The sequence below is a fragment of the Peromyscus leucopus genome, chromosome 1 (genome assembly GCF_004664715.2).
Source record: "Peromyscus leucopus breed LL Stock chromosome 1, UCI_PerLeu_2.1, whole genome shotgun sequence".
NCBI lineage: Eukaryota > Metazoa > Chordata > Mammalia > Rodentia > Cricetidae > Peromyscus > Peromyscus leucopus.
Genome location: NC_051063.1, coordinates 76,161,887 through 76,233,173, shown reverse-complemented (window position 1 = coordinate 76,233,173; position 71,287 = coordinate 76,161,887). Strand labels below are relative to the sequence as shown.

At 49.0% G+C, this 71,287-nt stretch overlaps 1 protein-coding gene across 3 annotated transcripts; it reads right to left on the bottom strand.

Moving 5' to 3' along the window:
- Positions 1-14,643: 14,643 nt before the first annotated feature.
- Positions 14,644-59,345, bottom strand: Rgs10 (regulator of G protein signaling 10). 3 transcript variants are annotated; one of them, XM_037210041.1, is made up of 6 exons: positions 50,498-50,591; positions 50,155-50,316; positions 41,663-41,778; positions 39,983-40,069; positions 28,278-28,421; positions 14,644-15,051 (listed from the first exon to the last, which is right to left on the bottom strand). In XM_037210041.1, exons 2-6 carry the CDS (start codon positions 50,159-50,161, stop codon positions 14,833-14,835), a joined length of 573 nt encoding a protein of 190 aa, XP_037065936.1. In that variant the 5' UTR covers positions 50,162-50,316; positions 50,498-50,591; the 3' UTR covers positions 14,644-14,832. The 3 variants fall into 3 exon arrangements, with proteins under 3 accessions (XP_037065936.1, XP_028741493.1, XP_028741492.1); XM_028885660.2 differs by having other exon boundaries at positions 50,155-50,282; positions 50,498-50,576; XM_028885659.2 differs by lacking the exons at positions 50,155-50,316; positions 50,498-50,591 and adding an exon at positions 58,980-59,345.
- Between the last annotated feature and the right edge of the window lie 11,942 nt (positions 59,346-71,287).

The window sequence follows — 71,287 nt, the reverse complement described above, 5'->3', positions numbered from 1 at the left end:
GCAGTGGAGCTGAACTTGGCCTTTCTGGGTCATGCCAAATCCTTCCACCGTAGTGAGGTGGTGGAGCAGCTAGCAATGGGAAGCTTCAAAGGCTGCTGGGAACCAGGGAACTGGTTAATATTTATTATCCCACTGCAATTGTTTTGAGTGATGCATACTCAAAGCTCTCCAGAGCCCGGGCTAAAATGTTGTGCCAAGACTGAAATAAGTCAGGTTTTTAAGGGAATTTTTTTTCTCTCTCTTCAGTCTCCCTTCTTAGCTCATTCTTTTCCTTTGTGTAAAATGAAAATTCGGGTTCCTATCTTTTTGAAACGTGTTGTTTAACGTTATGCATATGGGTGTTTTGCCTGTATTTCTGGCTGCACAGCATGTGCGTTCCTGCTGTCCGTAGAGGCCAGAGAGGGTATTGGATCCCCTGGGACTGGAGTTACAGATGGCTGTGATCCACCGTGTGGGTGCTGAAAATGGAACCTGGCTCCTCTGGAACAGCAGCCAGTGCTCTTAACTGTTGACCTCTCTCTCCAGCCTTCCCTCTCCCCCGCCAGAAAGGGTTTCATGTAGCCCAGGTGAATGCAAAATATAATATGTAGCTGAGGCTGCTCCTGGCCTCAGATTCTCCTGCTTCTACCTCCCAAGTACTAGGATCACAAGCATGCACCTGGTTTGTGCCTGGCTTGTGCGAGCTAGGTAAGCACATAGACTGAGCTGCCCGAGTTCCTGTCTTTTCTTGACAAGCATCTTCCATAAGCCAGCTCTCAGAGTTGGAGAAGCCTCTGGGTTCCGCTCCTCCCAAATCAGGTCTGGAGTCTTTGGGATGGTGGACAGCTGGTGGCCCCGCCCTGCATGGATGCTCTGGACAGCTGTGACTCTGCTGCGGCATCTTGAGGCTGAGCAGACAATGCTTGACTCCCTCCCAAGTAAATTTCCTGGAAGGGTACTTGCCTCCCTGCCCCTGCCCCTGCCCCTGCCCCTGCCCCTGCCTCTTTCCCACCTCCACCCCTATCCCCAGTGGGGGCTGCGGAGGACCTAAAAGATGAAGAGCAAATATCCCCACCCTGTCTTGTAGAGCAAGTGCCCAAACTGTGAGCGACGGAAATTGATGGAAAGATACTTAAACCTGGTCACACTTCGATGGCTTCTTTGCAGACTAGAGGCTGAAGCTGCTTTTGACACAGGTTTGGGGAAAGTGCTGCGGCTAAGGGTGTGAAGGCAGCAGGGGTCACACTAGGGCTCAGCTGGACCAGGGCACAGCTCTGCAGTCACCGTACCCCATGGGGAAGTGAAGCAGCGCTCTGCCTCAGATCCGCGCCAGCTAGAGGACGGGGCTGCTCTGTGGGCCTCACCAGACACTTTCAGTCTCAGTGCAAACGTGTGGGGGGGGGACTTCATACAAATAGATCATTATTATTAATTATTAAGGAATAATAAAACTAGAAATGCTCCAACATTCCAATTTAGAATTTTAATAATTCATCGAAGAAATACTGGTATTTTAGTTGAAAAAGAGCCCCAAACTCCTTCTACCTAATGAGATTTTGGCAAAAATGGCTTCGTTAAGTATGGGAGGGGGAGGGGCATCATAAAATGACATCTCTATCCATACCCCTGGAAAACTGCGGATGCTACTGTTAGATCGACCCCAAATCAAGTCAGCACTGATAGACACTCCATACTGGGGACTGAACCTACAACCTCCTGCATGCGAAGAGAACGTGCTACCCCTGAGCTATATCTTCAGTCTGATGGACACTGTTATGGTCCTCTACGCAGCTGCAGGATGAACTCATGGGCAGCCCAACTGGAGCTCAGTGGCCGTCCCATGAATTCTCAGCCAGAACACGTTCCGGAGAGCAAGTTACCCAAGGACAGTAGCTAAGCTCTGTGCTGGTGAAGAGCGAGCGAGCGAGCGGGCTTTGTCACAGGTCTTTTCCTGTTTGCTCCCCTACAGTGAATTCTGTCAGAGGCGACCTAGAGGAATCGTCCAAACACATAATGGCGACCTGAGAGGTGAGATGAGTTTAAAGGTTATGGATTGGAGTCTGGGAAAGTGGTTCAGCTGGTCAAATGATTTCCATGCAGCCATGAAGACCCCTGTTGGATCGCCAGAACCCAAATACAAGGTGGGCACAGGGGCACATAATCTCAGCACTGGGGACAAGGACACAGGAGAGACCCTGCCTCAAAAAGTGAGGTGGAAAGCAACTGAGTCAGATACCCAACAACTGCTGCCCACCTTCATGCATTCACATTTACACACACACACACACACACAGGTGGGGGTGGGATCGCAGATGTTTGCCTTGACATTCTAATAGCCTCTTTTCTTCCTACAAGATTTCTGTTTTACGGTATGTTTACAGGAAGGCACCAGACCTGAGCATGGAGCTCCTGACCAAGAAAGAGGCAGTGGATCTGTGATGGCTAGTCTCGGTTGTCAACTTGACTACATCTGGAATTAACTAAAACCCAAGCAGCTGGGTACACCAGTGAGGGATTTTTTTTTTAATTACATCATTTGAAGTAGGATAACCCATTTTTAATCTGAATCTTTTGGGGTGGAAAAAATACACCTTTAAAGGGAAGATCCACCTGTACTGTGGGCCACGCCTTCTGCCGGCAGCCTGGATAAAGGACATGGGAGAAGGAAGCTTGCTGTCTTCGCCTGCTCGCTCTCGCTCTCGCTCTTGCTGGCAAGTCCGTTCCTCCACTGGCACTAGCCCGACATTCCTTCAGACAGAGTCAGAGCTTTGAAAAGTTGAATTCTCATGTTGCTATGACTAAGAGGGAACTCGGTACAAAAGCATGTTACGTTTATGTATGAAATTGGCACAATGAAATCTATTAGTCTGTATTAATTAAAATCCGTTAGTCTGTATAATTAAAATGCTGTAACAATTTAAAAAAAAAAGAGTCTGTGAAACAGGAAATGAGTTGGCGACGTCAATCTAGCTCTGAGGTTTGAAAGGTTTTTTTTTTTTTAAATGTTTCATCTATTCAATAAAATTACCCCAGCCGGCAGGAGTAGAAAGAACTGAATTTTAACCTCTTGTCTCTGAAGTTTAAGAAATAATTATAGTTTAGAAGAAACACCCAAGGCAAAAAAAAATGTTTGTATTACTTTATTATGTATGGACCTGTATGTATGTATGGGGGGAGGGTATGCCCAGGCCATGGCGCATGTGTGGAGGTCAGAATATCGCTTCTCCCCTTCCCCCATGCAGGATCTGGGGATCCAACTCAGGTCATCAGGCATGGCAGCAGGCAAATTGATTTGCTCAGTCATCTCTTCGGCTCAAGACGAGGATTTAAATATTTGCTTTTCAAGTCAAGTAATGGGTAAGAAAGAAGTTTAATATCTCAACCATTTTAAACCTTTAAGCTTCTGTGTACCCAGCCAGTCATTTCTTGATCTTTATTAATGTAGCTCTGGGGTCAGGCAGTGTACTGTTAAATAAAATAAAATTAAAATCTGCAGTCCTTTTAAGTAATAAACGTGCATTGAAACAATGTTTCTGTTGGGTATGGTGATATATGCTTGTAATCTCAGCGCTTGGGAGACTGAAGGAGAACTGTCATGAGTTCAAGGCCAGCCTGGGCCACCTAGTGAGTTCAAGACCAGATTGGGCTACATGCGTAAAACCCAGTACAAAAAAAAAAAAAAAAAAAAAAAAAAAAAAACAAGAAAATCCCACAACATGCTCCTTCCACACATTACAAATAAATCAGCATTAATAAAATGAGCATTAGCTTCCCATTGACAGCCTTCCGGGAATATGTGGGGTCTTTGAAGTTGACAGAGCCCAAAGCAAAGGATGAAATCAAAATTAAAAACAAGACTTGAGGGAAATCTCAGTGTGCCGGGAAATGCCTTGAGCCTCTTCCTCCTATTTGGGCAGTCCTGGACCGGAAGAGAGATGCAGCTGTTCATCATCTAGACACTCATATTTGGTTGCCAGGTCAGTGGCCCTCGTCACCTGGCACGGGACCTGGCAGGTCTTTGAAGATTAGTACAAGAGCCTTCACAACCAGACCTGGGGAAGGGACCTCTCAGGGCACCCTCTGGTATAAAAAAAAATCCATCCGGGATGGTGAACCGAACCGGGGAGGGTCCTCTCTCAGCAAAAACTTCCTCTGCCAGGAGCCAAGTGGCTCTTTCTCCGTAGCTCACTATCGCCCCCCTGAGGTAGAGCTCTGAACTGCAACCCTGCAACCTTCCCTTCAGGCACATGGTCTTTTTTTGGAGGCCAGAGATGACGCAAGATATCTTGGGTCACCCTCCATCTTACTTTCTGAGACAGGGTCCTTCACTGAACCTGGAGCTAACTGGCTAGACTGGCCAGCGAACCTCAGGGATCCCTTCTGACTCTGCCTCCACAGCACTGGGATTGCAGGTGTGACTGCCATCCGAGGCTTTTTCTTCATTTGGGTACTGTGGGCCCAACTCAAGTCTTCATGCTTGTGTGGCAAGGACTTCACCAACTGAGTCGTCCCCTAAGCCCTGCCAGATGACACAGAGACCCCAGGGCCTCCCTTCCTTCCTTCAGATGCAGAATGTCTAGAGACTCACACTCCAACCTTCCTCGATCCCGCCCCCCCCCCAGTGGCCCTCCAAGCCCTCACACTCCCCCCGCCTCCCGGCGCTCTCCTTGATGAGGAATCTGGCTTCAGACTGGAAACGGAGCTGTGTCCCAGCTGTTGGGAGGGCTGCCATTGGTTCTCTGTCTCTTCCCCAGTTGCTCCTTGGCTGGCCCTCCTCTGGGCCTCAGCAGATCCTGCTTTGAAGATGTGCTTGATTAGGACACTAATCATTTGAGTGACATGCAGACCCAGCTCTGGCCCCGGGGTGCTTCCTGTGGCTGCTCCAACAACACCGGGAGCGGCATGTGTTAGGCCTGCACAGTGACAGTGAGAAGAAACCCAGTCTAGGACTCAGACCAGGAACCTCCGTCCTTCCCTGTGTGGCCTCAGAGGAACCAGGCAACCTCGGTGACTCCATGAGTCCCCAATACACTAATATTCACTATCCCGCTGTGTACCAGGCACTGTGTATTGAACATGACATGTACTCTCTTATGAGTCCTCCGCAGTGCTCGAGTCTGAACTTTGATGTCCCCAGAAGTCACATGTTGGAACCCCGTCCCCAGTGCAGCCTTTGGGTAGGGAACTTAAGTCTTGAGGGCTCTGACCTAAGGATGGAATCGGTGCCCTTACAAAAGGGGCTGAGGGAGTCTGCTTGTCCCTGTCAGTATATGGGAACCCAGTAAGGAGGCATCCTGTGTGGGGAAGCTGGCCCCACCACCAGCTGCCACATCTGCCAGTGCCTTGACCTCGGACTTGAGCCTCTGGAAGTGAATGTCTGTTGTTCATGAGTTACTCAGCCTAGGGCGTTTCGTTAAAGGGGCCCAAACAGACAGAAGCACAGGCACCCATGGTATCACCATCTCACAAGAGATGACATGGGCTTGAAAAAGATGTGTGACTTACCCAAGGTCACACAGCTAGGAAGGTATGGAGCTGGATTGGAATTTAGGCAGTTGGAACATCACAACATGAATGAACCAGAATTCTCAATATCAACAATGGTGATGCTGGTGGTGGTGGTGGTGATGCTGGTGATCAGGATGACGGTTATGATGATGGTGGTGGTAGTTATAATTGATAGATTATCTACTAGGATTCTGGGGAAACTTGCAAACTTATTAAAAGTACACACACATTTTGGTGTCTCTGTGTCATGACCTTGCCCATATAGGAAATTTAAGAGATGTCCTTCCTCCAAGAGGGAGGGGACAGGATCACCCTCCTGAGGTCCCCATCTGTAAGTGCAGATAGTTCTTAGGCAGCCTGAGGCACTGCAGTTGTTTCCTCAGTCTTGAGAGGGTGACAAGTAGACCACAAGACACATATTTGCACCGTCACCCTTCCTCTGGAGACTAGCAAGCAGCCAGTTATTTTCTGGGAAACAACTCTATCAAGCAGACATCTGTTATTCTGAGGCGATCTGTATGCCATAACAGTTTAAAAAACAGAGTTTAGATGCTTAAATAAGAAGAAAACAGTTTGCCTACGTTGCAAAACAGTAATATAAACTGAGCTAGAATTAGCACAAGGGAAACATTTATCTTCTATCTAATCTCCAAACAAGACATTGGGGGAACGGTGCATAATTATGTTTATTGGCATGGAAAGGAATTCACTATATATCAATAAAGAAAAAAAATCGGTTGTAAACATGAAACTGAACTTTCTGAAGGAACATTGTCTCTGCCACTGGGCAGGGGCCAGGACCCCTCAGTGTGTCCTGGAGACCAAGAGAAAGACAGGACAAAGACTGTGTGTCCTATAGCCTTCTTCTTGAGAAACAGGACACATTTTCTTTTTCATGTGTGTACGTGTGTGTGTGTGTGTGTGTGTGTGTGTGTGTGTGTGTGTGTGTGTACATGTGTGCACATGTCTGTGGAGGCCAGAGAAACAGAACACATTTTCTCTCTTTCTTTCTTTCTTTCTTTCTTTCTTTCTTTCTTTCTTTCTTTCTTTCTTTCTTTCTTTCTTTCTTTCCTTTCTTTCTCTCTCTCTCTCTCTCTCTCTCTCTCTCTCTCTCTCTCTCTCTCTCTCTCTGTTTCTCTCGCTCTTTCTTCCTTCCTTTCTTTCATGCGTGTACATGTGTGCACGTGTGTGGAGGTCATAGGACAGCTTTGGGTGACATTCTTCAGGTTGCCATCCACCATTTTTTTTTTTTTGGTCATATCTTTCACTGGCTTGGCACTCACCAGGTAGGCTAGGGCAGGCTTGTCGATGAGCCCTAGGAATCTTCCGGTCTCCATCTTCCCAGCATTAGGGTTACAAGCACGCACTGCCACCTGGCATTTTGAGTGAGTTCTGGGAACCAGACTCAGGGTCTCAGGCTTGTGGGGCAAGCATTTAGCAAACTGAACCATCTCCCCAGCCTCTAGAGACATACTTTCTAGACATCATAGCCCAAGCGTGGCTCAAGCTGGAAGCTGGCCTGTTTTGGTGCAGGGAAAAGTCTTGAACTACCATGTCTAGAAAACCTAATTTTGGTTCCGGTGCTCCTGAGTACAGTCCCAGTGACCCATGATAGTTTCAGTAACCTGGAGATCAGTGCTCCACAGGCCCTGGAGAATCACACCTGCTACACTGTAGTGTCACCTGTGACAGGGGAGGAGAATGTGGGAGGCGTGACCCTCTGGTCCTCCAGGCTTTACTGTTATGTCAATGGCATGGGCTATGAATGAGACCAGTTGAAACTTTCGTGTTTTTTTTTTGGTTTTGGGGTTGTTTTGTTTGTTTGTTTGTTTGTTTGAGACAGGGTTTCTCTGTGTAGCTTTGCACCTTTCCTGGAACTCACTTAGTAGCCCAGGCTGGCCTCGAACTCACAGAGGTTTTGTTTTGTTTTGTTTTGTTTTCAGTTGAAACTTTCAGATTCCAGTCCTTTCCACACTCACACCCTCAACACAGAGAGTGTCTCTGGAGTGTCTTCTGTGTGGCTTCTCTGGCCAAGAGGCACCACTGAGCAGGCTGCTGTGTTCACTAGGAAAAGACCTGGTCCCTGCCCCCGGGGAGACAGAACCAGCAAATGTGAAAAGAAGCCAGGAGAGGCCCCAAGTGAGGGGCTGATTCAAGGGGTCTTCAGCATGTATTCTCTCGGGAGCTAGCAGTCCGGGCGGGGAGGAGTGGCCCTCCAAGCCAGGAGGCCACCCTAAGCAGAGGAGGATACTATGAAAGGTAGCCAAAAGTACAAGGTCCAAGAGGCTGGTAAGAGTAAGCCTTGGGGATTACAGGAGGTGAGGCACAGCTGGACTCAGATCTCTCTGGTCTTGTAGCCCCAAGACCACAGATGTGGCCTGAATTTTCATTCTGAGAAGGAGGAGGAGTGGGAGGAGGAGAAGAATGCGAAGGAGGAGGAGGAGAAGGGGAGGAGGAGAAGGAGGAAGAGGAGAAGGAGGAGGAGAAGGGGGAGGAGGAGAAGAAAGAGGAGGAAGAGGAGGAGGAGGAGGAGGAGTGGGAGGAAGAGAAGAATGCAAAGGAGGAGGAGGAGAAGGGGAGGAGGAGGAGGAAGAGAAGGAGGAGGAGGAAGAGGAGGAGGAGAAGGGGAGGAGGAGAAGGAGGAAGAGGAGAAAGAGGAGGAGGAGAAGGGGGAGGAGAAGGAGGAGGAGGAGAAGGGGAGGAGAGGGAGGAGGAGGAAGAGGAGGAGGAGAAGGGGAGGAGGAGAAGGAGGAGGAGGAGAAGGGGGAGGAGAAGGAGGAGGAGAAGGGGGAGGAGAGGGAGAAGGAGGAAGAGGAGGAGGAGAAGGGGAGGAGGAGAAGGGGAGGAGGAGAAGGGGGAGGAGAAGGGGGAGTGGGAGGAAGAGAAGAATGAGAATGAGGAAGAGAAGGGGGAGGAGGAGGAGACAAGAGACGAGACTTGAATAGGGTGAGCACATCTGTCCAGGTTTGCTCTTCTAACAGATGCTGGGCAGAATGGGGACAAGGGACACTAGAGCGGCCACTGGTAGGACCAAGGTCACTTGATCAGGGCTGTGGCAGTGGAGATGGAAGCATGATGTAGCACTGTTGTGGAGCATTAGTTTAAGATGTGTTACATTCGTTTATGCTGTGGAACATTTGTTTAATTATGCAAAGATGTGCTGCATTCTCTAATGTTGCATTTGTTTAACTCTGCGAAGCTGTGTTACTGTGCCTCTCTGAAACACCTGATGGTCTAATAAAGAGCCGAACAGACAATAGCGAGGCAGGGGAGAGGACGGGGGGCTGCCAGGCAGAGAGAATAGACAGGAGGGGACGTCTGGGCTCAAGGGAAAGAGAAGAAAGGAAGGAGAAGAAAAAAAAAAAAAAAAGGAGACGAGGAGAGTACACGGTCCAGCCACGGAGTAGGAAGGGAAGAAAGATGTATAGAATAAAGAAAGGCAAAAGCCCAGAGGCAAAACATAGTTGAAGAGAAACGGGATAATTGAAGTTAGAAAAGCTGGCTACAAACAAGCCAAGCCAAGGCTGGGCATTCAGGAGTAAGACTAAGTCTGTGCATTGATGTGGGAGCTGCATGACGGGCCCCCAAAACTGTAAAAACAATAAAACAAAACCAACTGCATAGCACAGCTGCATCTTGAAGAGGATCTAGAAGACTTGGGCTGGGGAGAAGGCGTGGTTAATAAAGTACTGCTGTACAAGCACGGAGACCTGGGTTCAGATCCTCATCACCACACAAACGCCAGACACGGTGGCTGGACCTGTAGCCCTAGAGCAGGGGAGGCGGGACAAAAAGACAAGGTGGGGAGCAATTGAAGCAGAATTAAATTCTGACCTCCACACATGCATGCACACCTCCATACATACATGCACACATGAACACACACACACACACACACACACACACACACACACACACACACCAAAGAAAAACCCCCGAAACTCAAGATGGCTTAGTGATATGCCACATGTGATAGTGTGGGAAAGAAGAGATGCTGTGATCACCCAGCTGCCTCTATCCTTTGGCTTGGTGAGAATTTGAAAAGGACCGCCTTTCTCCGGGTGGGCAGCTTTGGGGCCACCCCTCTGGCCCCCAGCACAGCTACCACCTGCAAGGCCCTCACCCACAGGCTCCTACAAGAGGGCTCCACAGCTTTCCCTGTGACTTTGGACTCGCGGGGTGGGTGGGGACCCTATGAGAGGTCACGGTGCCTGTTCAAGGGTGAGGGTTCATTTCAGCGCTCCAGTTTCTTCGTGCCCTCGCTGGCCACTGGCCTCTTTACAGCACTCACTGCCCTGTACCAGGCCAACCTTGTGAAGAAAGACAGGTAAGAACAGAATCTCCCAAAGCTAATGGTGCAAGATCCTGGAGCAGTCAGACAAATGGACATCCACGGGCAAAATGAAAGTGAATAGCAGCGGATGTGAATCCAGACTGCGCTCGCCTGATAGTTTGCAAAGCTTATAAACAAAGAATCCTCCCCAAGGCAGAGCTGGGGCCTGGGAGCTGGCTATCAATTAATCAGCTTCTAACTCCGTGACACGTGACACAATGCATGTCCACGTCCCAGTCAGCACGACTATAGGAAGAAGCTTAGCTCAGAACCCACTCTTCTCCTTTGAGGCTGATATGGAAAGCCAGAACAGAGCTCACCAACCACTGCCCATCTCAGACGAACACCCCCAATACAACTGAGCCTGTGAGTTCCAGGGCTGAGCACAATCGGCCAGACACGTCCGTCAGTCCCTCTTTGGGGCCAGTCCCATCATCCCCTGCCCGAAAACAGGATTAATACAGCACTTTTTCCCATGGCATTCTCATTGTATCCACTGTGTGGCTCAGGATGTACGCAGTAGGTGCTCATTAAACCTGTTGGGTGAGAAACGAGCATGCTCGCTTAAAGGCCAGCATTCACCCCAGCCTGGCCTTGCACAGCTTGTGTCCAGTGAGGGCATGGGCCAAAGGGGAACTGGGTCAGAAGGCAGGCGTGGCTTCGCCCTCAGATTCTGCCTCTCACAAGCATGCATTTGTAGTTACCGTTCGACTTGCTGTTCTCGCCCCGAATCTCTTTGGGTAGGAAGCGAAGAGAAAGAAGCACCAGTGGTTCCTGTCACCTTTAGAGAGGAGTTTGCCGTGGAGAAGGCACAGCAGGCGTGTGAGACGGCTCCACAGATAGGACACTCCCTGCCACGCCTGACTACCTGCGCTCAATTCCGGGGACCCAGGTGGTGGGAACCAACTCTCGAAAATTGTTCTCTGACCTACATATGTATGCCCTCATGTGATGCACAATAAACATAATTTTAACAATAAAAAGGAGGCAGACAGTGCAGAACCCCCAGGGAGGAAACCACCGCAGAAAGCCAGGCAGGGCAGCGGAGCGGATAGGGAAGAGAAATGAGTGACCATAAAATCAGAGAAGCAGGTCCCCTGGGCTGCGCTCTCTGCAGGTGGGAAGTGGGGGTGTGGTGCCCATGAGAATGAGCCGGTAACAGAGGCATGTGAGTGGCCTGAGACAGGGCAACAGTGAACAGGAGAGCCTGTGGGTGATGCCATTCACTGCCTGAGGCATCGGCGTAGCAAGATTTTAAACAGATGCCCAGGCAGACAGCACAAGGCACCCGTGGCCTGCAGGCTGAGTGATGAGGTCTCTGGAGACCGTTGTACTAAGCATGTCTTTTTATTCTGCTGCTGTGACATCTGGGACCTTGCTGGCACTGGAGAGGATGTTCCTCCCAGGGCTAGCCAATTTCTAAGCCATAAGCAACTGGGTTGTATCCTTCATAGGCAAAGCAACCACGTTGGAGCATACCAACTATACTATACCTTTAGCAGCCTCTCCCATGCTGGGCTCTGTCCCCCCACCCTCACCGCCCCATGGTCAGGTACAAGATATCTGGGGACAGTCATATCCGGGAGCTTAGTAAAAATGTGCATGCTAGCCGATCCCAAACATCTTGGCCTGGCTAGCCTTACCCAGGAAATAACAACAAAGGCTCGCTCCGTGCCCACTCTTTGTTCTGTCTCCCGACAGCACCTTTGTGCAACCAGTCCCACGTGACCCTGCATGACTGTCCATCCCTCCTCTTCGGAACTGAGAGCAACCAAGTTCCTAAAATAGTAACTGTCTTCTGGCTTGTTGGCCTCACTAGACCTTCATACTCATAAAACTACATCTATATAGATGTCAGTGGTGTGTGAATTGTCACAGTTGTTTGTCCATCTGTTCCCCTTCAGTCCTGACATCTAACAATCCACAGAACACTGCAGAAGTCACTTAGATACTAAACCACGGATGAATGAATGGATGGATGATAGGTTGATGGGTGATGGGTGAGTGAGCAGACAGATGTTGGATGGATGGATGGAGGGTGGGTGACTGGGTGTGTGAGTGGGTGGATGGGTGGATGGGTGATGGGTGGGTAGATGAGTGATGGGTGTGTGAGTGGATGGGTGGATGAGTGATGGGTGGGTGAGTGGGTGTGTGAGTGGGTGGGTGGATGGGTGAGTGGGTGGATGGGTGGGTGGGTGATGGGTGGGTGGATGGGTGATGGGTGTGTGAGTGGATGGGTGGATGAGTGATGGGTAGGTGATGGGTGTGTGAGTGGATGGGTGATGGGTGTGTGAGTGGGTGTGTGGGTGAGTAGACAGATGTTGGATGGATAGATGAAGGGTGGGTGGGTTGATGGATGATGACAGATGGGTGAGTAGACAGTTGGTGGGTGGACTGGACAGAAAGACACAAGGGTAAAAGTGAGGGGCTGGATAGAAGTATTTCTTTGGCTGCCTGGATCCCCTACATTTCAATCTCACTGCAACTGCTTCTTCGGGTACCAGATTCTGTATGTACCTAAGTTTAGTATAGATTCTGGTGGTCAATGAGTAAGGAGAGAGGGAATGAGAGAGGGTAGTTTTCTTCATATGGACAGCCTACTGGCTCTCTTTGGTTATTCCTTTATTCCATTGTTGTGTCTTCTAAATAGTCTCTGAATCCAGTGGTGTAAGAGGAAAAGTCAGAGGGAAGCCTTCAGCTACGCTGGTCTCTGCCCCTGGTGGGCTTTCTGAAAGGTGCTGGCCTGGTCCTTGCATCCTCAGTGATGTAGGCAGCCTTCTGCATCCCCTGCATAGATCTGATCCTCTGCATAGCCCTGATCCTCTGCATAGCCCTGATCCTCTGCATAGCCCTGATCCTCTGCATAGCCCTGATCCTCTGCATAGCCCTGATCCCCTGCATACCTCTGGTCCCCTGCATACCCCTGATCCCCTGCATGCCCCTGGCCAACCAAGCAAAGGTGGAGTTAGGGGACCCACATTGTTAACTTTTACTCTTTAAAATGTACTGATCTGCTGTGCTCACAGTGACATTATGGCTCTGATAACAGGGCCCTTGGGGTCATTCTCAGTGTCATGGTTCAGTCCCAGGTTCCAGAGATAGGTGGAGAGAAACACACATAAGAGGCATGTGCCTGAGGGGTGTGCAATGTCCTGGGTTTGTAGTTGCCAGCAGATACTCAGTGGTTGCTCTTTCTTCAGCAGGGAATAGCTCCCCAAAGGCCACTCCTCATCCAAGACCAAGAGGAAAGGACAGGAAGCAGCCAGAAGTCTAGGAAGCCCAGAAATGGCAAGGTCACCAGAGGATCATCATCAGGGAATCACAGTTAATGGTTTGTCAGAAATGTCAGGACACTACAATTCTTTGGGGGATTTTTTTCTTGTATGTTTTAAATATTTCTTTTTATTTTTATTTAAAATTTATTTTTATTCTATCTGTATGAGTGTTTTGCCTGCATGGATATATGTGCACCATGCGCTTGCAGTTCTCACAGAGGCCAGAAGAGGGCATTGGATCCTTTGTAACTGGAGTTACAAATAGCTGTGAGCTACCATGAAGACGTTAGGAACCGAACCCAGGTCCTTTGGGAGAGCAGCAAGGACTCTTAACCACTGAGCCATCTCTCCAGCTCTTGATGGTTTTGTGAGGCAAGTTCTCACTATGTATCTCTGGCTGGCCTGAACTTTATATGTAGACCAGGCTGGCCTTGAATTCACTGACATCCACCCACCTCTGCCTCCCAAGAGCTGGGATTACAACATGCCTGGCCATTATAACTTTAAAATGTACCTCACCTTGTCTCTCAAGTGTCCTAGTGTAAGTGGCAAGTCGTACAGTGGCCTCAATGGCAGAGGATTTGGCAAATGATAGAGCCTGAGTCCAGGAGGTCCACGAGCAGCAGAGGCCGGTTGTTTTGTGGGTACAAATGAGAGCTAGTAAGCATTCTGGGGTAGTCTAGCAACAGTGCTGAGCCCTGTAAGAGGTGTGGACACTAGCTGGAGGGAGCTGAGCCTGATCTGGGACCCAGGGACCTCCACTGTAAAAGAAGGTAACTGGTCATTCCCAGCCCCTCCCCCGCAGCCGCAGCAGGCTTTATGTGTAGACGAGGCTGGCTTTATGTGTAGACGAGGCTGGCTTTATGTGTAGACGAGGCTGGCTTTATGTGTAGACGAGGCTGGCCTTGTAGAAAGCACTTCTTTCCCCTAATTGGAACTCCAAGCCAGAGTTCACAAATGGAGAAAGGCAGGAGAAGGCACAGGGTTGATTTGTCCCCTAGGTGGTGGACGGGAAAGGGGGACCGTCCCATCAACCCCAGCTTCAGCACATAGCCTGCACTGAGGTCCCACTGAGGTCCCCTGGGAGCAACCATCACACCTGAACCATGTTTCCGTTTTTCCCCTTGGCTGAGACAGCGTTTCTGTGGAAATGAACTTTAAATGTTGTGTTGCGGGAAATGTCATGGATTAAGGGACCAGACCCCCATGTGAGAAACAATGGCGCTTTCCTAATGCTGTCATTCACCTCCCCAAAGCGTCAGCAGCTGTCAGAGACCTGCTTTGGACAGCGGAACTTCCCTCGAGACTATTTAACCCCAAAGCCACCGGCAAGTGATGCCCGCCACCCCTGCGCTGGTCAGACCCACCTGTGCCCCAGATCGTTTTGCCGAGAGAGTCTGTGGACACACACACAGCCCAGGCCAGCAAGGCGGGACGAAGCTAAAGGCTTCACCTGTGGCTTCATGGGAAGTTTAATCAAGATTAAAATGCTGCGTGTCCAGGGTTGGCAGACTCTCTTTGTTTTGTGAACGGAAACGTCAAAGCCACTTTTTATTCTTGCTGCTGTTGTTTTTAATGGAATGTTAAGCATGCAAAGGGTCATGGGACACACACCTCCCGCGGAAGGCCTTGCTTGCACACTCCAGTCCCCAAACATTCAGACGACAAGACAATGACAACCCTGCACAGTTCCAAGAGTCCACCCCTCTGTTCCGCGGGAGGCTCGGCTCTCAGGGCTCAGGTGTTGCAAACTCGGGAAGCTCGCTTAGGCGGGGTCTCAGTGTCGAGGATCTCTTCTTCCTCTTCCTCTTCCTCTGCCTCTGCCACTGCCTCTGCCCCTGCCTCTGCCCCTGCCTCTGCCTCTTCTTCTTCCTCTTCCTCGGCTCGCCCATGCCTCACAAACAAGTCGGACTTCAAGAAGCGGCTGTAGCTGTCATATTTCATGAGATTGAAGATCTAAGAGCAAAGAGAGAGGGTGTGAGCTTCCAGCAACTCAGACGCGAATCACCGTGTCAGATACCCACCACAGGCCAGAGAGTGACACCCTGTGCACTCACATGAGCACGCACATACACACACAGACATACACAGACACGCACACACACACACACACACACAGACATACACAGACACACACACAGACATACACACAGACACACATACACAGACATGCACAGACACACACATATTTAACCCCCCCCCACATATGCATACACACATACACAGACACAAATACACACACACACACACACACACACACACACACAGTACGTGCTAGCGTAGGACCCATGAAATGGCTCAGCAGTAAAAGTACTTGCCATGCAAGCCTGATGACCTGGGTTCCATCCCCAAGACCCACAATAGAAAGAGAAAATTGACTTCAGGATGTCTTGTTCCAACCTCTACACACATGCCATGGCATGCACATGCCCACACTAACACACACATCACACATACACACACTGATAATAGTAACAAGAAGAACACTAGGGTAGGGCTGTGCTGGACAAGGCAGACGTCCTGGGCGTTCCTGGTCACTGTGTGACAGTCTCAGTGGACTCTGTTGACTAGAGAGTCACGTGCACGAACACATCTTTGTTTTCCATGCATGAACAGATGCACACAGCCTGAGTCAGACCCTCCTTGAATGGCCCTTCGAGAATCTTCACTGGCTGCGTATGGTGGCACACGCCTGTAATTCCAGCACTCAGGAGTTCAAGCTCAGCCTCAGCTACAAAACGAGCGTGGCTCCAGCCTGAGCTACGTGAGACCTTGTCTCAAAAACAAAAAAATCTTTTTAAAGCCTGATATTAAGCCCCAGTTAAGTTTGGTGTTGGAGATCTCAAACCTGTCACCACGCCAAGAGACAAAGGGAGCGTATCTCATGCAGGGGAGGGAGTGTACACGTAGTCTCCATCAGGAGAGGCCGCAGGACCAGGTCTCAGTTGCAGAGAACATGGAAGTCAGAACAGCAGGACAGACCCTGCACAGACAGCCAGGCTGAGGTCTCTGGAAAGCAGAGATCCCAGGGCACACTGGGGCTGAGGCCGACCCCTGATGGAGCCTGAGTCCTGGGCACCAGAAAGAGCTGCACCACACTACACACACTACACAGGTGCTCTGTGGAGGCTGTCTCCACACAGAAGCCCCCAGATTCACTCCTGCTCACCTTCCTTCATCCTACAAGATGGAGAAGGAAAGAAAGGGTACATTTTCCTGCCGGTAGAGAGAGTCATCTTTTCAAGACATTGTCTGTCTCTCTGTCGCTGTCTCCGACTGTGTCTCTTGCCTTTGGATTAAAAAGATCCACAAGGCACACCAAGTTGCCTTCCTGTAGAGCACTAGCTCAGGCTCAGCTGAATGGAAAGTTCCAGAATGCCGCACACCATCGGACAGGGTTGTCAAGTAGGTGGTAAAATCCTGACTTTTTAAAAAACCTGCCTTCTCCCAACACACACAGGGGCTAAGGCCTCAGGACATCTGCTGGGAAGGTGGGAAATGCCTCAGGAAAGGACCAGAACCTTCTGTCTTTCACCTTCATGTTCTCAGTAGGGCTGCAGGAGAACCAAATCAGCCAGGAGAGACCACACCCAGGAGACACTGGGCACATTGGGCTGTCCATAAACTGTTGAACCCGCGTCTGCCATTCCCCCGAGGCCATTCTATTCTTACCCACGCTCTGGAGTAGTTACTTATTTTGTATCGATTTTGTAATTTTGAAGTGATTATAACCATCTAAGGTTTGGACACATCACTTTTTATGAAAATATAACACCCTAGAAATCAAGAAAATCAACAGTGGGGGCTGGGGGGAGGCTGGGGATAAGAAACCTCATTCTCCTCCCTAGGCTTCCCACAAACGTGCTAAGCAGGTATCCATACCCGTCAGCCCTGGGCATCCTTCAGCCCTGCGGGTACATGGTCCCCCAAGGGGATCTTACAGGTGCCCACCTGACTCAGAAACCAGAGCAGATGCTCGGGGTGTGACTAAGGGAGCCAGCTCCATGAAGGCCTCTCCGGGCATGCAGTCCTGAACCCTGTCACTTCCCCCAGGTCCCTAGCAAAGCCAGCCAGCACCAGTAACAGGGGTAGGGCCTCTCATCTGAAGTCTCTGTGGGTGGGAGGGGAGTATCCTGTTTGCCTTCTGCGACTCTGAAGCTCACACTGAAGCTCACACTTCAGAGAGAGGAGAAGGGGGTGCGCTGGAGGCACCTGGGTGTGCAGAGTTGAGAGACCGAATCAGGAAGGCTGCTTCACGTGGGGACAGTACTCGAGAGCCCCAGAGGCCCCATTCCTCTGCCCGCTCAGCTCCTAGAGAGTTGACCCAGCAATTAACAGCGTTTGTGGCTCTTGCAGAGGACCCACAGTTCGATTCCCAGCACCCACGTGGTAACTCACAACGGCGTTACCACCTGTAACTCCAGCCCCAGGTGATCTGATGCCCTCTTCTGAGTTCTCAGGACACCAGGCATGCACGAGATACCTAGACATACATGCAGGCAAAGTACTCCTATAAATAAAGTAATAAAATAAATCTTTTTTTAAGCATTTATTTTATTATTGTGGGTTTGGGGGAGGAGGAATATGAGGACGCATGTACCCAGGTCAGAGGGCAACTTTTGGGGACCGGTTCTCTTCTTCTGCCACGGGATCTAAGTATCAAACTCGGGTTTGTGGGCAAATGCTCTTACCTGCTGAGTCAGCTTGCTGGCCCGGCCACATATTCTTATTTAACGAGAGCACAGGGCCATTCCCTGCGGTGGGCAGGTGTGAAATGCCCAGCCTGTCCCCCAAGTCTTGAGGCTGTGCTTTCTGGATGTCTGGCTGGCATCACTTCTAGGTGCTGGAGGGACTAGGAAGCAGCTGTGGGTGGCCGGCCCAGGAAGACTTCCTCTTCCTGGTTGTTCACAGCCCTGTGGCTCTGCATGGGATCCAGAGGCCAGCTTCCCGCTGCTACTGGCAAAGGCCTCCTCGCATGGCCATGAGAGTGCTGGGCCCCAGGAGTTTCCACGATAGAGCCCCTCAGTGGTGACATGCAGCAGGGGGACAGAGAACATGCAGAAGATGGCTGGGAACCCTTAGCCAGGGGCTGACCACAGCCTATCCCAAGGCAAAGAGCCATGACAGAGCCTAGCGCACGTTTGCCGGGTGTTCCGGCAGATGGTCAGGCGAGGACCAGCATGACTGAGACGTCTGTGGCCACACACTCCAGGCTTCCGATAGAGCATTCTCCCATGACACTATGACAGCGCCCTGGGGACTGTGGTTTCACGGGGGAGGAAAATGGGGACTTGGGGCTAGTGCTTGGCTGGATAGCAAGGGTTGCTCAGCTCTGCCTGGCAAAACAGAACCACGGGCAGCTTTCCCTCATAGTTCTGGAGGCCAGAATCGGAGGCCAGGCTACCCGCAGGCTGATTTCTCCCAGGGCCTCTCTCTGTGTGTCATATGGCCGTCCCCCATGTGTGCCTTATAAAGAACACCCATCAGGGGCCAGCAAGATGGCTCAGCAGGTGAGGGGGCTTGCCATGAGGGCCTGGTAACCAGAGTTTGATTTCCAGAATCCCCGTAAACACGGGAGGAGAGAACCAGTTCCTCAAAGGTGCCCTCTGACAACACATGTTGTCACACACATGAACAGAACACTTTAGAACAACCAAGCACTTGTCGCTTTGGATCAGGGCCCATCCATAGGACCTTATTTAACTCAATTACCCTGTCTCCGGATGTAGTCACAATCCAGAGGACTGTGAGTTAGGCCTGTAACATATGAAGTGGGACATGAGTAGAGGGCACAATTCAGTCCATAACTGTGAGCAAGGGACAGAAGGGAGACCAAGCCTGGCAGGCTACCTCTCCATCCCGGATGCTACACAGCCCGGATGCGCGGCAGAACACTATGTAGTCATTAAGAATGAGATCAGTAAAATGGCTCAGACACTAAAGACACTTGCCACACAAGCCTGAAGACCAGCGTTTGCTTCCTGGACCCACGCAGTGGAGGGAGAGAACCAGCTCCTGCAAGCCGCGATGATTCTAATGTAGATTCTAAGGTATGTGCCGTGACACCCATTGCTCCCTGCCCCTCAAACAAATAAGTACATGTTAAAAAAAAAAAAAAAAAGTGAAGTCTACGTGATGGGTAGCACTTGGAATGGCAAGGCAGGAGGATCACAAGTTCAACCCAGCCTGGACCCCACAGGCATGCTCCAGACCAGTCTTTCACTACATGGCGGGGAGGGGGGGAGAAAAACCAAGATGTGCAAAGAGTTGAACATGGAAACTTGCCCATAAGCATTAAGTGATTGAGGCCGGGTGTGGTGGTGCAGCCTTTATTCCCAGCACTCGTGAGGCAGAGGCAGGTGGATCTCCGTGAGTTTAAGGCCAGCCTGGTCTACAAAGCAAGTTCCAGGACAGCCAAGGCTGTTACACAGAGAAACCCTGCCTGGGGGATTTAAAAAAAAAAAAAAAAAAAAAAAAAAAAACATAACCAACAAACAAAACAAATATCTAATTTCAAAAATGCACTGAATTTCAAACAATGACCTCAAATATGTTGGCGGGAAAGGAATACTTGCAAAAGCTAGCAGCAGGTTGGATAGTGTTTTTGAAAACATTTATACATCTAGAACCTCAAAACGTGACCTGATTTGGAAACAGCTCTAGTTATGGCTAACAAGCTGATGTCACCCTACAGGGTAGGGGGACCCGATCCAAAGACTGGCTCTTCCCCAAAGAGGGCAGGACACACAGAGAGACCTGGAAGGAAGGAGCCCATCTGACAACGGCGACAGAGACAGGGTGACATGGCCACAGCCTACGGATTCCAAGGACGACAAGCAACTGACCAGAAGCTGGAAGGGGAGGGCAAGATCCTCTTCTAGATCCTTCATCGGGAGCCCAGACCCTGCCCACAGATGATTTCAGATTCCTAGTCTAGCTGTGCAAGAAGGTTTTGCTGTTTGAAAACATGTGAGATTGACAGACAGTTAGGACACTAACACTAGGGAACTGCCAAAACAGAGGCACAGACGTGAACTCCCTCACAGTTCTGAAGACAGCAGTTCAAGGTCAAGGTGCTGGGGAACTTCGGCTCCAGCAGAGATGAGCTGGGCCCCAGGACCTTTAGTTATCTCTATAAAACCAGGCCTCTGACAGGCAAAGCTGACCCCACCGGCACAACTGACCAGGACCTAAACAATGTGGTCAGAGTCCCAGACACCTGCGGGGAAGAGGAGAAAATGGAAACACCCCAGACGGAGAGGAAGAGGCAGAAGTGGCCTGGAGGCCTCTGAGCACAGCCCAAGGGTGACTAGTCTCTGGAGGGCAAAGCAGAAACTGTGAGTAGGCAGCTGGGCTGCTCCTGGGATTTTTTTTTTTCCAAGACAGATGTGGCTTAGCAAGGGTTTCTGGTCTTTGGGCCTCACATCTGCATGCCTGCACTATAAACTGTTCAGCCCCATAGCCTGGGATTCCCTGCTACAGACTGGGAGGACAGAGCCATGGCACGTCCTGCGTCTGGGTAACTGTGGCCTGCCCCTCGCCTTCCAGTGCAGGGTCCCTGCATCACCCAGACACCCACCATGCCTCCTCAAACCCCGGATGGAGCTGCACAGGGGGAAAAAAACAAAACCACCCTTGCAGTGCCCAACAAGCTGCTCTAGGGAAGGACTCTCAGAAGCCCTCGGCCTCCAAGCAGGGGCCACTCTGGGTTAATCCACTGCCTCCCTCCACTGTATTCTGAGCCTGATAAATATTTGATCACCTCAGAATCGAGTACATTAGAAGGGCTAAACAAAATATCTACCTCCTTTCTTCTCTGGGTCACTTCAACCCGCATAAGGAGGAAAAACTTAAATCTTTCAATGTAACAAAGTTTGCTAATGGGATTTCTCTGATTTCTCGTTCTAGAGCATTCTGTGTGTGTGTGTGTGTGTGTGTGTGTGTGTGTGTGTATCTCTGTGTCTCTCTATGTCTCTCAATCTCTCTCTGTGTGTCTGTGTGTGTGTCTATCTGTCTCTCTGTGTCTATCTCTCTCAATCTCTGTCTCTCTGTCTCTGTGTGTGTATCTCTGTCTCTCTGTTTCTCTCAATCTTTCTTTTTCTCTTGGTGTGTGTATTTATCTCTGTTTCTCTATCTCTGTTTCTCTCGTCTCTGTCTCTGTCTCTCTCCTTGTACCTACAGAAATGATGTGCCCACCCTATGAAATGGAGGTCCCTCTTCTGAAGAAGGACTGGGTGCACCCAGGAGGTCTGAGGGTAGCTGGCAGACGGCAGGAGAGTACCAGGCAGAGTGGAGACCCTGCCCCGTAAGCATTATTGAGTCACTAGAAGGTTTTGTTGATCTGGACAGCACGTCTAGTTCATAGGCAGGTGAATGTGCCAAGGGTGGGATCAGAACTCCAAGAAGATCAGAGATTGAGTCGGAAGGACCCTCTGCATGGGGCAAAATCTGCTCTTTCAGTGTGGACTATCCCGTCTTCCCTAGAGTCTGTGAGACTCAAATTCAAAGCGCGATGACAATCTGCATCTCTGCCATGACAAGGGGTCACTTATCGTCAAGTTGTAAGGTCAGTCTGAAAGTCCTTCACGCCCCACCCCACCGAAGGCACCTGGCCACACAGATGTGGACCCCCTTTACTCTCCATTGGAACAAAACTTCATGGCCACCCTGGAAACTGTGCATTTCTAGGCTGGGTCTGATCTTTAGGAGTGAATGTCAACAGTACCTGTAAGACAGAGATGCCATACATTCTGGCTCTGATTGCCAACCACAGCCCAGAAAGAAGGACAATGTGGTGCAGGGGGCTCAGACCAAGGTCCTATGTGGAGAAACAGGGGAGCTGGGGTGAACTCCAGTAGACTTTCCCATCACCATTCTACCCCCTTCCTTCCTTCCTTCCTTCCTTCATTCCTTCCTTCGTTTCTTCGTTCCTTCCTTCTTTCCTTCTCTCTCTCTCTCTCTCTCTCTCTCTCTCTCTCTCTCTCTCTCGCTCTCGCTCTCGCTCTCGCTCTCTCTCTTTTGTTTTGTTTTTCAAGACAGGGTTTCTCTGTGTAGTTTTGGTGCCCGTCCTGGATCTTACTCTAAAGACCACCAGGCTGGCCTCGAACTCCTGCCTCTGCCTCCCAAGTGCTGGGATTAAAGGCGTGAGCCACCACCGCCCGGCTGCTACTCCCTTTCTAAGGATGTGGAGTAAGAGGATGAGAAACACACTTTAGGGGGATTCAGAAACAGCGCTGAGGAAAGGGCCCATTTTTTCTCCCTTCCTCTGTTGAGGCTGTAGCTGGGAACCTGGCACTTTGTGGAGGTCATTTTGCTGCGTTTGAGCCTTGACTAGACACTGGCACTACCTAGGATGAGGGCATCCTGGCAACATGCTGAGGCTGTTGTAGGTAGCCGCACAGGGTTCCTTCTGGAAGAGGAGAAGCACGTTAGCCTCACCTGAGGTGTAGCAGAGGGTCCCCATATTACATGTGGGGGCACAGAAGCTACACTAAGAAGCAGAAGCTACGTGGGGTCTGAGGCAGGACGGGGGCCCTACTTCCCTCTCCTGATGCCAAGAGCTAATCTACCATGTGGTGATCATGACCATGACTCTGAGCCCAGCATCCAGGAAGTGATGGGCTGAGACAGGGATGGGGAAGAGGGCCAGCACCAGGCCAAGGACCAGTGATAAGCCATGGTTAGGAAGCCAAAGCCACCAGTTGACCCTCCAGTGATAGAGGTGGCTCTGTATTGAGTCATGTGTACTTTCTAGCCTAGATAGGAGAGGGCAGGGCAGCCAGGGCTGGGCATTACCATAGCCCAGGATCCAACAAGCCCCCACCCCATCCCACATCACTCAGATACTCTGTAGAGACAATGACCTCCCCAACAACACACCCAGCCAACACCTGCCTCAGAGCCTTTACACTGCCTTCTCCTGGAACATCCTGCCTCCCAGAGCTCTTCTGGTATTTGCTGCCTTTCAGGGTTCTGGCCTCTCCAGGGACCAAGGGACCCTACTGGCCCCTTCTAAGCTCATCTTTTGGCTGTGTTTCCTTCTCGGCATTCATCTTTGTCCTGTGGATGGACAGGAGCTGACTTCCTTAGAGCACAAAGCGCTCTTAGCGGAGTCACTGAAGAAGCCGAGTGACGGGAAGGGAGCCACCTTCCTTTCTGCTTCTGCCTCCCTTCCTGCTTCTTGTGAAGCACAGCTTCCAGCACCCGACTACAGTACCCAAGAGATGCACACAGCACGACCTCCACCTCTCTCCTCATCAGTCACCCCTGGGCAGACAGATGAGCCAAGCTTAGAAATTAAATCAGGAAGTCATCTCTCCCCTTATTCCGGGGTGTGTGTGGGGGGACTTTCCCAGGTAAGAGAGTTAAGCCCCTCACTTGTCTTGCTGTCTCTGAAATTCAGCTTACTAACACGCCCAGTGCACTCTTCACACGATATACTGACCATCGCTGGCTTCTGCTTGGTGTCTTGTGAGCGCCGTTACCGTCCTGGAGTACAGAGGAGCCCACACTGCGGTGTGTGGGAACATGGGGGGGCCCCCGTGTGTTCTGGCCCCGGATCACCGTGCTGTGGTTAATGCTCAGTGTCATTGTCTGCCTGCGCCCTGGTTGTAGGCCTTGCTTTCTGCCATCCAGCCCCTACCAGTATTTCACTTCAAATCTGCTCTGAACTAGAGAACCTGTTAGAACTGTCTGTGAACCAAGAGTTAGCAGAACCCGAGTAAAGGACCCAAGAGGTTCTTCTAAGGGTGCAGGGATGCAGGGGGCCATCTAATCTGAGCTGGAGGATGTTTGCTTTGCTTTCAGCTCCAGCTGTGTCCCACGAAAGCCATGCTGCCCCACCATGCTCCCCGAGAGCATCAGAACGAGACCTCGTTGTGAGTGGCTGGCCACCTAAAGCTTTCCTGGTGACAATGGCTGAAAGCGGAGGTTAGCAGCCTCTTCCGATAGGCCTACCTTAAGCCACACGGTGGTCATGGTGAAGCTGAAACTGTGACCGAGGCTTAGTGAGACCTTGAATTTATAAATGGGGGAGGGCTCAGTCAACAAAGCGCTTGCCAAACAAGCACAAGGACCTGAGTTCCGACTCCCAGCACCCACCTACGAGTTGGGCATGGTGACACAAGTCTGTCAGGCCAGCACCAGAGAAGTGCAGACAAGAGGGTCCCTGGCCAGCCAGTCTAGTCCAGTCCATGAGGTCCAGGCCAATGAGAAAGACTCTTGCAAAAAATAAGGTGGGAATCAACAGAGGAAGACGCTCAACGTTGACCTCTGGCCTCTACAGGCAACACATACACAAATGTGTGTGTGTGTGTGTGTGTGCATATAAATAAGTAAATAAAAACGTTTTTAAAATCTTGGGGTCTCCATCACATCTCCCTCTAATTTAATGGCCCTCGCTTAAGAAAGCAGGGTCCTCAAAGAGGCTTTGTGGGAGCAAAGACTGTGGGTGATGCTGAGCCCCTTTGTGTCTCGGGCCCCGACAGAGATTTCCAACATGAAGCAAAGCCCAAGGTGCCTTCGGCACTCTCCCCACCTCCAGGAAACCAGCACAGGCTGTACAAGCAGTGCTCTGCTTCCACAAGAAAACAAAAGCTGACCACGTACCAAGCTGTCCTTTCCTGTCACAGTTCCCTAAGAAATAGAATGGGATGACAGGCATGGTGCTATGGCAGACTGGATTTAAACCACGTGGGGAGATGTGTACAGGTTACACATCATCTACCACTGCTTGACAGGGAGATATAAGAGCATGTGTGGAGCAGGAGGGTTCCTGCAACCCGTCACTGCTGTGGAATATTATTTTAAGGTGTGTTACTTTTGTTTATGTTGTTTAACTCTGTGAAGCTGCATTACTTTGTCTAAAACACTTGGTCTAATAAAGAGCTGAACGGCCAACAGTGAGGCAGGTGAAGGGATAGGTGGGGCTGGCAGGCAGAGAGAATAAATAGAAGGAGAAATCTGGGAGGAAAAGAGACGGAGGAGTGAAAAGAGAAGACGTGGTCAGAGAAAGAGGAGAGCTCTGGGGGTCAGCCACCCAGCTACACAGCGAGCCACAGAGTAAGAGAGCAGGAAAAGCCCAGAGGCAAAAGGTGGATGGGATAATTTAAGTTAAAAGCTGGCTAGCCACAAGCCAAGTTAAGGCCAGGTATTTATAATTAAGAATAAGCCTCCATGTGTGATTTATTTGGGATCTGGGTGACGGCTCCCCTCTTCCAAAAAGAGAGTAAAAGAGCAAAAACAAGCAAGTCTCCAGAGATACCAAGGGATGGGATGGGGTTTCTCATCCACCCATCTATACCTTAGAAGGACAATTAGTGTTTCTCTCTCTCTCTCTCTCTCTCTCTCTCTCTCTCTCTCTCTCTCTCTCTCTCTCTCTCTCTCTCTGCTTCACAACAGGATATAAGCACTTCCTTTACAGTCAAACTTTGAACCGCACTGGTAATGAGTGTGGTGGCATGCATTATTTATAGAACATGAAAGATGGGCATCTCGAGATGGAATGCTGTTTAGTGACTATCTCCAGGTGAGATCACGGTGGGGTGGGGGGGCATGCCTTCAATAGACTTTTGTTCCCAAGTGCCTTTTACTATCAGGTAGATAGGAAAGTATTTTTTTAAAACTTTTGTCACTTAGCCAGGTGTGGTGGCACACACCTGTGACCCTGGCATTTGTGTGGCAGAGGAATGAAGTTTGGGGCCAAACTTTGTCTCAGAATAACAACTATGTTGTCATTCAAGAAAGAAAAAAAAATCGCCTGTTCTGCCATGTGTCTCCTCTCTGTGCCAGCCAGCCCCACCCCCCACCCCCCCTTCCCACCCCAAGCAGACACTTGCCTGGGCTCTGTGCAGATCACAGCAGCTGGCTCTACTTTGGATGTCTTGTGGGGATCTTGGGCACTGCGTGCAGGCCACTGTGTGGAATCCCACCAGCCTCTCTCCTCTCATTCCCACCTTGGTCTCTGGAGCCCCATAAAGCAACTGTCTGTTCACATGCTCTCTGAACTCCCTCTGTCCCCAGGGTATCATGGGCCTCTGCCAGGCAGAGAGAAGCTGCCCTTGAACTAGAAGGCAGTGAAGGCTAGGAGGGATGCAGAGCAGCCGTGGCTTTGGAAGGCAGGCGGATGGAAAATCGGCCTCTAGCAACTTTGACTATCTGAGTGACTTAACTAATAAGCCATTACACCTCCTTGAGCCTTGCTTCTGCTGTCAACAAAATGAGGCTAAGAACACTCGTCGGAGAACAGATGAGAGTTCACGCCAAGGGAGACAACAGCTCTCGGGGTGGTCCAGCAGCATGGGCACTGTTGCTGCAGATAATGTAGAATTTAATAGCTGGCTAAGCTCTCAACACCGGATGTATTTTAAAGCACCCGACAGAGCCTTTTAGAAGATCCTGAGGGCCAGCATAGACAGAAGTGCCCACATGGCTACGGTCACAAAAACTGCCTTTCCCTGTCTGCCTCTCTCTCCCAAACCTATGCCCATAGCTCAAAGCAACTCCTGCAGAAGGCCTTAATAAGTGCCCCCAGAGACCCAGACAGAGTTCCTTCAATGACCAGATTGGGTTCAGAATTTACGTGGATCTACATCCCCACTGTGTCAGTTGGAAACTATTCTCAAAGTGCTTCTGCTTGTATTTCTGCCAGGTGTTTTGTTTTCTATCAGATGATGAGCAAAGATGAGGCCTCACGGTGGCTGGGACATCCTCTAGACCAGTGGTTCGCAGCCTCCCTAAAGCTGCGACCCTTTAATCCAGTTCCTCATATTGTCATGATCCCTAACCATAAAATCATTCCGTTGCTACTTCATAACTGCAATGTTGCTGTTGTTGTGAATCATAATGTAAATAGCTGATATGTGAGCTCCCCCCCAAAAGGGGTCATGACCCACAGGTTGAGAACCGCTACTCCAGGCTCTAGGCACCAGGTGATCAAAAAGCCCCTCCCTGAAGGCAAAAAGCTCAGGCAACCCACAGAAGTCTCCACACTGTACAGCCTTAGACCTGCAAAACCAGCCTTCCCTGGGAACATGGGGAGGTGGTCCCACACCACACATGACCTACAGCTCTGAACAGTTAACCCTGGGAGTGGGACCCACCACCAGTTTTAACGCACCCTTCATGTGACTGGGTTATTCATGTTGGAGGGGCCTCTATGTGAGTGGCCTCCTCAGGACAGGCAGTGAGGCAGGTGTTTGTGTATTTGTACAAAAACAGCTCGAGGCGGAGCGGCAGTGGCGCATGACTTTAATCCCAGCACTCAGGAGGCAGAGCCAGACAGATCTCTGTGAGTTCGAGGCCAGCCTTATCTACAAAGCAAGATCCAGGACAGGTACCAAAACGACACAGAGAATCCCTGTCTTAAAAAACCAAATTTAAAAAAAAAAAAAAAAAAAGCTCGAGGTTCCCTGATACTTTGAATCCTTGTGGATGTTTCCAGCATCTTCTATTTCTACCTTCAACAGCTGTTCCATGTTACTTCTTCAACAGGGGTCCCTTAGCCTCAATCCGCCTTCTTGTCAGAAGTGTACCCTTGACCCCGTGTGGACGTCACATTTCACAGCAGAGTGTAGATGTGCACACACATTTTTAAATCCAGGTCTGAATTTCAGGTCACATCCCTTGTGTCTAGTGACATTTATTGACTATTCCTCATAAGAAATTCTGCCAGAAAACTTAAGATTTACCTCTTTAACATGTCCATTTTTAAACTTACCTCTTTTGGTTCTAAGTGGAATATACTGCAAAATTTTCCTTTTGTCTTTATGACCAAGAGGCCGCATTATAAATTTCCTGACAGCTCTGGGCCACACTGGCAGTGAGGGAGCAGTTTGGCCATTTGTACAAACACAGCCACAGATTGCCTGCCGCTGCTGCAAGGCTGGCCCAACTGTCCCTCCCGTCGGTGGCTGTCACATTTCTTTAACCTGTGTCCCTCAGACAGACCTAGCCTCCCATCTCATCCAGTGGTTCAGATGGTGCCCAGAACAAGAGTCAACACAGTCCAAATTCAGAACCGAGGGTTCCCCCACCTTCACCAACCAGGGCTCAGTAACCTCAGCCACCACAGCTGGATGAGGTATTTCCTGGGGAATGTGGCATTTCCCTGAAGAATTCCCCCAGGCCTGGAGTGAACATCCATAGCTTTTCGGATCAAGGCACGAGCAAGGAGGTCACGTTACCTGTTCCTGCAGCTTCTGGAACATCAGAGGGTGCGGTTCTTCCAGGATCTGTTCAGACAGCCGAGACTGCCCCTCCACGTTGACTTGCGAAGTGGCCTTATTGGACAGGAAGGTCATGTAGATCTCCCTGGCCTTTACATGCATCTGGAGGAGACAGAGAAGCTGGACTGTTACCCACCAGAACAGCCTTTCCTGGCCTGAAGCCAGCTCCACCCTCCAGCCAGCCCTGGAAGAACTGCAGCTGGGAGCTATTGCTGTCCAGAGCCAAGCTCCCTGAGAGGGTTCACAGCAACCTGGCCTATCCCATACCTACTAATGCCTACCCCATACCTACTAATGCGTCTACAGCCAAGCCTCCCAAAACAAAATTGCTACACTGATCATTCAAAAACAATAGCTGGGCAGTGGTGGCACACGCCTTTAATTCCAGCACTCAGGAGGCAGAGCCAGGCGGATCTCTGTGAGTTCGAGGCCAGCCTGGGCTACCAAGTGAGCTCCAGGAAAGGCGCAAAGCTACACAGAGAAACCCTGTCTCGAAAAACCAAAACCAAAAACAAACAAACAAACAAACAAACAAACCAATAAAAATGACATTCGACTGTGACTCGGGACCATCCTGTGAAACCTTCAAATTCAGAGTTCATAGAAATGTTACTTGGTCTTGAGGGGGAATGAAGTACTCGCTGGCCAAAGTTCAAACCCGAATGAACCTTGGAACTGATTAGCTACATGAAGGAAAGCAGCCACAGAGGCTGCATGCTGTAGAATCTTGTTCATGGGGAAACACCTGGAATGTGCAGAGCCCCAGAAACAGAAAGATTAGTAGTTGCTCAGGGATTGTAGGAGGAAGAAATGGGGATGAAGGTGAGGTGGAGGAGCACAAGGAACAGCTTAGCCACCTGGGACTTCACTCAGTTTGAGACAGATACACACCCTTCTTCCAATAATGCACTGGCAGCCTAGGGCTTCCACCTGCGTGTGCTCTGTGCACACATACCGCCATCCTAACAATGCGCCTAGTGACCTAGGACCCCACCTGCACTGAGCTACACAAACAGCCTCCAAACTTCATTCAGGTTTCCGTTCACTCACACTCCAGTCCTAACCAGGTACACTGGGCAGGGGCCATCCTGTCCTGAACTAGTTTTGGGTAGATGAGCAAAAGAGCAGACTGTGTCCTCTAAGTGAATTTTTAGAGAGAATCCTCTATGTACCACCCTATGCCTATGTACAACCCAGTGTGCATATGATTCAGATCAGATGCATTATGGGAAGAGATAAGCACAGTAAAAGTTGTACCTTAGAACATGTCAATCAAAATAGAGAACCTCCCAGGACACAGCCCTTAGTAACCAGCCCCTCCTTCCTCTAGACCCCATCAAAGTAATCCCATTCAGTAACCTGGGGCCCCTGAATACACTCTCACTCATGTGACCTGCTGTCTGTCTGTCTGTCTATCTGTCTGTCTCTCTCTCTCTCAAGACAGAGTCTCAATCTAGCTCTGGCTGTCCTGGATCTCACTCTGTAGACCAGGCTGGCCTTGAACTCACAGAGATCCACCTGCCTCTGCCTCCCGAGTGCTGGGGTTAAAGGGGTGCGGCACCACCCCAGTCTCTGCTCACTCTGGGCAGAGCAGTTCTCCCTGAGCGGTACCACAGCCCCACTGTGGAGTGGTTCCCTCGCTACTGCTCAGTCCTTCTGCACCTTTATTTCAATTCCTCGACTGAGAGCGCGGAAACACCTGGACTAGACTCTGACCGCCCGGAACAAAGGGTGACGGTCACGAGGATTTCCTTTGGAGTTTTGAAAGGATTTGGGATCGAGTAAGTGGCTGTGTCTGCACAGCACTGTGAACACACTCAAATGAAGTTTTTTATTATAAGTGTTTCGCCAGGACAAACAAAGTCCCGTGAAACCACACACACACACACACACACACACACACACACACACACACACACACGCACACGCACACGCACGCGCACGCGCACGCGCACGCGCACACACGCACACATGCATGTACCGTGGCCATCACCTGCTGTACTGCAGACACATAGGCCTGTTCCCTCCCCTTAACTTCTTGGTCTTCCTGTTAATGCTGGTTTCCTGGTGAGTGAGGACCAGGGCCAGGGCAGGTGACATCAGGACTATCTAATTCCAGACTTCAATCCTACTCAGGTCCCATGAGGGTCACTGAGCTCTCCAGGGTACATGGCTTGTCAGTCTTGCAGAAGAGGGTGTTTTCCTTCAAGTAACTAAACATTAAGTGTAAGTACTGCGGAGAACACTCGCTGTGTGCCCAGAAGTCCCTAGCGCAGCCCCCCTGGAAAGCATGGTGGTATCCCAGAGGCAGCGCCAGTGAGGTAGTCACTCATCTGTACTCTCCTGGCACGGAGAACCCTGGCAGCGTGGTGACCCACCCCATGGCGGGAGCCACTGAGAACCCTGACAGGGCCGTGACCTTCTCTGATGGAAGGAGCCGACTCTCCAGTATGCACCGTCTCCCGAGAGCCTCGGGCAGCAGCACAGCAGACTCGGCCCTCTCCACCAGAACCTCCCTTGAGGCCCCCCTTTCTTGAAAAGGAAGGACGTGTGTGTGCACCTGCCTCCCCACAGCCGAGATAGCTACTGTGTGAAGCGCAGCTCTCAGGCCCCATCTGACCCCACGGAGCAAGGCAGTGGAGAGATTGCCTTTAGTGTGCAGCACACAGCTGTGGTTTGTGGAGGAGATGGGGGAGGTCAGGAGGCCCTAAGAAAACACTTTTCTCCCAGAGAGGCCCTCAGCGTCTAAGGATGCTTGCAGAGCTTGGCTGAGGGAAAAACAGACTCTGAAAACTTCGGGTTTTCAGAAAATCCCTGGAAGTTTCCAATTAGTAGTGCTTGACAACAGAAAAAAAAAAAAAAAAAAAAAAAAAAATGAGCTCGTTCCATGCCAGGGGCTAGAAGGCAAGAGACCCCATGAGGCCGAGGCCTGACTAATACCTCTGCCGGTACAGGAAGAGAGCCCAGGTGGGGTCACCACTCAAAGCCCTGTGTCTGTTCTTTCTTGACTACAGGAGCAATTAATTAATGTCAAACTCAAAGACATAGGAGCCTCTTAAGATAAATATGACTATTTCCAGGATAGGCCTGGGGACCATCATGAGGCCCAGAACAGCAGTTTGGAACCTCACGTCTCTCAAAGACCCACTGGCTCCACAGAGCCATGAGCCTCTCCTGCCACTGGCATTCTGTCAGAGGGAGCATTTTTGGAAACCCACTTCCTGTTTTAAAGTTACTTCATGAAAGTAGCATTTCAGTCGGCTAGATGAGCAAACTGCAGGCCTCCCCTCCCCAAGACATCCACAGGCATGCGGACGCTCTGCCATGCGTGGATGCACACACACGGCCCACATGAATTCAGGCAATCTTGAGTGGTTCTGAAAATGAGACATGCAAGCGAGCAGCTTGAGACGCCAATCTGGGGGCAGGTGGCGCAGGGGAGAGGAAGCAGGTGCCAGGGCTGCAGATGTCCAAACCCTGGCTCTCAGCCAACGCTCTCATATCAGCTGCCCTTCGTCGGCCTCTGAGAACGGGATGAGTCCCTGTGCTGACCCAGCGAGTGTGACAGAATGAGTGAGCTGCAGAGTCTATCTGGGCTAGGATAGGAAGTGTGACCGAAACGGGAAGCTCTGGGGCTGCTGACCACAGGCCAGTCACGGGAAGGCCTGATGTCCAGGCTGAGAACACCGAACACAAAAGAAGAACTGGCCACTTGAGCTATTCTGGTAGGTTTTTCCAGAGTTGTGTTAACCCTGTTCTAACTGCTGTAAGAATAAGAAGAGGAGGTGGAGGCGGCTCTGGTCCAGCCGCCGCCCACACCCTAGTCCTCCCTTCCCTGAGAAAGACAGATGTGTCCACTCTCTGACACCGAAGCCAGCTCCTTCCAGACACAAGCCAGCGCCTTGCCTGCCTTCGGGTTCGACAATGCCTGGTTTGCAGCAATGCTGGGAAGGAAGTCGGCCCTCGATTTCCACTCCCAACCAAAGTCGGTTTAATAGAAGTGAATTCACTTCCCTCACAGCCCCAGACACCCATCTACTCAGAACAGCAAAGTAATGGGTTGCCCGGCACTTAGGAGGTGCAGTGTGGTCTCTTCTCCCCCATTAGGGCACACGCTGGTCCTCCGCCGCTGTAAAAGCTTTTACTCCACTTCCCCGACATCCTCGTGGCAAACAGCCTCCTCACTCCCAATTTCAACAGATGCATCTCAAGAGAAGAGTCCTCCCACCCACTCGCTCCCCCTTCTCAGCTGAATCCTGCGTCTCAGGCCACGGTGCCTGGGGGCTCGTGGCTGCTTCTGATTGCTAAGCCCCTCGGGGATCTCCGCTGGATGCCTCTCTGGCTCCAGTCCCATCTACCTTGCCTGCCTGCCTCCTTCACCAGGGAGCCCTGCTCTCTCAAGAGTCTCCGATTCTGTCTTTCTCTTTCACCGGGTCCTGTGCTCTCCTAGCCCCTCCCTAAATTCGAGTCCTGCCCTGGATTCTGTAATTGTGTGCTCTCTGGCGAGACTTTCTCAAATTAATTAATTAAAATAAAAATTAAAAAAAAGACTGTTTCCTGCCCTTTTTGAGGATTGCAGTTTGGATCCCAGCACCCAGCCTGGGTGGCTCACAGCACTTGTAACTCAAGCTCCAGAGATCCAATGTCTCCTTCTGACCTCCACAGACACACACACACACACACACACACACACACACACACACAGCATATACTCACATAGACACAGCTTCATATATATACATAAAAAGAAATTCTCATCCTAGGTGAAAGCTCCTAACAGATTTTTAACTGCTATTCCAGGATTTGACTTCTCTTGGCTTCCGTGATTACCCCATGGTGCACAAACACACATGTAGACCCACACTCGTCCACATAAAATAGAGGCAGACACACACTCGTACACATGAAATAGAGATAATTGTTTTAATGGGGGGCCGAGGGGGGCCGGAGAGATGAGTCAGCAGTTAAGAGCACTTGTGGCCCTCCAGGTTCAATTCCCATCACCCGCACGGCGGCTCATAACCACTTCAGTTCCGGGAGATCTGAGGCCCTCTTCTGACCTCCACGGGCACCAAGCACTCATGTGATGCAGTTACAAATGTGGGTACAAAACATTCACATATCAAGTGAATACGTCTAATAAAGATAATTTTAAAGATGGGATTCGGGGCTTAGCTCACCGGGAGAGCGCTTGGGTCCTCAGCTCCAAAAGTGAAAATAAAATAAATTGAGTGAGGGGGGGCCCCAGAGAATGAGAGCAAGGAGGGCCTGCCAGGATGAATACAGGGGTCAAGGTGAGTTCCAAATACAGACCCCCCCCCCCACCAGCAGAGCCTTCCCGGCCCGCTGAACAGAAATGTGCCATTTACGAACGTATCAGGCTTGCAGCCCACTGGGAAGGGACTGAAGGGCCCCTGTCTGTGGGGGGAAAAAAAACCCACAAAAGCAAGGAAAGTCCAAAAGGACCATCTGAAGATGAAATTGGGATCTTTAAAAATAAATAAATAAATAAATAAATGTAGGAATCAAAATCCGAAGAGATGAAAGAGAGGAAAGAAAAAAACTGCAATGAAGATCTCAACTCAGGGGAAAAGGGCCTTCACAGGAAACAAACAAACAAAAACATGGTGGCAGGCACCCATAGGAAGGAGGACCGCTTGAGGCCAAGAGTTCAAGGTTAGCATGGGCAGTGGAGTGAGATCTTGTCTGTGGAAGATCACTGGGATTTGCAGTCCAGCCTAGCTGGAGACCGATGAGCTCCAGGTCCCGTGAGAGACTGTGTTTCCATAGAATGAGGCGGAGGATGATGGCACCTGGCATCCTCCTCTGGTCCCACACGTCCTTCAACATGCCACCACCACCACCAGACCCTGTCTCCCGTGGAAGGAAGGGAGGAAGGGAGGAGGGAGGGGGCAGCTGCTGTTTTATTAGCGCACTCACTGGGCTCCCCAGGCCTGCACCCGGGCAGCTCCATCTTGCAGGGAGAGGCCGAGGCAGCGGGCAGCAAGCACAGGGGCCAGCATCACACTGAGTTCCTAAGGTGCAGCGTGGACCCTGCTACTCCCATGGGGAAAATGGACTAAAATTTCACATCACAGGCTGTGGTCAGAGAGACAGTACCCAAACTAGATGGCTCCTGAGTTCTGGAGGGTACTGAGGGTGAAGGCCATGTGCCCTTCTTTTGTAACCCACTCACTCATGGAGAACAAACTTCTTTTAAGGAATCTTTTAAACTCTTTTTAAACACCTTTTAAAAAAAAAAATCACACCCAAATACAGCCAGGTATGAGATCAAGTTGTAGTGTTAAACAAAATATACCAAAATAATAATAATAATAATAATACCACAGACTCCCATAACTGTAAGCTTTGAAATACTATTAAAATACAAGGGATTGTCATATTTAAATGCTGGTACAGCTCTCAGAGCTGTGAACACTGGACACTGGTCCCTACCCTACCTCCCTGCCCCATTCTCCATGTGGTCTGTACGATGCCAGGTACTTTTCAATGCTTACCACACAGTAAACAGGCTCAGTGTACATAAGCTAACTGATGAATGAGTGAATGAGAGAATGAATGAATGGCTGGATGAATTCAGAGTTAGCCAAAAAAAAAAAAATGAGTACCATGTTGGAGCTTTCTCTGGAGTTCTTTTTAAAGATTTATTCCCATCTTTAATTATCTGTATGTGTAGGGGGGTTGTGCACATATTCACGGGTGCCCACAGAGGCCAGAGGCATTGCATCCCCTGTAACTGGAGTTACACATGGTTGTGAGCCACCTGACAGGGACACTGGGAACCGAACTCTGGTCCTCTGGAAGAGTAGACTGGGCTCTGAACTGCTGAACCGTCTCTCTAACGCCGTCTCTGTGGTTTTATAAATGCTGAATTACTCTGGAAGCTAGGCATACATCCCATGCTAACTCATAGGGCCCACAAGAGAACAGTTTTCAACCACAGAGGGATGGAAGGTGCTAACTACAGATACATGGAAGGTATGGCAGGTATAAGAAACAAAGAAAACCTGAGGACAGGAGGCGAGAAATGTCACTTCCCCAGTTTCCCAAAGTCCTCAATATTCCCTTGATGCATGCAAGATTGGACCTCCCTAAGCCATGGCCTTTCTTTGCCCAGTAGCTTGCCAGGTCACAGTGGGGCACAGACCAGGGAAGACAATCAAGACTGTTCTACTCTTCCGGGCTTCAAAGAGTTAAATGTCCCGGTGGGCTAGAATGTATGCTCATCTATCAAGCCCATTGCCATGGCCAGGCTTCAGGACAAGGTGAGAGTCCAGCCTGAGTGGAGGACACGCCTTCATCCCACAGAGAGGAAGAGACACATGGTGTGCCCGACACAGGTCTAGATGCTTGGATAATACGGAAAGGGAGAAAAACAAAGATGCCTGAACTCGTGAGCATGAGAGACAGAAAGACAGACTACAAAAGATGGAGAGGTAAATTACATGAGGTGCTCAGCGTAAACAAGTGTGATGTTCACTGAGGAGAGGCTCGGTGGTGAAGCCCTTGCCACACAAGTGTGAGCACCAGAATTCAAATCCCCGGAACTTACATCTGCCGCTTCCCTGCAGTGTCAGGCTGGGAAAGAGAGCCAGTGCGAGCTGGCTAGGGAGACGAGCCATCTGAACCAGCTCTGGGTTTGACTGACTGAGTGACCCTGTCTCGTTGACTAAAGTGGAAGAGTAGGAGGCTATTCTTCACATCAGTCTCAGGCCTCCACATGCGTGTTCTCACATGTACATGAGCACCCACATGTGTGCCTACACACATACAAAAAAAAAAACCTCATGCATACACGCACAACACACACACACACAAAAAAAAAAAAAAAAAACCCAGAAAAGAAAAACAAATCACCAGAATTGTCCTTAAACCAGCAGAGGTTTGAAAGTCTGATTTGCATCAAGCCTTGCAGCTGCCTCAATTGACTGCAGGGAGAGAGAAAGCCTCCCACACTCCCTTTGGGGCAGATGTGGTAAGTTTGATTGTGAAATTCAGTTAGGTGCTTTCTGCAGGGCCGGCCTGCCTCCTCCTCCTCCACTCCTGGAAACCAGTAACTCAGAGCTGACTGCCTCGTTTTGCCTCCCCAGCAGCTGGACCAGGACAGCCTGTGGGCCAGGAGCAGAGGCTGGCTCTGCATGCCGATGCAACACATGGTAGCCTAACATGGGCTGCCACTGACCTCTCAAATCACACCCCTGCATCTGTGAAGGCTCAATGCTGTGGCCTCCACCAAGACCCAGACATGCCAGTGTCACCAGGGGCTCCCCTGTCCCCAGCAGCATCCTGCTGGATAGTTTTTATGTCAACTTGACACAAGCTACACTCATCTGTAAGGCTGGGGGAGTCTCCATTGATAAAATGCCTCCATAAGGCTGGGGGAGTCTCCATTGATAAAATGCCTCCATAAAGCTGGGCTGGAGACAAACCATAATTTTCTTAATTAGTGACTGATGTGGGAGGGCCCAGCTCACAGTGGGTGGTGCTATCCCTGGGCTGGTAGTCCCGGGTGCTATAAAAAAAACCAGCTGCGCAAGCCAGTAAGTGGCACTCCTCCATGGCCTCTGCATCAGCCCCTGCCTCCAGGGTCCTGCCCTGTTTGACGTCCTGTCCTGACTTCCTTCAGTGATGGACTTTGATATGGAAGTGGAAGCCAAATAAGCCTCTCCTCTCCAAGCTGCTTTTGCTTTATCACGGCTCTAGAAACCCTAACGAGCACGGAAATTGGTACCCGCAGTGAGGTATCACTGTGACAGACCTGACCATGGGGTTCTGTGGAGGATGCTAGAAAAGCCACCGAGGGTTCAAAGCTTGGTGAGCTGTTCTGTTGGAGCTTGGAAGAGTGCTGAGAAATGCATAAGATGGAGGCCTGACTTGTCACGCTCCAAAGGAAAGTTTGAGACAAGCATCTTTTTTTCCTTGGGCAGAGGGGGGAATCAACTCAGCATTCATTATAATACTGGGTTATGTTCCAGACTTGGGAACACAAGCCTTCCAGAGCCCAGTAATGGGGACATGGGGGTGAAGAGAAGGGCTGCTGAGCCTAGATTTCCGTAGTCTATGACAGAGCAGTGCCACCCAATACTACATCTGCCACATACAACATTAAGGTCCTGTAGGGACTCTCCAGGGCCATGGCATGAGGTCCCTTCTTGCCATGCACCCCCATTCTCAGATCGGACCTTACCTACCCTTACCTTCAAACACAGCCCAGTAGGCCCCCTGGCAAACAGGACACCCCCCGCCCCGCTCTTGTCTCCAGGCTGGTCTTCTCATACGCTGTTCCTGCTTCTGGAGTCCCTGGTTCCCTTTCCGCAACCACCATTGCAGGTCTCAGGCTACAACTCACTTCCCAGTAGACCTTGGTTGGCTCCCCTGCCCTTAGGCTTCCCACTTCTGGTGTCTACATGCATCACACTTGCAGAGCTTTTAACGAAGCTTATCTGGTTTGTCCAGGAGGTGCGTGTCTCCAGGGCTTTTCACGATGCCTGGCACTGAGCAGGCACTCTGCAAGGACTGGGGCACCCCACAAGAACAGACACACACAGGGCAGGTGTGCAGGGGGCTGGCTGCCTGCCTCCAGATCATGGTTTAAGCCCAGCTCTACCCAGGGCCTTGGCTTCCTGTCTGGGCCACAAGGATAGATCTGTTCTTTTGTGGGTCCCCCTCTTGCCTGACCTTCAAAGAACAAGGCAGACGAAGGACATCCGCTTGGCCACCTGACTCTGAGCTAGATGTTCATGGTACGATGCTGGTCACACCAGATGCACAAGGCCAGCAAAGAGCAGTGCTTCTCGGAGGCCTGTTCAACGCTGGGGACAGAGGAGAACAGTGTGTGCTCCTTCCCAGGGGACCTCAACCCTAAGTCCCTTCTCCAACAAGGATGCCCTGGGGAGAAAACGGCAGAAAGCCGCGGAGGCCGCAGTCATTCCCAGTGGAACGAGGCCAGCCTGGGAGACTGAAGCCAGGGGAACCCATCTCAGATTCACTTCTTGTCCATTCCAAGGAGGAAGGCCACAGGCTGCTCCAGCCTGGGAAGAGACCCTTGAAAGGCAGCAGTAAGGTGCCTTCTCCAGGAAAAATTCATGGCTGCTGGCCCTGGAGAGTCCAGCTTTTAGAGACAGAACCTCCAAACCTGGCAGCCTACAAGCTACCTCTGTCTGGAGAGCTGTTCTGTTTGGAGGGCAAGTGTGGTGGTTTCAGTGACATTGGCCTCCATAGGCTCATCTATTCAAATGTCTAGTTCCCAGTTGGTAAACTGTATGGGAAGGATTAGGAAGTGCGGCCTTGTTGGAGGAGGTGTGTTACTGGGGGGGTTCAAAAGCCCATGCCAGGACCAGTCTCATTGCAGATGTAAACTCTCAGCTACTGATCCAGCTCCATGCCTGCATGCCTGCCATCTTGCTTCTCGCCGTGATGATTACACACTGACCCTCTGAAACTGCAAGCAATGCCCCCCCCACACACACACACAATTAAATGCTTTTCTTGTATAAGTTGCCTTGGTCATGGTGCCTCTTTACAGTAACAGAACAGTGACTGAGACAGTGAGATTATAAACTAAAATGAGTTCCAATGTTGACAAATTAAGTGGTTTCACTTTAGAATTACAGGCACAGGCCTGTAATCATAGCTACTCAGATACAGTAGCCTGTTGGGAGTGAGTTCAAGGCCAACCTGGACAACTTAGTGAGACCCTGTCAAAAGAGACAAAAGACAGTACAACGAGGCTGGGCACATGTCTCAGTGGAAAATGCTTGTCCAACATGGACCACACCCTAGATTAAATCCCCAATACCAGAAGGAAAAAAGAAGAATCCAAATGTCCAATCTTGGGAGAAGACTCTATGGGAAGAGGGGTCCCCCAGGTCTCAGGGACAGAAGAACAAGGGTAGTGAAGCCGAGGCCTGGAGCTCTCCCAGCAGAAGGCTGAAGACTGAAGCAGCCTGGAGGCATGGCCTTAGGACCCTCAGGGAACAATGGATCTAGGTGCTGGAAGCAGGACAGGACATCCTCTGCTGGCCCCCATTCCCCTCACTTCAACAGCCTTGCCCAGAATCCACACTCTTTCACAGGACTTACGCCCTTGGGTAGCCCTGAGAAAGAGGGAGAGGCCATTTCAGAACCCCACCTGGTCCACCTGTCTGGCATCCATCCTTCGGTGGCTGCTTGAGGACTCAAGGCTACCTCTGGGAGAAGTCAGAAACTTCCTACACAGAATGCCTGACAGATCCTGGGGGTTCACAAGGAATCACCTGATGAACAGGGTGCTTTCACAGGCACACATCTGCTAATCATGCCTGACAACACCAGTGTCACCTTGGGGAGACACCCTCGTGACTTATTTATGAAGAAAACAGTCAACGAAATGACACGCTACAAATAAATGTTCACATCTACTTGGAACATTGGCCTGCTTGAACAGCTCTCTTCAGAAATGGCTAACGTGCTCTTTTAAAAACAAAAAAACAAAAACTGTTAGTATTTGGTCAGCACTAGGTACCAACTGAAGAGCTGACATCTCCCCTCAGATCTAGTATGAATCAGGACAGTCTGGGCAGTTCCCAGATTCAGGCAACAGGCAGCTGTGACGGCATGACAGGAGGAAAAATGCATCACAAAAGCAGAAGGCAGTGAAGTACCTGCTTCTCGTCCTCCATCTTCTTGAAATCTTCGCATGCTAGCCAAAACAAGACATTTTCTTCACTGAATTCCTTTTTCAGAAATTCCTACATATAAAAAAGGGGGAGAGGAGTCATTTAGCGTTCAGTGCTGAGAAAACGCAAGCTTCCTTTCTAAGATGGCATGGCAAAAGCGGACAGAGGAACCTGGTTTAATCATCCCTTGAAAAAACCCCACCCAGAAAAACAAAGAACGTGTTTAATGTTGAAGCGAGAATTTCTTACGCATTTCACCTTAATGGTTTTGACATTGCAGGGCAGAATAAAAATGAAGCGGAGAATCTAGTCGCATTTCTAAGCTGACAATAAATTACCAAAAGTAAATTAAAGTGGAAGATCTATCAGCCCCTTCCAGACACTGTTTAGACAAAGTGCATTCCTCCAAAGCCAGGCCCTTTTTTTAAACAAAAGGAAAGAAAATATTAAGCCTGTCCAAATCACAGTGACGGAGACCATTTTAAGTTGGAGGTGTGCTTTCCTAGGACTGCTGGTAAAGAGTTAGCGATGGTCAGCTCTGCGGCTGCATTCAAACCTCCCTGGCATCTAGACAGTGCTTACAGTTCTACTCTCCACCCCAGGAGCTCCATGAGGACCAGCGACACCTCAGCCCATCACCTAAAAAGCCAAATTGCCAAAGATCGGTGTGACCCTCCAATGAGCAGTAGCAGTCATACTGGCAGGAAAAGTTATTTCTTGATAGCCTTAGCCCTTCCTGTCCATCATCAGCCCTTCTCTGTCTATCATCAGCCCTTCCCTGTCTATCATCAGCCCTTCCTGTCCATCATCAGCCCTTCCCATCCATCATCAGCCTTTCCCATCCATCATCAGCCCTTCCTGTTCATCATCAGCCCTTCATTGTCCATCATCAGCCCTTCCTGTCCATCATCAGCCCTTCCTGTTCTTCATCAGCCCTTCCTGTCCATCATCAGCCCTTCCTGTCCATCATCAGCCCTTCCTGTTCATCATCAGCCTTTCTCTGTTCATCATCAGCCTTTCTCTGTTCATCATCAGCCTTTCTCTGTTCATCATCAGCCCTTCCTGTCCATCATCAGCCCTTCCTGTCCATCATCAGTCCTTCTCTGTTCATCATCAGCCCTTCCTGTCCATCATCAGCCCTTCCTGTCCATCATCAGCCTTTCCCTGTCCATCATCAGCCCTTCCCTGTCCATCTTCAGCCCTTCCTGTCCATCATCAGCCCTTCCTGTCCATCATCAGCCATTCCCTGTCCACCAGCCCTCCTTTGGGAGATTCCTTCCCCAGCTTCACTTTGTTAGTTACCATCCAGCCTCTCTCAACAGTAGTGATGCATCCAGAGAGGGTCTGAGACTGGAGAGAACAAACTTTCATGCCAGAGAGACCCAGATCATCCCTGCCAGTCCTGGAAATCCTTCCTCCAGATCCCACACTCGCACCCTCCCCCATGATCCCTCTCTCCTTCCCCACTAACTATATGAAAACCAGAGACAGGCTGTATGTCCCTTTGGAAGTCTGAAGTGGTCAGGGGAGGTGAACAGTTCTTAGTCTCTAGCTGGAGCAGACAGTGTTAAACATTGTCCTTGTCCCTCTGCCCCCACCCCCCATCATACACATAGCTAAGCTTTCCCTGTGACATCAGTTCCAATGAACAATGAAAAGGCAAACCCTAAATTTTGTCACGCCTTCCGGATCTTCCAGAAGATTCTCCAAGGAGGTCGCCCATCTGGCTGTACTCATGAGGCCTTGCTGGCTGCTGCTTGAGCTCCCGTTGTCGTGGATATCTACAAAACACAGTTCAGACAGTGTCAGCACCCAAAGGCTCTGTCCTGTGCATAGGAGGATATTACTGTAAATCTATACTGCAACGTCATCACCACCATCATCCCCAAACCAACATGTACCAGGGCCTGTCACAGTAGACTCAGTCTGCTGAGGTGGGAGTCACTATTCCCTCTGTTGTTCAGACAAAAACAAAAAACAAAAAAACAAAAAACCCAACAACTAAGGTTAAGACAAAAAAAAAAAAAAAAATGAGGCTCAGAGCAAGGGACCTGCCATTTCTATTACATTCTATTATGTCTGAGTTTGTCCATTGGCCCCGAGTCTCTCTGCAATCCACCTCCCGTGGACCCCTGACTCAGCATCGATTCTTTCCTCTCTGCTTTTGCACAGTTACAGTGACTCCACGGGTCTGAAAGCTCCAAGACCGCAGCGTCTTCTGCGTCTTCCTTACGAGAAGCAGAGCCAGGATGAGGACAATCACACCAGGAGTTGTCAAGATATGCAGGCATCAAGACAAATGTCTTCATGTAGCACTTTTTTTCTAATTCAAAACGAATGCTCAAAGAATCCATAATGGGCCAGGCGGTGGCAGCAGTGGCAGCGGCTGCGGTGGTGGCGCACACCTTTAATCCCAGTAGACAGAGACAGTTGGATCTCTGTGAGTTCGAGGCCAGCCTGGTCTACACAGAGAGATCCAGGACAGGCACCAAAGCTACACAGAGAAACCCTGTCTCAAAAAAACAGAAAAAAAAAAAAAAAGAATCTATAATGGGACTAGGGATGTGTGTGAGGGGTAGAATGCTTGCCTAGCATGTGCAGAGTCCTGGGTTCTATCCCGAGTCCCAGAACAAAGAAAATTCATGGCAAGCAAATGCCAACATTTTAAATAAAGCACCACTAGTCTCCACGTTCCCTTTCACCTGGACCTCCAGTGTGGGTTCACACCACTCTTAGTTTGTATCTAAAGCTCTGTTGTCCGGCTCATCCTGGAGGTCTCTGCAGCAGTTTAGTTTAGTATATATATATATATATATATATATATATATACATATATATATATATATATATATAGACTAAATATATATCATAGACTATAGACTATATATATGTCATATCTCTAAATCTATAGACAGGGATGTGGCTGAGATGGGAGAGTGCTTGCCTAGCTTACACGGAGCCCTGGGTTCCTTCCTTTCCTACACAAAAGCAGCAATGGTAACACCTGCCTGGGATCCCAGCACTGGGGAGGTAGAGAGATCAGGAGTTCAGTCATCCTTGGCTACACAGTGAGTTCAAAGCTAGCTAGAGAACCATGAGACACTATGAATTAATTAATAATTAATTAATTAACTAATTAATGAAATATCGCTGACCCTGAGGCAGCCCCCTAACCTGTTAGTGCACAGAATGAATGGGCAACTGCATGGGACATCTTACATTAACAGGCTTGACATTTAGCACCCTCTTTACCAAAGAAAAAGGGACAGAGGGTCTCAGACGATCACACTGGAGCCACTTGGCTGAAGGAAGAAGCAATGCATTAGACATGTCTCCAGACCTGACCCAGTCCTAGAGTCATGGGAAACTACTGGCATGTTGCTTCGGTTGAGTCCACGTTCAAACCCCAGTTTGATTGGTTTGAGCTTCAAGGCCGTAGTAAAATTTGTGCGTGCATTTGAAGAGGGTCCTCTGAGCTCGAGGTTATTTAAGGATTTAAGATGGAAGTACAAACTGTGCATTTTCTCCACAGCAGGTAGAAAGAGTCTCACAAAGAAATGAGAAAAATCTGAAGTGGTAGATATGGCAATTACCCTGACCTGATCCTGATACAACATGTGTTTAAATGCTCCACCATAGCTAACAAATATATAGAATTACTATGTCTCCATCGGGGGACAAAAAATAGGAAGTCTATCTGAGAGCAGTACTCTGTCATTCCCTTTCTCCCCTTTCTGGAAAGAACGACCTACCAAGGGAGCTGTGTTACAACTAGCACAAGATTAGAAATAAGATTATAAAAAAAAAGAAAGAAAGCTTGAATCTAGAAGAAAATAAACTTTCTATTAAGAAATCAACAAAGTAAATCACCTTTGAAGCATGATTGAAAAATTTTTATAACTTATTAATCACGGAAAATAGCTATTTAAGAAAGTTCCTATCAGAATATACTAGACTTGGGCCCGAGGAGTTGGCTTGGTTGGTAAAGAGGCTCCTGTAGAAGCATGAGGACCAGGGTTCGATTCCCAGCACCCGCGTGTGAGCCTGGCTGAACTGGCAAGCCGCAGGCCATGGAGAGATTCTGTCTCAAAAACAGAGTGGACAGCGACTAAGGAACAATCAAAAGTTGCCACTGGCTTCAACACGTGTGCACACACACTTACATGCTTATCTGTACACACACACACAAAGAGAATGAGAGAGAGAGAGAGAGAGAGAGAGAGAGAGAGAGAGAGAGAGAGAGAATACTTCCTAGCTGACAGTTGGCATTCTTGATATAAAACAACACATCCTCATCTTGATTTTTTTTTTTTTTTGGTTTGGCTTTTTTGAGAGAGGGTCTCACTATATATAGCCTATGCTAGCCTAGAACTCACAGTCTTCTGCCTTGGCCTTTCCAGGGCTGGAGTTGCCTATCTGTACCACCACATGCAGATCCACACCTTAACCTCTTAATTTTCTGGGGCTCCATCTCCTGCACCTCCATAAAGTAGCATCAGAAACCTAGGGACAGTGTTCATGCTCACCATCATGACAGATACTCCTAATAATGTGAGAAATTATTTACGGCAGCCCCATTCCTCCGTCAGAGCAAACTCCCTAGATCACTTTACCAGACGACCCTGTTGACTTTCCGAAGTGACTCTCTCCAACTCATGGGTAAGAAATGAGTTCCTGGCTCCTATCCATCATGGAACGTCAATCCCTGGACACAGTTTCTCCCCACATATCATCATTTACAATCATCATTTTAAATCATCATTACGAGAGAGTTCCCGAAGCAGGGCTCATTCCGCCAAGCGTGCCTCTAACTTGCCTTCTGTCCTCTGCCTCCAGAACACAGTTTGACCATTTACTCCACTGCCCCAGCAGACTCTCTTAAGTAAATAAGCAGCAGGACACAGGTGCACTGTTCTAGGGACTACCTCAGGCCACCACGCGCTCTCCTCCACGTTTTCAGCCGTGGTCTGAAAGGATGCCGAAATTCTTGGCACTCTTAAATAATCAACCACACCATGCTAGGGGGCTCGCCGCCTTGCTCTCTGGCAAATAAATGTGCTTGGTGGGTTGCACTCGGGCAGTTGAAAGCTGCCTCTACCGCTCGGGAAATGCAAACCACCCCTTTCCTGCTGATGATAACCAAACTTGTGGATTAGCTTTTTGTGGCAGCTTTCAGTTGAACAAAAAGTGAGATGGCCCCTGTGGTCCCTGAGGTCAGTCCCCAGCACCCACACACAAAGCCAGCACCCACATACACCCATATATAGCAGTACCTCCGTAAGCCCAGTGCTAGGGAAGCAGAGACAGGAGGGTTGCCGGGGCCCACTGACAAGGCAGTCAAGCTGAATCACAGAATCCCAGGCTCGGTGAGAAACCATGTCCCAGAATAACATGGTGGAAGTGACTGAGGAATACATGTGACATCAATCTCTGGCTTCCACATACATGCTGTCCTCATGCATATGCACACATACACAGAATGCATGTGTACAAGCACACACATACACACAGAGTTGTACAACTCCAATCTACTATTTAGACTGCCTCCTTAGACTAGAAACAAAAACCCAAGAAAATGACTTGTCATAGATGATATGTCTAAAGAATCACCACACGGAACCAGTGGGACCTCTCTGACCCCATCAGGATTGCCTCCATAGGACTCCGGGGTCCTTGGAACACAAAAAATGGTAGTCTCTCATATCCCTTACATCAGGAAATAACAATAATACTGTGTGGTTTTTCAGGAGAGGCTTAGAAAGGTTTTTTGTTTTGTTTTGTTTTTTTGTTTTTCGAGACAGGATTTTTCTGTGTAGCTTTGCGCCTTTTCCTGGAACTCACTTGGTAGCCCAGGCTGGCCTCGAATTCACAGAGATCTGCCTGGCTCTGCCTCCCGAGTGCTGGGATTAAAGGCGTGTGCCACCACCACCCGGCTAGAAAGGTATTCTTAAAAGTCCTGGTTACTGGTGTTTCAACTTCAGAACTCGTGTGTGTGTGTGTGTGTGTGTGTGTGTGTGTGTGTGTGTATGGGAGGGGTATGTGCATGTGAGTGCAGTGCCCAAGGAAGCCAGAAGAGGGCACCAGACCCGGTGTTCCAGGTAGTTGTGAGCTGCTGGGTCAGCATGTTGGGAACCAGAGTGCTCAAGTCTTTTCAGAGTGGTATGCACTCTTAGCTGCTGGGCCTCTTTCGGACTTCAGTTCTCTTAACTAAAAGAAAGCCTTCCCTTTTGTCCATCTCTGCAACTGTAACTTTCCCACAGGATTCTTCTCCCATCTCCGGTCATGTGTTTTCACTTTCCTTAGATACTGGTTTGGATCTTTTCCAAGACTTCAGATTGACTTTAAGGTTTTTTGTTGTTTGTTTTTCAATACTGGGGATTGACTCCAGGACCTCGCACATGCTAGGCAAGTGCTCTACCACTGAACTATGTTCCCATCCACCACGTCTCCCTCCTCCCCCTCCTCCCCCTTCTTCTGCTCTTCCCCTCCCCTCTCCTCTTCATTCTGAGAAAAGGTTGCCCAGGTTGGCCTTGAACTCACTCTGTAGCCCAGACAGGTATTGATCTTGGAAATCCTCCTGCCTCAGTCTCCTGAGGAGCTGGGATTACAGGCCCATGCCATCAGATCCAGCCTGACTTTCAAGTTCGATTAAGGTTTTTGTTGTGGATGGGCAGTGGTGGTACACGCTTTTAACCCCAGCATTTGGGAGGCAGAGGCAGACAGATCTCTGAGTTCAAGGCCAGCCTGGTCTATAGAGCAAGTTCCAGGACAGCCAAGGCTACACAGAGAAACCCTGTCTCAAAAAACCAAAAACAAACAAACAAACAAAAAAGATTTTTATTGTTGTTACAACAAAGATCTTCAACATCAGCAAACACAATTCACTTAATGTCATCTATATTTTGTCTATTTTTCATTTCTATAACAACATACCTGAGGCAGGCTACTTTATAAAACAAGAGGTTTATTTTGACTCATTGATTCAGCTGCCAGAGGCTCCAGATCGAAACAGAATACCTGGAAAGTGTATTCCTTCCCAATACCTCACAGTAGGAACTTGGAGACAGATGCAAACCGCACCAGCCCGCAGAAAGCCATCATCCCCAAGTTCCGGGAAGATGGACCTCCAGCCCACTCCATCTAGCATAGCCTGAGAAGTCACCTGAATTTGGGGCATTTCTGTGACTCAGTGTCCCCTGCTCAGAAGACTTGATCTACTTTTTGATATAGCCTGAGTAAGGGACCCTACGCTCTCTCCGTTCACTTTATGGGATATTTCACCTAGTAACATACAAGAGAAAGAATGACTTTTCTCAATGGCAAGCTTACTTCTAAACTTAAAGACATAGTGGCACAGGTCTGTAATCCCAGGAGGATCCTTGGAAGCTCAAGGCCAGGCTTATTCACCAAGACAGCACCAGATCAGCCACGGCTCTATGGGGAGACCCTCTCAAAATACTAATACTAAGGACTGATACTAACAACGACTAAAAACAGAAAAAATAACGCCATGCCAAGATTTCACAACTGCCCAAACCTTGTCCTGAAATCCACAAAATTCAGGTACTCTCTCATTCGTACTCGTGGGTGGTTAGGGGTGCGTGTGTGTGTGTGTGTGTGTGTGTGTGTGTGTGTGTGTACAGGCCAGAGGTCCCCGGTGTCTTTCTCAGCCTCTCTTCACCTTGATTTTTTGAATCTGAGTTTCTCACTTTTACCCAGAACTGGCTGATTCTACCAGAACAGCTGGCCATGAGCCCCAGGGATCCTCTGCCTCCCCAGGACTGGGATTACAATCACAAACCAAACTGCCTTCTTCTCCCTGGTCTGGGGGTCACACTCAGGTCCTTGTGCACTCAGAGCAAGCCCTTGACTGCCAGAGCCGTCTCCCCAGCCTGATCGCCCCTTTTTCATCGACAAATTTCCATTTTAGATGATTAGGCAAGGAAGCGGGCTTAGAATGCCCAGGTGGGGGGAAATACATTAAACGTGCTTTTCTAGCAGCTTTAAGATTTCTCAAGCTATAAGAAGCAATTTGCAGTAATATTAGTTTGCCTCAATTTTTTCTGTTTACATTTTGCGGCGAAGAAAGGGGGTGCTGTGGTTGCTCGACTGTTTTCTGTTTTGTTTTCCTGCCTCTTTTCAGGTCTTCAAGTTTTTGCAGGCCTGGTCCTAATTTTTCAGTAAATTTATCTTTAGCTGATAACAAGACCACTTACAAATTGCTTGCCAGGTGTGAGGTTGCGCCCCACACTTTCATGTGGGTTGAATCATTTCGGCCTTGCAAAGCACTCTCATGTGACATTTATAGCATCCCCATTTTATGGGTGAAGAAGCTGAGAAATGAGACCTGTTAGGGTCACCTATCGAGGAAATGAAAATCTTGCTCCAAAGGCAGACAGTCTGGCTTCAGGGCACCTGTTCTTTCCCACAAGGCTCCACTGCTGTGCTTAATGCTGACTTCTGCTCATCTTTATATTGAGAGGCCAGAAAAGAGCAGCTTTGAAGAGGCTGACAATAGCAGGCGGTGGTGGCGCACACCTTTAGTCCCAGCATTTGGGAGGCAGAGTCAGGCACATCTCTGAGTTCGAGGCCAGCCTGGTCTATATAGAGTTCAGCCAGAGCTCTGTGGTAAGATCCTGGAGATTGTTAGCAGGGGGAGACTAGTAACACTCATAGTGTGGGGAAAGATTGAGAAACTTGAGGTTAGTTCCACATTGGAGGAGTCGGGGGTGGGGGCGGGAGTCCTGTAAGACTGAGGGAGAAACATCTAGCACACAGCATGTGCAGCAGACAGTTTGGTTTCCATCAGTGCTGGCTGCTCCGTGTGGTTTCTGACTTCGGTGAAAGCCTGTCTCCGAAGATGTGTGCAGCACGGCCATGCAGATGGCTGGAGCGAGTTACTTGCGATCCATTTCGTAATACATTATTTATAGTAGCTATGATGTCACGCCTAATCGAGACTTTCTCCAGACAGGAATTCCCTAGAAATCCATACTCAAAAGGCATCTGCAGCACTCAACAGGCCTGAGCGCTTGCAGCGTAGATTTCTGCTATTACTCCCCAGGGAGAGCCATGTAAGGACCCTGAGTAGACGATTTCCCAAATCCAAATAATATTTTAATAAGCTCTCAACATCCATCCAACTTCCTCAATAGCAGAGACAACTTACATCCTCACAGGAGCTGCTCCAAGTACCCATAAACTCAACAGCACATGGAAGGAGACAAAGGAGACATTCACATCCAGGAAAAGGCAGGGATGTTCGCCCCAGATTCCAAAGCAGTTAGCCATAGCACCCCACCTTCATTTCCAACGCTCTCATCTGTAACCCAGTATCCAGAAGGCTGAGAAGTAGGAGCACCAGGCCAGCCTCAGCTACACAGCAAAGTCCCCAGACCAGTGTGAACTCTGACAGACTCTAGCCCATAAAATTAAAACAGAAGAAGAAGAAGAAGAAGAAGAAGAAGAAGAAGAAGAAGAAGAAGAAGAAGAAGAAGAAGAAGAAGAAGAAGAAGAAGAAGAAGAAGAAGAAGAAGAAGAAGAGGGAATGGGGAATGAGAAAGAAAGGAAAAGGAAGAAAAGCAGATGAGCTCCTTCGCATAAAGTTTCAGGGGAGGGCTACACCCAGAAATCTTATTCAAAAAGTTCCTATCTCCTACACCACATCAAGCATAATACATTTTTTTTTAAAAAGTTACATCCCAATATAGAAGCAGAGAATCTGTTTGTTTGAACTGGTGATCTGCTTAAGGTTCCGCAGAAACTGGGTCATGGAAATCCTGTATCTAAATATTACTTTACGTATTTACCACTCCGGTATCTAGCCTGTGAGAACTACCTTAGAGGCACACCAGTCCCCAGCTGGGGAGGTGGACATGTGCTGCAGTTAGCAAAAAAAGAAAAGAAGAAGATGAAATTTAAAAGTTTTAAAACAAGCTTCCTACGAACCAGCACGTAAGAACAGGAAAACAGGACGCAGAGGGTGGCGCAGCTCTGAACACACGTTGTGACACTTTGATCAGAGAGCCTGGGACTCAAAGAAAGGCAAGTGTGCACAGAAGTCCCCGGGACGCTTGTCTCAGCATAAAACCCACCTCCCTGAGCCCTGCTCCATCCCTGGGCAAGCCAAGAACCAGTTCTGAAGGGGTAGTCCTTACGTTCCATGCTCCGGTCCACCTAGAAGTTCCACGCTGCCTTCTCAAAGCGGCTTTGTAGGAGGCTCAGGGCTCACGGACACCCCCAGGTCCAAAGAGAAAAGACTCCTCAACATCCTCTTTTGGGTGAACTAAACAACAGATGGCCACAGTTTCTAGCATCAACTAGAGGGAAGGAAATAAGGATGCCACACTGATGCTTGTGCCCTCCCAAGAATCCCCACTTTCTAGGCGGCAAGAGGCCTAAAAAACAATGAGCCCTCCCCGCGGCCCCCCCCCCGCCCCGCCCCAGGCTGTGAAAAACAAAACAAAAAGCCGGCAATGGCCCCAAAGCCCTTTCACTGACTTTCCTTGTCTCCAAGAATGGGGCTCGACATTTATGGATAAGTGTGCCTTTCCTCCCCACACTTTTTCTTCCCAGTCTCAAACTCGCTTCAAGATAAGGGACTTCTGGGCTAGGGGTGTGGCTCAGTGGTAGAGCCCTTACCCAGCATGCACAAGGCCCTGGGTTCATCCCAAACCTGTAAAAGTGTTTGTCAGAATCAGTCATGCTTTCTCTGTGTGTGAGGGGGTGGCTGGTTCTAAGGCAAGCTCTTCCGGTGCAGCTCTGGCTGGTCTCAGACTCTCGCAAACCGCAGCCGCAGCCTCCCAAGCACACCGTCATTCATGAATTAGCCCATGCATTTATTTTCTTTCCTGCTTGATTGGTTGAGTTTGTTGTTTTGGGGGAGGGAGTGTGTGTGTGTGTGTGTGTGTATGTATGTGTGTATGTGTGTGTGTCTGTGTGTGTGTCTATGTGTGTATGTGTGTGTGTCTGTCTGTGTGTATGTGTGTGTGTCTATGTGTGTATGTGTGTCTGTGTATGTATGTGTGTGTGTCTGTGTGTATGTGTCTATGTGTGTATGTGTGTGTCTGTGTATGTATGTGTGTGTGTGTGTCTATGTGTGTATGTGTGTATGAGCATGTGTATGTGTTTGTGTCTATGTGTGTGTCTGTGTAGGTATGTGTGTGTGTGTCTATGTGTGTATGTGTGTGTATGAGCATGTGTATGTGTTTGTGTCTATGTGTGTGTCTGTGTAGGTATGTGTGTGTATGTGTGTATGTGTGTGTGTCTGAGAGTGTGTGTCTATGTGTGTATGTGTGTGTATGTGTGTGTATGTATGTGTGCCTGTGTATGTATGTGTGTCTATGTATGTATGTGTGTGTCTATGTGTGTGTCTGTGTATGTATGTGTGTGTATGTGTATATGTGTGTGTGTCTGAGAGTGTGTGTCTATGTGTGTGTATGTATGTCTGTGTATGTATGTGTCCTATGTATGTATGTGTGTGTCTATGTGTGTGTGTGTCTGTGTCTGTGTATGTATGTGTGTGTGTCTGTGTATGTATGTGTGTGTCCATGTGTGTGTGTCTGAGAGTGTGTGTCTATGTGTGTATGTGTGTCTATGTGTATATGTATGTGTGTCTGTGTATGTGTATGTCTGTGTGTCTGTGTGTGTATGTGCCTATGTGTGCATGTGTGTGTCTGAGAGTGTGTGTCTGTGTGTATGTGTGTATGCATATGTGTGTCTATGTGTGTATGTATGTGTGTATGTGTGTATATGTGTGTCTATGTGTGTATGTATATATGTGTGTATATGTGTGTGTATGTGTCTGTGTCTGTGTGTCTGTGTCTGTGAGTGTGTATGTCTGTGTGTGTATATATGTGTATGTATGTGTATATATGTGTATGTATGTGTGTATTGTGTGTATGTGTGTATGTATGTGTGTGTGTCTGTGAGTATGTGTCTGTGTCTGTGTGTGTGTATGCATATGTGTGTCTATGTGTGTATGTATGTGTGCATGTATGTATATGTGTGTATGTGTGCATGTATGTGTGTATGTGTGTATATGTGTGTTATGTATGTGTGTGTCTGTGTGTCTATGTGTATGTGTGTGTGTCTGTGTGTATGTGTGTATATGTGTGTCTATGTGTGTATGTATATATGTGTGTATATGTGTGTGTATGTATGTATGTGCGTCTGTATGTGTGTCTGTGTGTGTGTATGTGTGTATGTCTGTGTGTGTCTGTGTGTATGCATGTGTGTGTCTGTGTGTCTGTGTCTGTGAGTGTGTATGTCTGTGTGTGTATATATGTGTATGTATGTGTATATATGTGTATGTATGTGTGTATTGTGTGTATGTGTGTATGTATGTGTGTGTGTCTGTGAGTATGTGTGTGTGTCTGTGTGTATGTGTGTATGCATATGTGTGTCTATGTGTGTATGTATGTGTGCATGTATGTATATGTGTGTATGTGTGCATGTATGTGTGTATGTGTGTATATGTGTGTATGTGTGCATGTATGTGTGTATGTGTGTATATGTGTGTTATGTATGTGTGTGTCTGTGTGTCTATGTGTATGTGTGTGTGTATGTGTGTATATGTGTGTCTATGTGTGTATGTATATATGTGTGTATATGTGTGTGTATGTATGTATGTGCGTCTGTGAGTATGTGTGTCTGCGTGTGTGTGTGTATGTCTGTGTGTGTCTGTGTGTATGTATGTGTGTGTCTGTGTGTCTGTGTCTGTGAGTGTGTATGTCTGTGTGTGTATATATGTGTATGTATGTGTATATATGTGTATGTATGTGTGTATTGTGTGTATGTGTGTATGTATGTGTGTGTGTCTGTGAGTATGTGTGTGTGTCTGTGTGTATGTGTGTATGCATATGTGTGTCTATGTGTGCATGTATGTGTATATGTATGTGTGTGTGCATGTATGTGTGTGTATGCGTGTGTGTCTGTGTGCATGTGTGTATGCAAATGTGTGTCTGTGTGTGTGTACGTATATGTGTCTGTGTGTATGTGTATGTCTATGTGCGTCTGTGAGTGTGTGTGTCTATGTGTGTATGCATGTGTGGGTCTGTGTGTGTGTATATATGTGTATGTGTATATGTATGTGTGTATGTGTGTATATGTGTGTGTCTGTGTGTATGTGTGTATGCATGTGTGTCTGTGTCTGTGTGTATGTGTGTGTCTGTGTGTGTCTATGAGTATGTATGTGTCTGTGAGTGCATGCATGCGTGTGTCTGTGTGTATGTGTGTATGCATGTGTGTCTGTGTGTGTGCTGTGAGTGTGTGTCTGTGTGTGTATGTGTGTATGTATATGTGTATGTGTGTGTGTCTGTGTGTGTGTGCTGTGAGTGTGTGTATGTGTGTGTATGTGTGTGTATATGTATATGTGTATGTGTGTGTGTGTGCTGTGTGTGTGTTTCTGTGTGTGTGTGTGCTGTGTGTGTGTTTCTGTGTGTGTGTGTGCTGTGTGTGTGTTTCTCTGTGTGTGTGTGTGTGTGTGCTGTGTGTGTGTTTCTCTGTGTGTGTGTATATGTATATGTGTGTGTGTGTGCTGTGTGTGTTTCTGTGTGTGTGTGTGTGCTGTGTGTGTGTTTCTGTGTGTGTGTGTGCTGTGTGTGTGTTTCTGTGTGTGTGTGTGCTGTGTGTGTGTTTCTCTGTGTGTGTGTTTCTCTGTGTGTTTCTGTGTGTGTGTGTGTGTGTGTGCTGTGTGTGTGTTTCTGTGTGTGTGTGTGTGCTGTGTGTGTGTTTCTGTGTGTGTGTGTGTGTGCTGTGTGTGTGTTTCTGTGTGTGTGTGTATGTGTGTGTGTGTGTTTCTGTGTGTGTGTGTGTATGTGTGTGTGTGTTTCTGTGTGTGTGTGTGCTGTGTGTGTGTTTCTCTGTGTGTGTGTGTGTGTGTGTGTGTGTTTCTGTGTGTGTGTGTGTGTTTCTCTCTGTGTGTGTTTCTGTGTGTGTGTGTGTGTGTGTGTGCTGTGTGTGTGTTTCTCTGTGTGTGTGTGTGTGTGTGTGTGTGTTGAGAGGGACATCGTGTAGCTCTGATTGGCCTTTAGCCAAGGATGATCTTGAATTCCTGAACCTCCTACCTCTACCTCTCTGGTGCTGGAATCCACCATGTTGTGCTGGGGACTGAATTCGGAGCTCCGGGCCTGCTGAATAAGCCCTCTCTTAACTGAGCTACACCCCCAGCCCCAGCCCACAGAGTGCTTTTCGGGTGTCTGTTCCTGTGTGTGCTGGTGGACGTGTGCACACAGGTGTCCCCGCAGGCACTGTCCACCTTCTCTTTTGATACAGAGTCTCTCACTGGCCAAGGACGACTAAATAGGCTGGGCTCACTGGCCAGTGAGTTCCCGGCATCCACACGACTCCACTTTCCCAGTGCTGCACCGTCCTCGGGGTTCTGGGGATCGAGCCGCAGGCGCGTGGTCCTAACGTTGAATGAACAGCGTTTCACCAACGGTGCTCTCTCCCGGCTCCAGCCCACACATTTCTTAAGAACAAAGGTGATGTGTTCCTCAGGGGTTAACGCCACATCTGGTACTCCTGACTCCAGTCTCTAATGATCAATACTTTCAGAGGAATGAGCTAAAAGCTGGGCACTGATCAAGGGGTCAGAGGCACGGAAAGAAGAAAACACTACTGAAAACAGACGGCAGTCTCTGAGCATGTACCCGACCAGGAAATAAGGCCCACAGAGGTGAATGGAGCAACTTACTTCAAAGAAGCAAGCAGCAGGATGGAGGAGGTCGAGTCTGTTCCAGAACGGCTGGCGGAAGAAGCTGGGAAGGAAAGTCAGGTAAAGACACAACAAAGGGAAACTCTGACTTTTAGTCACGGCTTTACTATGAAGTGAGAAGATAAGACCAGGACCTCTCAGATGGGAGGGAAGAAGGACAGCAGAGGTCATCACCTCCATGCTTAGTCACTAAATAGCTAACAAGCTGACTGAGTAGTTGTGTGTACGGGTAGCCCTGGACTAGTCAGAGACAGGTTATCGTGTCTGCTTCTTTGCAGACGAGTAGCCTTGAAGTAGTTCCCACCCCTGGGGACCCAACTTCCCTTCTTCTGAAACAGGCTACTGTCGGATGCCGAGTACCAGTCAGGCTTGGAGGAAGGGCACCCTTAAGGAGGTAGGAATGCCCAATACCTCTATGGGTAGTGTGAGGGGCAGAAGGATGGGGTTGAAAAGGACAGACCAGGCAAAGGCAGCAAGGCAAACCTGGGCACTAGGCATGGCCCTCGAGAGATAGGAACCAGACGCAAAGAGAAATTTGTCCCTGGGAGTCTGCAGGGACTGTTTCCCATAGTGGATGCCTCCTGACGGCCCTTATCAAGGGGCTGCTGTTATTGCCGCCTGAGGCCCCTCTTCTCTGACGGCCCCCCCAGGCTGCTGCAGTGGACCAGCTGTCTGGGGGAAGCAGAAGCGACCAGAATATATTTAGTACAATATAAACAACAAGTTCTTAGAACCCAGCATGCGGGGGGCCAGGGGGATCACTCAGCTCGAGGAGGGAAGTGTCTGGTTCCCCACGAAAGCTCTAGGAAATAGTCAATCCAGACCCTGCCTGGGCATCTAAGTCCTCTGTTCTGAGGACAGAAGACAAACAAAATATTGTCACCTTGCACCTCCTGCCCACCTCCATCTTGTCTGTGGGCTGCTCTTGGGGGGACCCAAGCGGGCTGAGCTGATGTCATCTAGACAAAAAGGCCATCTTATCTTGCAGGCTAGCCTTGCTCTCCCGCAGCCCCAAGGCCTAGCCCATGAGTCTCTACAAGAGTCAGTTTGCCCAACCACCAACACGCTCCTCCATCAAGTTGTTCAAAACAAATATGTTAAATTTCTGTGCAGATTGTCACCTTCAAATAAAAACGTAAGCCCAGCAATAACTCTGCAATGTTCCCAGGGTTTAATGGGATAACGTAAAGAGAACTTCCCTGACGGGCCATGTAGCTGGATCTTGCCAGTTATTAGCAGTGCAGGTTGTGGGCAGGGGACAGGACCCTCTGAGGAGTCCTCACATTTCAGAAAAACAAAAACAAAAACAAAACAAAACACTGGGGTACTTGCTAAAAATGCAGTTAACTCTTTGTGCTCCCCTGGGTCCCTAAGATTGAACCGGGGTCTGACTTTTATCAAGCCCCCACTTCCCCAACCTGGCAGGCAAAACATACTTTGAGAGACCTCAGAAATGAGACAAAGGGGCCTCAAACTATAAACCTTAGAAATGGGTGGAGCTCACAGCTCTTAGCTTCTGGATACCATCTTTAATAAGATTTAGCTCCTTCGGCCACACATAAAATGCTCTGGAGGAGGCAGGCTTGCTGTCAGCTCCAAGCCCAGGTTCTTGCAGGGGTACCTCCAGCTTGGGTGGGGTCTGAGTTGGACATTATGGAAAAACTCTTTAAAAAGCAACGATCAGGTGGGATGTCACTCTGTGGCAGACCACTTGCCTGCATGTGCCAGGCCCTGGGTGTGCCCTAGCACCACTAGAAAAAAAAAAATCAAAACTACCCTCTCTCCGATCCTTCAGCATCCTGTGGCTAGCTTGCCAGCTGCCCACCCTCCCTCTCTCACTGGACGCCTTCTTTTCCTGCTGCTCTGTGGTGATGTCAGTGACCAGACTGGCAGGGGCACATATCCTTTCACAAGAGTGGCGGACCTCATCCCCACAGATTTCAAGGAAGCTGAGCTCTTACACCCCAGACATCCAACCCCAAGCCCCGCTGTTTAACTTCTGGCCTTTCTATCAGCAGTGTGGGCGAACGTCATCAGTGTTCAAGTCTGTTGCCCTGGAACAGGTACATGCGACTAACGTTTCTGAAACTGCCATTCAGCTTGGGAATGCAATGTGGCCATATGCAAAAGCATCCAAAATCCATTCATCTGTCATGATTCAGTGGCTCTATTTCTATTCTATTCAGGCCAAATATAATTCAAAGCAACAAGCCCTATGCAGGGCTATTCACAACTGCTCTGTATAACAAGGGAGAGAGAGAAAAGGAAGCTCGTAACTCCTACGCCTTTATCACGTATCCAGCATTGCATTTTGGAGCTTCTCATGTTTTACTGCTGGCCCTGCTATTAGTAACTTGAACACATATTTATCAGAATTAAAGTCTGTAGTTAAGGGCCAGCAAGATGGCTCAGTGGGTAAAGAGGTTTGTATCCAAGCCTGATAGCCTGAGTTTGATTGCTGGGACCTGTACGGTAGAAGGAGAGAACTGATTTCCAATTGTCTTCTGACCTCCACATGCAAGCTGTGGCATGTACACAGGCAGAGAGGCAGGCAAACAGAAAAACAGAGAGACGACAGACAGTAGACAGACAGACACACACACACACACACACACAGAGAGAGAGAGAGAGAGAGAGAGAGAGAGAGGACACACACACACAGACGACACACACACACAGAGACGACACACACACAGAGACGACACACACACACACACACACACACACACACACACGGGGACACACACGGGGACACACACACACACATGGACATGGACACGGACGGACACACACACACACACACACACACACACACACACACACACACACGATAAATGTAATTTAAAAATTTTTAAAATTAAGTGTGTAGTTAAGCTTTCCGAAATCCGAAATCCACTGTTCACAAGCCCTGATGTCTGTCGTATGTTGATATGTCCCACCACAGCTAATTTCAACCCACCTATGACTGCGCAACAGCTCCCAGATGCCCTGAGTATTTAGCAATTGGCTCTTGCAAGCCACACTGAGCCAGCACCAGCACAGCTCTGTGGCACAGAAAGGTCCAAGGACATTCATTATTCAGTGTCGCCGAATGACAGAGTCAAGGTTGGAATTGGAAGTTTAACTCCAGTGCCTAGAATCTGACCACCTCTCCATAGCCTGCCTGCGTCAGCCATCAACACTCACAAGGGAATCTGGCCACACAGACGACACTAATGGAGCACTTTAATTCACATTAGGCGACGGTGCAACTCTTTACAAATAACTGCACAAAATCTGACTTTAGTAGGGTCGCCTTAAATATTTAATGAAATGATTTGCATGAGGTGATGGGTGGAGGGAGGGCAGGCTCCAATTAAGCACTTAAAGCTACACTTTGCACATCCCTACCCCTTACAAAGAAGTTGCACAGCTGGTGAGTGATGGCAGTGGGATTCAATCTGTCTGATTGCAGTCGCTTAACCACAGTTGATGTTTAGGTGAAAAGAGGAAACCGGCTGACACAGAGTGAATCTCTGGGCGACAGGAAAGCAAGCCGGTGAACTCCAAACCAGAGTCGAGCAAGCAAACAAACGTAGGTTTGGAGGGTCCACCGACTAGGAGTAGAGCAGGTCACCCAAGACCCTGGCTTCAGAACCCCACCCCTCCAGCGCGGCTAGTCTACTGGTGAAGACAAGAGAAAAGCACAGATGTCAACACAGCTCCTGGCCACAACATAAGCCACCAAAGAATGTTAGGTGTTATTATGAACAAAAAAAAAAAAAGATGACAGGATTCGAATCACCATTTCTGCACTGTGGGTTCTTTGTCTTGCCAAGTTGCCCCAAACTGTGGGTCGGACTGGTCCAGGGGAAAAGACAAAGTGACTCCCCCGCCCTGGTGTGCAGCCACCTTGGGACTCCACTTTTTGGCGCCGCGGGGCCGGCCGCTCCGGGGATGCAGAGGTCCGGTGGAGCATCCTTCCCACTCGGCCGGTGGCGGAGGCTGCACATAGGAGGGGAGCCTGGCTCCCACGCTGCCTCAGAGTAGGGGGCTGTTCTGTGTCTCCCGTGGCTCTCAGACCTTCTCTCGGAAAAAAAAGCTGTTGTGGCTCTAGCTTTAAGCTTAACTTCCTCCCGGGGCGGCTCCCCGGCTCTGCGCTCCCGCCGCGGCTGGGACAGAGCGAGCCGGGAGGAGCGCAGCTGCTGTCCGGGAGGCACCGCGAGCCGCGCCAGGGGACCCCCACGACCCAGCCCTTCCCGCGCCCCAGCGCCCACAGTCACTTACCAGACGGCGGCCGCTTCCTGCTCAGTCGGTTCACGGCGCGAGTGAACATAGCCGCGGGCGCCCGAGGACGGAGCAGCCGGGCGGCACGGCGGCAGAACCCGAGGAGGGCAAAGAGGAGGTGGAGCCCACGCGACGCCGCCCCTCCAGGCCCCGCCCGCCGCCTTCTTTCCGCGGCGCTCCCCTCTCCCAGATCATCCGTACCCGTGGGCATTGGGTCCAGTCTCCAGCTACCCGCTCAGGGTAGAGTGAAGTGGCCTCGGGTGACCCTCAGGTCCCGCGCGCATCCCGGTCCCTCCCCTCGCGGCCTGGGAGACGCACAGCGTTCCTTGTCCCTGCCAGGCCGTAGTCACCTTCTAGATCGCCCCCGGGTCTACCCGACTCCGACTCTGTGGGTGCACCGCCTGCTCACGCGGCGGATACCCAGGAGGCGTTGCCAAAACCAGGAGACAAGTGTGGGTGCCCACTCCAGCCCACGCCACGCCTTGTGTCCCGGCTTCGAGGCTCTGGAACCGACAGACCTCAGAGAACACTGCCTGAGCCTCTGCGGTTCCAGCGCAGATCGGAGCGCGCCGGCACATTTTTAACTTGGACGACACTTGGGTGCAGTCTCAGGAGGACCTTTACGCTCAACTAGCAGAATCCCGTAGGTCCCGGAGCCGGGCTCATCGCTCCTTTCCTGGTGCCTGTCACCTGCTCAGCGCCGCGCTTCACGCTCATCTAGTTTCTCATTTCTTCTACAAAACAGCCCAAGACGGGGGTGTCATTAGCCCCATTTTCTTGAGCATTTGGTTTGCAAGGAATTGTCTTTCTGGCGAGTTTTATTTTTCTCCTTTGGATCTGGCTTTGTCTCGAAATTGGTCTTTATTTTTAGCTGTGCTAATTGCTATTTTTCTAAACCATTCCCCAGTCCCCCCACCCCACCCCCCTGCACGTTCTTTCGCAGGATTTTCACTAGTTGGCACTTTCCTTTATATCTTCTATTCTGAGCTTCCCATTTTGCTCCATTTTCCTCCCTTTTTGTCCACCCTGCAGTCCCAACGCCACCTCAGCTCTGGTCCTCTGTGGTTATTCTCCCTACCCTTTCCTGCTCCGTCATTTCCAAACATGGCCCTTTGTGCTACCCAAAGAGGATGTTCCGTTCCTTGAAGGCTGCAGAAGCCCTCAGCTGCGGCTTGCAGGTGAGCACCATCAGAGAGCCTGGCTTCCAAGCCGGGCTTTCTGAGTGTTTCCGGCTGCTGTTGGCTCACTCCCGGGACAGGCTTCCCGGCCATTGAAATGGCTCTTTGGTAATAGGCAAGCACTCTGTAAGAGTTGAACCTAAACCGACAGGCGTGGCGTAGCATTCCTTTAATCCCAGCAGTCCCAGGACTCCGCAGGCAAAGCAGGAGGATCTCTTTGAATTAGAGGACAGTTGGTCTACATATCGAGTTCCAGGACAGCCAGGGCTACATAGAGAGTCTCTCTCAATATAGATGACAGCTAGATGATAGATAGATGGATGGATAGATAGATACATGATAAGTAGATAGATAGATACACGATAGATGGATAGATAGATGATTGATAGATAATAGATAGGTAGGTAGATAGATAGATAGAGAGAGAGAGAGAGAGAGAGAGAGAGAGATGATAGATAGATAGATAAAGAGTTTAACCATCCCAAAAGATCACTGCTTTCTGAGAAGAGTAACAGAATTTTCCCGACTGACCTCCATTGAAAGCTTCCCCAAGAGGCTAATCACAGATACGCCAAAGCTAACACAGGAAACGAAACGTAGAGACCAACACAATAGAGTAGAAGGTAGACACAGCCAGCCAAACCCAACACTAACAGCCAGGTCCACCCCCCCACCACCACCACGCCCTCAACAAGCCCGTTGTGGCCCAGGATGTGCTCTGAGACCCTGCTGAGCTAAGTGCTCCATGCTCCCTAGGCAACGGGGGATAATGGGAAAAGTTAACAGCTCAGACCCTTTTCTCTGTCCTGTGAGCTTGGAGCTTGCAAGTTAGTAAACAGTTCGGTTTTCTTTTGTTGTTGTTTGTTTTTGTTTTGAGACTCATGAAATGTGTGCTGCCTGGGGCTGGAGCGGTGGCTCAGGGGTTAAGGATCAGGGTTTGATTCCCAGCACCCACATGACAGTTCACAACCATCAGTAACTCCAGTTGTAGGGATCCGACGTCCTCCTCTGGCTTCTTTGAGTGCCAGGCACACCTATGGCACACATACATACATGCAGACAAAACACTCATATATGTAGCTCCAAGAGCCAGTGTTCACATGTAATACACAGAGACCAAGAATAAAAGTAAAAAGCCTGTGCTGACACACACTTTTGATGCCAGCACTTAAGACAGAGGCAGAGGCTGGTGGATCTCCAGGAGTTCGAGGCCAGACTGGTCTTCACAGAGATTCCAGGACAGCCCAAGGCTACATAGTGACACCCTGTCTCAAAAACAAACAGAATAAAACAGGCATTTAAAAAAAAAAAAAAAAAAAAAAAAGCCGGGCGGTGGTGGCACACGCCTTTAATCCCAGCACTCGGGAGGCAGAGGCAGGCGAATCTCTGTGAGTTCGAGGCCAGCCTGGGCTACCAAGTGAGTTCCAGGAAAAGGCGCAAAGCTACATAGAGAAACCCTGCCTCGAAAAACAAAAAAAAAAAAAGGTAAAAAGCTTCAAGCTGTCAGAGCAGGCTCACAGGTGGGTTATGGGTACAGTCTGAATCCTAACTGAAGACTCTCCCCCTCCAAGAGAGATCACTCCTCCAAGTCTTGCCCCTCTGCTGCTCCTCTCAATCAAGCCTTCAAAAGAAATGATGGCAGCTGACTGGCCAAGAAGGCAAATAGGTTAGGTTCCATCCCTCCCTCTGCTGGCTTTATCTTCAGATAAAGGACAGACTATCACATCAGACCAGAGGCAGGGGCCCTGGAGTTCTTCAGGTAGACTGGGATTTCAGAGAGCTGAGCTTTGTAGGTCAGTGTGGCTTATTCTACCCAGGAATATTAAGACTTTAGTGCAGGTGGGTGAGATAGCTCAGCAGATACCCACACGGGGGGAGAGAGAGACCTGACTCCTGCAAACTGCCCTCTGACTTTCACGTTCACGGCATGACATGTACACTCATTTGGTTGTTGTTTTGTTTTGTTGAAACAGGGTCTCACTATGTAGCCCCGACTGCCCTGGAATTCACTCTGTAGACCAGGTTAGCCTTGAAACTGTGTCACAGAGATACACCTGCCTCTGCCTCCCTAGTGCTGGGATCAAAGGTGTGCGCCACCATGCCCAGGCCAATATGGACACTCTACACACTTATACAGACTAAAATAAGTAAATGTGGGGACTGGAGAGAGGACTCAGTGGTTAGAGTACTTGCTGCTCTTGCAGAGGACCTGGATTCAATTCCCAGGGTCCACATGGTAACTCTCAGCCATCCGTAATACCAGTTCCACAGGATCCAAATGGCATGCTTGTGGTGTACACAAGTGTGTGCAAGGAAAACATTCATACACGGAAGGTAAAGTAAAAATAGCTAAATAACTAAATAAAGTAGTAAAACTTTGGGAGGCCTGGTTGGTGATATAGTTCAGTTGCTAGGCAAGCACCAAGCTGTGGGTTTGATCTCCAACACTAAATAGAACGGGGCATGATGGTGTACACTTATATCACCAGCGCTCAGGGGAAGGAGGCAGCAGGATCTCAAATTTAAGATCATCCTGACTACATAGTGAGTTTAGAGCCAGTCTACACTACATGAAACCCTGTCTCAAACAAAACTGGTAAGCTGTGAATGTTAGAATCTCTGTCTTATGACATATATATGATGTATATATATATATTTCACATGTGGTATATACAGACACATGTATGTGTGTATATCATATATTCATATATCGTGTGTATACATATATACACATAATATATATGTACATACATATGTGTGTATATAAGATCCGCATAAGCGCTTTGAGGTAGGGTTAAATATGCTAGGCTCCAAGTCAAATGACCCGGTACCCATCTTAGCCATACAAACTGACCAGCACTCTGTCCTCAGCATATCACAGCCTCATGGGACACGGTAACACCTACATTCTGAAGGTGTGGCTGCAGCAGTAATAAACAATAAAAGCACCTGGCATGGTGCCTAGCACATGTAGGCGCACAAAGAAATCACTGGAATCCAAATTACTCGCACTCCCACCGCAAGCCGTTTCCATAAATAGGAAACTTCAGCCTACATACAGTCAAAAAGGTTTGGGGGAGTGTTTCTTTGCTTATTTGTGGTGCTGGGGATGAAACCTGGAGCCTTGCACCTGTCAGGCAAGCACTGTGCCGCTGAGCCAGACCTCAGCCCTGAATTTTTGTTTTAATTATAGGAAGTTGACGTGGTAGTAACAGTGAGATGTGTACAAGGTATAATTACTAATAGTCATTCTTACAAGACGTAAAGGGAGAGCACGTCCTTACAACTACTCAGTTGTTCAGGGAGGCAGACATGGTAAGATGCTTTTTGGCATTATGTATAGAGTCTTTGAAGTGTTTACATCCACTGAGCCAGTGAATAATTTGACAACCAGTCATTTCTGCCAAAAAGTATTAAAAAAAAAAATAACCCGTGCAATTATTACATGTATCATTGCAAGGTTCTTTTTGGTGTTGTTTATGGTGGCTAAAAATGCCCACTCAGAAGATGACCAAGCTACAACACATTCCTATGATGGACTAACAGTCGTAAAAGACCACGTGTTAGCAGGGACTCTGACTAAGTTGGTAGAGCACTTGCCTAGCGTGCCGGAAGCCTGGATTCCACCCCAGCAATCCAAAAACTGGGTGGAGGCAGGACCTCAGAAATTCAAGGTCGCTGTCGATCACCTGGTGAGTTTGAGGCCAGCCTAGACTATGTAAGACACTGCCAGAAAACAAAAACAAAAACAGCAACAAAAACCACAAAAAAAGACCAAATGAAGCTCATAGCTCATGTGGTGTTGTATGAGCAGACTTTTAACAAAACTTTCATAGGAAAAAAAAAAAAGGATCCCCCAGATCCACACGATGGAGGGGAAGAACTGACTCCTGCAAGTTGTCCTCTGACCTCCACATGCATGACCATGCACATGCGCAGTAAATAAACATAATGAATAGAAATAAATGAATAGAACACAACTTTGAGAAGCCCTGCTGGGGAGAGAGCTCAGTTGGTGAAGTCCACGTGCATGCAGTGGCACATGAACAACCATAAACATAAGCAATAAATTAATGCATGAATAAATAAATAAATTGAATTTAATTAAAATTTGATAAGCCTGGCTGGGGATAGCTCAGTTGGTAGAGTCTTCAGGCCCCAGCTTTTGGAATGGATAAGGTCAATATTTATTTATACAAAGCTAGCAGTTAACCACACTAAATGTTACTAGAATTTATCTTTGGATCATAGGCTTTTGGGTGACATATTTTCATTATTACATATATTCATGTTTTGAAAAATAGCTGCAGTTTATACACCATGTTGTTGTTGTTGTTTTGTTTTTGCTTTTTCGAGACAGGGTTTCTCTGTGTAGCTCTGGCTGTCCTGGAACTCACTCTGTAGACCAGGCTAGTCTTGAACTCACAGGGATCCAGATGCCTCTGTTTCCCTAGTGCTGATACACACTTTTAAACCAGAGAGCCAGAAATCAGAAATCAGAACCTGGCTCAAAACTCCGTTTGAACTTATTGATACAAATATGAAGACTTTGTTTTTGTAAAAGTTTGCTTAAAGTGAGTGTTCAAAATAATATATTATATAGAAATTATGTAATTTAGTGGTTTCCTTATGGCATTTTTGTACACATATATCATCATACTTTGCTCATGCCCCCCCCCTCTTCTTCTGGGTTGTCATTTTTAAAGCACTTTTTTTTCTTTCTTAAAACTCAGTTTCCCATGGAAGGACCAGGCAGACAGCGTCTGCTGTTCCCAGCTTTGATCTCTCTTGAACATCACCCCACGTGTTCCTGGCATGCCACAGTTCGGAGATCCTTGGAGGCCAGTATCTTGGGCTGCAAATCAGGAAGCTGAAGGCCAGACAGTAGCTGAACCTGGTTTGGATATTTTCAGCTAATGAGATGTTGGGAGCACCTTCCTTGGGCTACCGAGATCATCCTCCTCAGGCTGCATTGCATCCACGGAGAGAAAGCTGAAGGTTCTGGATAGCACTTCAGCTCAATCGGCAGATTAGCAGGGCATGGTGGCTCATGCCTATGATCCCGGCAGCAGAGAGGCTATATAGAAAGAGGGTCGCCAAGAGTTTGAGACCAACCTTGACTACAATGTGAGTTCTAGGTTAGGCTAGGCTACAATAAGACACTGTCTCAAGAAAAATGAAAATAAGACTGATTAATTCTATCCACTTGTAGCTAGGCTTGTCTATTTCCAATTTCAAAATCAAAACAGTTCCAAGAAGGAAAGAAGGAAATACTGCTGTTCCTGAGACCTGGATAAACTTGAAGGATGTTGTGCTAGGTGAGATATGCCAGATGCAGGAAGATAAGCTCTGTGAGTACACGCGACAAGAGTGTACTAAGGTGGCTGCGTGGGCAGAGCCGCCGAGGAGAATGGTGGTTGCTGAGGGGAGGGGCAGACGGAAACTGGGGATCACAGGGCACAGATTTCAGCTATATGTGTGTGTCCCCTGTAGGAGTGTGCACGTGAATGCAGGTGCGGGGCGGGGGCGGGGGTGTAGAAGAGGGAGTCGAATCTCCTAGAGCCAGAGTTACACTCAGTTGTGAGCCACCCAATGTGGGTGCTGGGAACTGAACTTGGATCCTCCTCAAGAGTAATATACACTCTTAACCACTGAACCAACTCTCTAGTCCCCCCATCAGATATTGCTTTATTAAATAAGTAAACAATGAACTTTTCTCCCTAATGTGGTAGTGGTGTGTGTCTGTAATACTAGCAATGGGTGTGCTGAGGCAAGAGGATCTTGAGTTCGAGGTCAGCCCGTGCTACACAGGGAAACAAGTCTTCAAAACAATTTTTAAACATTCCCCACTTCTCCACTTATTCTATTGCCCAACTTCATCACAGCATTTTCAACAAAACACTTCCAGTGACCTGACGCTCTCTCACCGTGCCCGGTCCCTCTCCTCCTAATCTCCTAGCCCTCACTAGTCCATTATCTGTCTCTACCACCCAGGAAGATCGCCAGCCAGCCCTCTGTCGGTCTCACTGGACGGTCTCAACATTTGAGTCTGTGGAGGGCCCCCCTTCCATGACTGGTCCCCCCCCCTGACCCCCCCCCCCCCCGCTCCTTGCCTTCACCTTGCTTGCTGCCCCTTAGTCCCCGGCCCCTCCTCGGTGACGGTATACCACAGGCCTGGCCCTCAGAGCTGGCTCCCACACACTCACTCTCCTTGCTATTCCATCATGTTTCGTGGCTCTGAATAGCATTTTCTTGCAAAAAAAAAAAAAAAAAAAATCAACTTTATTTTGTGGAGAATTTTTAGGTTTACAGCAAAATTAAACAGAGCTTCCCTATCCTCCCAGACCTGCATGTGGGCATCCTCCCCACAACGGGCCTCCCACACCGTAGAGGCATCTGTGAGCCATGGTTACCCAGGGCTCACATCAAGTGTGCTTTCTAGATCCAGGGTGCTCACACTTGTATCTTCAGCCCTATCCGCCTCCTCAACTTTTCCATGGGCAGTCTAGTAAGACATTTCAGATGCAATGTTTCTAGAACGAATTCCTCCTTCCCACACCGGCTCTCTACCAGTTAAAGGTAACAATACCTCATCAGCCACTGGAACAAGTGTCTGCCAGCCACTGTTCCCATCTTGTGCCTACTCTGCCCACTAGTCCGTTAGAATCCAGGGTTTGACGATTCTTGCTCCTCCACTCCATCCAAGGCACCATTTCTGCCCAGATGAAGCCCTTCTTCCCAGGGCTTCCTCTTCTGCTCCATCCAGGGAATTCTTCCATGCCAACCATCTGCGTGACACTGTTTCATGTCACCCTGAGAGGAAGTCCTGGGTCACATAGAGACCTATGAGGCTTCTGGTGACCAATTCACCCTCCTCAGGACTCCCCCAGATGCCTCCACATGCCCCCTGCCTGTGCCCAGCATCTGCCTGTGTATCTAGAGCATCCTTTCCAGTGTGAGTACCACTCAGGGCCATGTCCCACAGATCCTGGCCCTCTCATCTTCTCATCTAGGTCCCCACAAATCATGTTTAAGGTGGCAGAGCCAGGATTAAGGATGTAGGTGAGTGGGTAGGTAGACTGCTTGCCTAGGATACCTGAAGTCCTGGGTTTAATCCCTAATGTTGCATAAACTAGGCTTTCTGGTGCATGTCTATAGTCCTGGCACCTGACAGGTGAAGGCAGGAGGGTCAGAAATTCAAGGTCATCCTTGGCTGCATACTGAGTTTGAGTCTAGCCTGAGCTACATGAGACCCTGTCTCTAAACAAGCAAGTAAGCCTCCTTTTTCTCTACCCCTGCTCCTTGTCTTACAGCAGGTCCTTTCCAGCACAGTATAATTTACAGGATCTGTTTCTTGCCAGCCCCTCCCCTAGCTCCCCACATTGCATTCTCCCTTGGCCATGGGCTCAGTGGTTCTGTTCAGTTCCTGCTGCCCAGCACTTGCAAAGGTGTCTGGTCTAGGAAACACTCAACATAATGTTGGAGAATCAAAAGAAAGCTCCCCTTCCTCCCAAAGGCCATTGGAATGGCAGAGGAGGAGTTAGAAGTCCAGTACATGAGAACAGGGAGCTCACAACCAGTTGAGAGCGGGCAGAGGAGCAGAAATTGCTGTAACAGGAAGAAGGACCTGAATGCAAGAAGTGCTCTGGGAACACAACATGGGTGCCCCACAGAGCTCAGAGAGTCCTGCCTGGAAAGCAGAGACCTCAAGGGGCAGGAAGACAGAGCAGGCAAAGGTCAGCATCAAGGACAGGAGAGAAGGCCATGTGAGCAGGCCTCAGGCCTCTCCCAGCCACCTAAGGAAAAGAAACTATCAGGGGAAATATGAGGGCCCATGGGCAGGCAGAGGCTGGAGGGTCAGGGGTTCGAGACCAGCCCAGGCTATATAACGACAAACTGGCTTGAAACACTAAGGGGTGGGATGCAGCTCATTTGGCAGTGTTTGCTCTGGGTCCAGTCCCCAGCACCACATGAGCCAGGTGTGGGGTGCATGGCTGTCATCCCAGAACTTAGGTAGTAGAAGCAGGGGATTAAGAAGTTCAAGGTCATCCTTAGCCACAGTGAGTTTGAGGCCAGCCTGGGGTACATGAGATATTTGTTTTTTTTTTTAAGGCAGTTAAATATATGCCTGTTGTTTAATCCAAACATTCCACAGAAAAATGGAAACATATGGCCAACAAGATGGATCAACATGTAAAGGCATTTGCTGCCAAGCCTAATGCCCTGAGTTCAATCCCTGGGACCCACATGGTAGAAGGAGAGAACAGACTCCTGAAAGCTCTCCTCAGACCACCACACGTCCACACCACTCACAAAATAAAAATATAACAAAAATTTTAAACGGAAGTGTATGTAAGATCCTAATACAGAATGTCCACAGCTATTTGAAACAGCACTAATTGGAAACACCACATGTCCATCAACAGTTGACTGGAAAGAACAATCCTGGCATATGGATGTAACGGAATACTACTTGTCAACTAGAAAAGGACGCCCTCCCCTCCATCTGCAAATGCTGGCTACTGATAGATTCTGGGGGAGAGTGAGTCATTCTTTTCAGCTGGGAACCCACTGAGTCAATCACAAGAAATGGCCAGAAAGGAAGCCTCCAAGCCTTGAAGAGAAAGTCCCGAAGATGGGAGAGGAAGGAGTAGCAGCTGGTTTTTCACACTATTATAACGTGCACACGCCATTTCACTGAAGATAAAAATTAATTTTTAAAATTCTGCTGATCCCACTTGCCTAGCCCACAGCAAGAGGGCAGATCTGGTGATGGCCGAGGTTCTAGTGTCTGAAGTCTTAGGTGCTTGGCACAGTGGAGAGTGTGGTTTTAAATACTGTCCTCACACAAGCCTTTGCCACCACACAGCCTCTAACGGTCACCTGGGCAACACGATGCCTGGGCTTCTCAGAAACTTCTCCTTGGGAATGCATCGGTACTGTGAGGGTTTCAGGAAAAGTCTTTTATGGCTCTCACTGACTTTTGAAAACCCAAAGCTCTTTGGTGATAATGAACAGAATGAGGTGTGAGATAGCACAAAGAAATCAGTGTGCAGACCGGGGTACAGCTAGGGAGGAGCTGGGCCAGTATATCAGTGTGTTTCCCAGTTCTGGAAATGAGTTCATGAGGACCACAGTGGGAGAATGACAGATGACGGCTTTCAGAGACAAGCACATTTCCCGTTTGGACATCGCCGCGATGGACTTGTCCTGGGGAGATGTTGTGATGGACTTGTTCCTGGGGAGATGCCGTGATGGACCTGTCCTGGGGAGATGCCGTGATGAACCTGTCCTGGGGAGATGCAATACATAAACGTCTAGAGGGCCCTAGTGACTCTGGTCAGTTTCAGGGACTTCCTGAAGCTATTTTGAGTTGTCTGCTTTCTGTCTTTTTTTTTTTTTTCCTTTTATTGAAAATAGATTTTTTTTTCTCACATAATATATCCCGATTGTGGTTTCCCCTCCCTCTACTCCTCCCAGTTCCTCCCCTCCCCCTCCCATCTGGATCCACTTCCTTTCTGTGTCTCATTAGAAAACAAACAGGCCTGTAAGGGATAATAATAATAAAAATAAGACAAAACAAAACCAACACATTGTAATTGGACAAAACAAACAGAAGGAAAAGAGCCCAAGAGAAGGCACAAGAAATGTGTTTGTATATTCAGGCATCTCCAAAAGCACTAAACTGGAAGCCATATGTACACACAGAGGTCCTGGTACGGACCGTTCAGGCCCTGCACACGCTGCCTCAGTCTCTGAGTTCTTATGAGCTTTGATCACGTTGATTTAGAGGGCCTTGTTTTCTTGATGTCTTCCTTACCCTGTGGCTCTTACATTCCTTCTACCTCCTCTTCCACAGGATTCTCTGAGCCCCAAGGCAAGGGGTTTGATGGAGACATCCCTTTTAGGGATGAGTGTTCCCAGGTCCCTCACTCTCTGTATAATGCCTAACTCTGAATCTCTGTACTTGTTCCATCTGCTGCAGGAGGAAGCTTTTCTCAGGATGGCTGAGCAAGACACTGATCTACGAGTATAACAGAATGTCATTAGGAGTCATTTTATTCTTGCTTTTTTTGTTGGTTTGTTTTCGAACAGCAGTATTTGGTTTTACCCAGGTCCCCGAACTCTCTAGTCTCAAGTTCTTGGTCACTCGAGCAGCGCTGGGTATGGATTCCATCTCGTGGAGTGGGCCGAAGGTCAGATCAGAGAGTGGTTGGTGAGTCCCACAAGCTTTGTGCCACAATTGTATCATCATATCGTGCAGACAAGACGCCATTGCAGATCAAACCTTTTGTGGCTTGGTTGGTGTATAAATTTCTCCTTTGCAGAGTGCCTTCCTGTACCAAAGGCTCTCTGCAAGCGACACCTTGGCCTCCCCATGCTCAGGGAGTTGTGTAGACGTTGTCCTCAGCAATGGGACCTTGTCATCAGTTTGTGGAGAGCAACCTATAGTCTTGACAGCAGCCTGGGTTGTTTGGGGGTTCCCATGGGGCCCCTTTGGCCAACAACTCAATTAGATGTGACCCAATCCTGGTACCGGAAGCTTCATTTAGTGACAAGAAATGTGCAGTTGGAGTTCTGTGTCCTGCATCATTTGGCGATTTCATTTCGACCGCCTTCATATATAGATATATTTTAGGAAGCGTCTACTGTATTAGGTTTCCATACTACCCCTCAAGTGGCCCTCCATTTTAACTGTTGCCCCCCCCCCATATTCTCTCCCTCGTTCCCCTCTTGCCTCCCCTTCTTCACCTGGTCCTCCCCTTTCAGCCCCCTCCCTCCATTCATAACTATCTGTTCTATTTCCCTTCCCTAATGAGATCTGTCCGCACCCCCATCCCAGTCCCTTTCTCTACACTTAACCTCTGTGAGTCTGTGGATTGTAGCTTGGTTATTACTGACTTAAAAGCTAACATCCACATAGAAATAAATGCATATCATATTTGTCTGTCTGGGTCTGAGATACCTCACTCAGGATGATTTTTTTTTCTAGTCCTATCCATTTACCTGCAAATTCTATGATTTCATTTTTTTAACAGTTGAGTAATATTCCGTTGTGGAAGTACACCATTTTCTTTATCCATCCTTTGTTGAGGAATCTCTAGGTTGTTTCCAGTTTCTGGCTATTAT

Coding starts and splice junctions, on each gene's coding strand:
- Rgs10 (XM_028885659.2), bottom strand. CDS start 59,190: ATGCCCACGGGTACGGATGATCTGGGAGAGGGGAGCGCCGCGGAAAGA. Junction 41,779..58,979: donor CAGGAAGCGGCCGCCGTCTG/GTAAGTGACTGT, acceptor TGTGTTTTGTAG/ATATCCACGACAACGGGAGC. Junction 28,422..39,982: donor AGATGGAGGACGAGAAGCAG/GTACTTCACTGC, acceptor TGTCTCCTCCAG/ATGCATGTAAAGGCCAGGGA.